Here is a 72,089-nt window from a genome sequence, read left to right on the forward strand (position 1 = left end):
AAAACTAACTAAATAATATAATTTAATAATGGGGGGGGTTTGGTTTTGACGAGAAGTAAATTAAACTTAAATAAATTACAGAATTGACAAAAGCATGAAATTAAGGTGAAAGGATAGGTGACGGACTAGCTAGAGGGTTCTTCTCCACACATGACACATATGCAACCTAAATTGATTTTCAGTTGTTCTTTCAATAAATTGTAAATCTCAACGCCCCAAATTAACCGTGAATTGCACTAATTAACGCTCAGTTTTTCCACAAGTTATTGGGTTGGATGATTGCATACGACAACCCAAAACATTCCCTACAAGTTCCCTACATGAATTGCATAATAGAGATACAAGCAAGAATCATTAAGTTCTATGAAAAACATAAGCATTGACGATGCACTCGTTACTATGATTTGCATGAAACTTATGCCAAGAATTTACTTAACGTGATTGTGACTAGCAACCTTCACTACTTGTGAATATAAGTTCATAACGATTAGGTGAAACTCCCTTATATTCTAGCGTCAAATTCATGCATGTAAATTAAGTATGCATTCTTAATCGACATACAAAAATAAGCTATCAATCAAGCAGTTAAGCAATTTAAATCACAACTCAGAAATCACAACTGAAGGTAATCAATTCATATTACAAATATATTCATGGCTTTGAATTAACCTCTAGCCAAAATAAATTTAGTTACACATTATTAAAACAGAAATAAAATATAAGTTTAGAAAGATTTAACCGAGAGAGAAGGCAGCTTGCTACTTCTGTCTGTCCGTGCCTTTTCTTCGTTCTTTCTATTTTCTTCTCACGTCTGACTGCTCTCTGCCCTCACTGCTCTCTGCCTTCCCTGTCAGTTTCTTCCCTGCTCTCTTTATTTTCTGCCTTCCCCCCCAGTCTTCTCTCTCTCTCTGCCCGTGTTATCTGTCCTCACTTCTTTTATTTTTTATTTTTTTTATTTTTTTATTTTTTTTTATCCTTTCTTTTATTGATGTCTGCCATTCTTTGCTTTTATCATTTTTTGTTTTTCTTTCCGCCATTCCTTTCTTCTTTCTTTCCTCCACCATTCCTTTCTTTATGTTTCTTTTATTCCTCCATCATTCCATGTCTCCCCTCTTATTTATTTTCTTATTCTTCTTTCTCCACACAGTCTGCAAGTCTCTCCCTTTCCTCTTTTATTATTCAATTTCTTGATAGTCCACTTCCTTCCTTTGTTTAATGCCGTGTTGCACTCTGTCTTTTCTCTATTCTTTTCTGCCCATTTTGTTTGAAATTAATCCTACAACAAAATTAACTGTACATTAACACAAGGTAAGGTAAAATGCCACAATTTTAACACAAAAACATCCAAAGACTTTAGAAATGAATGGTATAAATGCATGAAATATATGAGTGATCAAATACCCCCAAACTTACATTTTTGCTAGTCCTCTAGCAAAACAAAGAAAACATGAAAAAGTACTAACATGAAAAACATTAGTTTCCCCCTATGTGACCCTCATAGAATTTCATTCAAGAAAACAAATCATCAAGAACCATAGCTAGCACCAAACAAACTAATCCAAGTTCATCTTCCTTATTCAAATATTAGCAGTAATCTTTGAATCATCCTTGAAGTGTAGTGTGTGAGATAGCCATGCTAATGCAATTTAAAAAATGTTGCTTTTTTTTTATTTTTTTTAAATCACCATATGCAAACTAGCAACCTTCTCACGGGATATACACTCAATCACACATGTGCTTAGTTTTAATGTGTTTCGCTCAAAAAATCAAATGTGAAATTTCTACCATAAGCTTGCATAAAGATCACTTCTCCACAGTCATAATTGCAAAACTTAAATCAAGAGGACTTTTATTGGATGTAATGAGGTTTAGGGATAGGGTTATTGAAACGATAGAATAGGAAAACACAAGTTCCAAGCTACATTGCAAGCAATTCTTTTCTTTAGATTTATAAGAACTCAAGCTCTCCAGCAATTCTTCTAGCACCTCCAACCACACCCTTAACTGAAACTTGAAAAACTTTTTATTTTCTTTGTATACAATCTTTCTTTTTCTTTTCTTTTTTCTTCTTTTTATTTTTTTATTTTTTTTATTTTTATTTTTATACAAACATGAAATACCCCCACACTTATTCTTTTGCCAAACACCTTCAAAGTACTTCACAAACATTTCTCATAAGACAATCTCACATTGCTCACTAGCTTGATTGGAAAGGGTAAGGAAAAATGTTTCAGGTATAAGGTAGACATATCTGGTGATAAGAAATAAAAGGCTCAACATACACGGCTCAAATTGGCAATCTAATGATATCATTTTTATTTGGGAAACATGGTTATTTGGGCCATAGTGGTAAACCTAATGCCTCTATCATTTCCAAGTTCATGCAATCAATGACAAACATTTCGAAAGATCGTTACGCAAGTTCTAGAGATGTATCTCACATAAGTTCATCACACATGAAAGAATAGGAGTGTATGAAAAATGCACACACTTTCAATCGGCTCAAAAACTCACATAGGATGTATATGGTCACTAAATTCACATATGAAGCTTTAAGTCATACTTTAGTTTCACATTAACAAGGCTATGTGCATTTGGTTTTTCAAAGATGGTCAAACATGTACAAAACTAACAAGAGAATTAGGAATTTCACAAAACACATGTTAACTAAGTTCTTGATGATCATGGTTCAAATTTGATCCAATTATATCATTGGGCCGGGAAACTAACAAAAATCTAATTCAAAACAATAAGGGAAACAAGACAATATTTTTGGATTTTTAAATTTTCCGATTTTTTAAATTTTTTTTTTTAAAAGAAAACAAAACTAATTAAGAAAACAAAAAGCAACAACATGGAAACAAATGAAACTCGTTCGTAGTTGAAGGTACAAAAAAAATTTCAATTTGGTCATTTTTATACTCTTTACCCCCAAACTTAAACTGGACATTGTCCCCAATGTCAGAAAACACTATAATGCAAATAAAAATAAAATAAATAAATAATAAGAAACAAAATAAAGCAATTGGATTGAAAACTTCCCTAGTTTGCAGTAAAACCAAGCGATGACCCCTCCAAGCTAAAATTCTGCAATCAACTTCAAGGGTGGAAATAACCAAAAGTTCCTGCAAAGAAAAGAAATAATTCAGTTAAGTAACGCAAGAAAATGTAAAAAATAAAAAAATAAAAAAATTGAAAATCACGATAAAAGACAATGAATAGAACTAATAAGTGATCATTGGTCGTGCTTGTTGACTTTCCATAGCTTTCCTCTTGAACGGGGTGACACTTAGCTTTTTACTTGCAAGTGATGATTTGATGATATTGTACGGCGAGGCTTTGCTCTTTAGCGAAGGTGCCCTCCAAATGTTGTTGAAGCTTCTCGAGTTCTTGGATTTAACTCGCACTCCTTTTGCTGAGTTCTTCTCTGCTTGATTCTTCTATATGGCAGGCAGGCACAAGGTAGCTTGTGTTGGTTTGATTCTTTCTTCAATCTTTCCAAGTGCCCACCTCTTGCTTTCTTTCTCCTTGTCCCTAGCTGAAGATGAATTGGCAAATTGTCTCCACATGCTTCGAGGTATCATTTTCACTTCCCTTACTTGTCCCCCAAGTAGATGTGGTAGACAAAACAGAAGCATAAGATGATGAAGATGAGTACTCGAGAGCAAGGCTAGGTAATCAATCAGGAAGGGGTTCCAGGCAGTTGGCTCCAGATCGAAAGATTTATACCAAGTGCTGGCTGATTGTTTGCTTTCTCCTTGTCGTAAAACAAAGACAAGGAGAAGGACAGGGAGAAAGCATGATATGAGATACTCTTGCTTTCAACCTTCATGATATGAAATACTTTTGCTTTGGATGGGTTGTTTGCAGAGGTACCCCAAGGAATAAGGAACACAGAGTAACTTGAAAGGTTTCTTTGGGAATACATTCTCGGAGATGAAGAAGTGTTGAGAGGGTGTGCCTTTGCTATGGGAAGGCGAAGGTAGATACTTATAGGACTTTTCTGCACAACCGGAACTATTCTCTCACTCATTGTCGGCAGCCGGTGGATGGATGAATAGTATAAATTACGCGTTTTCTGACAAAGCTGCCCGTAATTTCCGCAAAGCTGCCAGTTGCATGTGACGAGTGACGACACGTCTGGACAAATTGATCTTTTGAAATCCGGGGTTCGGCTCGTGTTTTCTGAGCAAGCCCAGCTTTTGAGAAAGGAAACGCCTCTTTTGAGAAAAGAATCCGGCTTTTGAGAAAGGAGCCCCGACTCTTCGATTTGCGAGATGACGCTTCTTCGATTTCTGAGGAGCGCCTCTTCGATTTCTTCTTTTTATAGAGGCGCTAATTTTGTTCCACAACACACTTGAGCTCCTTCTTGTAAACACTCCCTTCTTGCATTTTTTTTTTTTAATCTTGATCAGTCCGACTCTCTTCTTTCTTCACCACCTCTGAAAAATGTTTGGCCCTTCCGACCGTCGTTTTGACTTGAACCTTGATGAAGGAGCAGCCCCTCCTTTTCCAGACAACATATGGCGCCCGTCCCTCATATCCCCTACTGGTCCTCTCACCGTTGGGGATTCGGTGATGAAAAATGACATGACCGCTGCGGTGGTGGCCCGGAACCTTGTCACCCCCAGAGATAACAGACTGCTCGCTAGACGGTCTGATGAATTGGCGGTTAAGGAGTCTCTGGCTCTTAGCGTGCAGTGTGCGGGTTCTGTGTCCAACATGGCCCAACGCCTATTTGCTCGAACCCGTCACGTTGAATCGTTGGTGGCTAAAATACAGAGTCTCAAAGAGGAGATTAGAGGACTCAAGCATGAAAATAAACAATTGCACAAGCTTGCACACAATTATGCCACAAACATGAAGAGGAAAATTGACCAGCTGCAGGAAAATGATGGTCAGATTTTACTTGATCACCGGAGGTTTGTGGGTTTGTTCCAACCGCATCTGCCTTCGTCTTCTGGGGAGGCACCGCGTAGTGAAGCTCCAACTGATCAACCTTCGAAACCTCCTCCTTCCGTGGCCCCATCAACTGCTGAAGCACCGCCTGACCAATGAATGCTATTAGCTTACACATCATTGTAAAATATTTTTACTTTTATGTTTATTTATATATATATATATATATATATTTTTTTTTAGGTGTGTTTTTTTTTTTTTTTAAATCAATGTAAAATATGTAAATCAATGTAAAAAGACTTTGTTTAACCTTCCCCCACACTTAAACTAAATAACACAAACTCACAGAAATCAACCAAATAACACAACTAACTAAACAAAACAAAATGAAAGCAGTAAAGATAAGGGTGTAAGAATGCAAATCTGATTTGGTTAGCGATTCCAAAGTCTCCCTTCGTTGAATGCTTGGGTTGCCTCCCAAGAAGCGCTTGATTTAACGTCTTTAGCCGGACGAATCTTTCCTTTAAACTCCCCTCGGCTCCAAAGCATGGAATTTATCTTTTAATGGGAGGTGATACTTGAAATGATTCGGCAATGGTTTAAATTCAAGAGTGGGTGCCTGAATCATCAAAATCAGAAACATGTTAGTATAAATTAAAATTGAAATTGGAGAAGATGGCTTACTTTCTTTTTCCGACACAAACTCAATGACAAACACCACATCTTTGAACATTTCCGGGACTTTGAACTGGGCCAGGTTTACTATGATAGTTGTGGCTTGTCCCGTGTCATCAAACTCAACTGCTTTGGGCTTGATTGTCTCATGCACAACCTCTTGGATGTATTCTTGATATGCTTCAACCACTTCATTCTCTTGAATCCCTTTTCTTGGTGTGCAAGGTTCTTTGAACGTTTCAATACCATCGGGAACTTGTTTTGGTGCACCAAGAATTGGGATATCACTTTGCACCTTTGGAAAAGCTTCCACAATGTCTTTTTCACTCTCTTTGATATTTGGAATCAAAAACCTGCAAGGACAAAAGACATTCGGTGGAATAATGTTAGAATGAAGTGAATTTAGAACTTCCTCACCTGAGTTAAATGACATAGGGATTTGAGGAGCTTGCAGCAAGAATTCTTCTAAACTGCCCAGGTCGTCCTCCTCCTCTTCTGCTTGCAGCAGCAATTCATCCATGTTCGGGCTGTGTTTGGATGGTTCTGGGACAGCTTCATCCTTCATGTCACCTTCCAAAGTGATGGCTTCATCGATTTCAACTTCTGCCTTTGAATTTGCAATGTTTGAGTTGGAAAGTTCACTTTGAACTTGAATCTGTGCCATGAATTCCACAATCTGCCCAACTTGCATATCCAATTCGTCCACTCTTTTGACTCGGTCTTGCATCTCCTGGTTTTGATTTTCTACTCCCTGATTCAAAGAGGTGAGTAACTTATTAAGTGTATCATTATTCAAGGACGTACCTGAATTGAATTGGGCTGATTGTTGTGGTGGCTGTGACGGTTCATATGGCCACTGATAGAACTCTTCCGATGGCGGCAATTGTTCTTCTTTTTGTGAACCCTGCGTCAAAGAAATTAGTCCTTCAAGAATTTCATTATAATTCACGGGCATACTTTGATTTGATTGGAATTGTTGTGGGGGATGTTTATAATCTGAATTACCTCTCCAATCTGAATTGCAAGCGTTGGAAAACATGTTGCCCCTTGATTGGTTATGGCCTTGATATCCCCAAACATCTTCATTTGCAGAAAATTGAGGACTTTGATATCCTTGCCCATAGGGCACATCAAGTGTAGGGACACTTGGCATTGTGGTCCGTTCGGCATTATGAGTCAATTGAGCAGTGAGCTGTGCCAATTGAGCTTGAATGGTCGCAAGTGCCATGTCTTGCTCCATTTGTACCTAAAATCAAAGAAAGAAAAATAAATCAAATATCAAAAGTAAAATACACAAACACCAATATAAACATAAACAAAAACAAAAAAAAAGGGATTAGCAAAGTTGCTAATCCCCGGCAACGGCGCCAAAATTTGATGCGTAAAATAAGTTAACACACAAATTTAACCCTCTTTTTGACAATTGTAGTATAGATGTAAGTAGGGTATCGTTCTAGGCCGGGGATTAGGAGGGATTGCTAATCTATTCTAAATTAATTTAAAAATATTAAACAAGACTCAAGGACACAAAACTAGGCTAAAAACTCTAATAACTCGAAACACACTTAGAATGACTCAAAATAATGAAAACAATCAAATTAGACACTAGGAATTGAAATGGACGGAAATTGAATTAAAAGACTAACAACAATGAAAACTAACTAAATAATATAATTTAATAATGGGGGGGGGGTTTGGTTTTGACGAGAAGTAAATTAAACTTAAATAAATTACAGAATTGACAAAAGCATGAAATTAAGGTGAAAGGATAGGTGACGGACTAGCTAGAGGGTTCTTCTCCACACATGACACATATGCAACCTAAATTGATTTTCAGTTGTTCTTTCAATAAATTGTAAATCTCAACGCCCCAAATTAACCGTGAATTGCACTAATTAACGCTCAGTTTTTCCACAAGTTATTGGGTTGGATGATTGCATACGACAACCCAAAACATTCCCTACAAGTTCCCTACATGAATTGCATAATAGAGATACAAGCAAGAATCATTAAGTTCTATGAAAAACATAAGCATTGACGATGCACTCGTTACTATGATTTGCATGAAACTTATGCCAAGAATTTACTTAACGTGATTGTGACTAGCAACCTTCACTACTTGTGAATATAAGTTCATAACGATTAGGTGAAACTCCCTTATATTCTAGCGTCAAATTCATGCATGTAAATTAAGTATGCATTCTTAATCGACATACAAAAATAAGCTATCAATCAAGCAGTTAAGCAATTTAAATCACAACTCAGAAATCACAACTGAAGGTAATCAATTCATATTACAAATATATTCATGGCTTTGAATTAACCTCTAGCCAAAATAAATTTAGTTACACATTATTAAAACAGAAATAAAATATAAGTTTAGAAAGATTTAACCGAGAGAGAAGGCAGCTTGCTACTTCTGTCTGTCCGTGCCTTTTCTCCGTTCTTTCTATTTTCTTCTCACGTCTGACTGCTCTCTGCCCTCACTGCTCTCTGCCTTCCCTGTCAGTTTCTTCCCTGCTCTCTTTATTTTCTGCCTTCCCCCCCAGTCTTCTCTCTCTCTCTGCCCGTGTTATCTGTCCTCACTTCTTTTATTTTTTATTTTTTTATTTATTTTTTTTTATCCTTTCTTTTATTGCTGTCTGCCATTCTTTGCTTTTATCATTTTCTGTTTTTCTTTCCGCCATTCCTTTCTTCTTTCTTTCCTCCACCATTCCTTTCTTTATGTTTCTTTTATTCCTCCATCATTCCATGTCTCCCCTCTTATTTATTTTCTTATTCTTCTTTCTCCACACAGTCCGCAAGTCTCTCCCTTTCCTCTTTTATTATTCAATTTCTTGATAGTCCACTTCCTTCCTTTGTTTAATGCCGTGTTGCACTCTGTCTTTTCTCTATTCTTTTCTGCCCATTTTGTTTGAAATTAATCCTACAACAAAATTAACTGTACATTAACACAAGGTAAGGTAAAATGCCACAATTTTAACACAAAAACATCCAAAGACTTTAGAAATGAATGGTATAAATGCATGAAATATATGAGTGATCATAGTGTCGGTACACTAGAGACACTTTCTGGTTGGAACCGAATAGAGAGTTCATAAATGAACTTTCCCATACAAACAACATTGTTGTAAGCTTCTATATGGCAATATATTTTGCATTCATAATGGAACACACTAAAGTCATTACTTTTAATGTTTCCATCCAAATATCTCTTTAGTCATAATAAAGAGATATCTGTTTATCTCTTCATTCATAATGAAGAAACATCCAATGATGGATTAGATTCATAATCTAGTACATTTATGCTTCCATTACGTTACTCTAATTCTTCCTCGATCTTTGAGGAATTTATCCTTTAGTATTTCTTAAATACTTAAGGACTCACTTGACAGTTGCCATGATTCTAATCCTGGGCTTGCACTGATATCGTCTTGTACCGTTCTAGGTACAACTCATATCAATGTTTTTCATACAATATGAAATACATAAATCACCTTTCTGCGTATGCATAAAGGATTCTATTTACGCATTATTTCTTTGGGAGTCAAAGAGTACGTTCTCATCATATGAGAAACTTCCTATCATATTTTGTCTATATTTAGGGCTTGATATAATCCAATTATATCCTAAAATCTATCAATATAGATTTCCATCCCATGTATATAGACTATGTCTCCCATATACATTCCATCTTCATATAATGTTTTAAAGTCATAACTTTAACGAAGAAGTATTCTTTTCATTTCCAAAATTAATATATCATATATATTTAAATTTTAGGAACATGATTAACTCCCACTAATCTTTTGTAAACCTAGTAAACAAAAGATTCATTTACATCTTTATGAGAAATCAAACGATTTGATCTTTCTCTCATAAGACCCTTATAGCTCCCACTAGCTTGCTAAGATCCATGATGGATGGATCTCTACAACTTACATGTCTTGTGATTCATAGTTTTAGACATATATTATCAAGACTATCTTAATAATGTTTTCGGAAACCCATATTATGTCCAAACATTGAATCACCATTTAGTTGTAGCTAGCAATCTTCAAATTAATTGAAACCAAGACTACGTTAAAGATGGTTTCTTCCAAGTCAACCAATCTCTTTAATTATAGTCACCTTAAGCTACCAATTAGCTATGGAGGTTTCATTATTTCGGGTCAAATGGTACTTTACCATTTCCTTGAGTATATATCGTTTATACACTCAATGTAGTCATAAGGATTTTCATTCTTATTTCTTTCGAATTAAGAGGTGCAACTCTATGACATAGTCATAAAGTTCAAACCATTCAACTGAGACAGTTTATAAATCCTTCTCGACTACCTTAGAGCTTGTGGTATAGGAACTAGGTTGTTATATTTGTTGATTACTATCTTGTCTCTCAAAGAACCCATTCTTTGAGTTCTATCTCTCGTTCATTTGCTCTATCTTAGGCAAATCCTGGTGTAGGATTACAATGAACTACCCAACAAACAACATTTGTTAGTTGGTTTATAGAAGTGAAATCCAAATGTTAATTTAAGGATACCCACAAGATAATTCTCAAAAATATTGCTTATTAGCACACAACCCCAAATCTTAACATGATTAAGATTTGTCTTTCTTTCCAACTACATCTTATGGAGTCATGAAAATTTTGGAAGATCTTCTAATTGACAATCATATTGTCTTAGAAGCATATATCCTATATATGGGTAATTGATAACATCCAACGAACTAAATCTTATTCAAGTTCGTTCTTCTCCTAATGGAGAAATCCATTATCTTTTGATGCTTCTTCCCTTGATATTTTTCAAGGAAACTGTTCTAAAGTGTTATCTTTCCTTGGATCAAATCTAAGGAGGCAAATACTTTAGACGTCTTACTCATCAACTTACATTTCTTGAATTCTTTGAAACCTTTTGCAAAGTATTCGGACTTGTGTTTATTCAAAATAAACTATAGTCAAACCGAGAGTGATCTTCGGTGAATGTCATACAACATGAGTAGTATTATGTTGTGGACAAGTGCCACTAACATCTAAGTGAATTAACCTCAACAACTTTGTGATTCTTTCTTCTTTCCAAAAGAATAAAGATTCGAACATTTCGCCTCTATACAATTTTAATAAGAAGGTGTTGGATCTGGATCTAACGATCCAAAGCATCCATCTATGACCAACTCGTATTTTATGTTTTAGAGGTATCACAACTCAGTTGGGATTAGTCACTATCTTGCAACCTTTTGGGTTTTAAGCATCATTATATTCTAAACAGTTAACACTACCATATCATCTCTACTATAGAGACAATCAATTAGATTACTATAATCCAATCATTGACTAATAAAGAACAATGTTTTGTTAAATAAAACATTCATCCATCTCTACTATAGTGACGGAATTAAGTTCCTTAAAATTGGAATGTAAAGACAATCTTTGGTTTTTCCAATTTCTTTGGTAGTTCATATGAGGAAGTAATTACTATCTGCTTTCGCAGAGATCTTTATTTTATTCACGTTCCGAATGTGAAGCACCTTTTTCTTCTCTCATATATCTTCTACTTCTTATTAGTCACACTTTTACAACGATTGTAAAACATAGTTACTAATACGGAATCAAGCATTCAAGTAGAAGAACCAACTGTTTTGAACTATTCAAGAACAATTTACAACACCTTCGAAAGGTGTGTTCTTGACACTTGCAAGACATTTCTTGCAAATACCCCTTCCAATGTCCATCCTTTCATAAAGAAAGTTTGTTCCCTTGGAGTTTATTTTGCTTTCTTCATTTGACTTCTCCTTTTGACTACAATAGTCATGGTCCCTAAACTCCCACTATCTCTCTTGAAACTTATTTCAATTGTGTTATACACATCAAACATTTTGGAGAGTGTGTGGTTATTGTTCACTATATAGTTTACAATAAACTTAGTGAACCATTTGGATAGGGACACAAAGGTGAAGTCCTTGCCTAGTTTCCGTTTCTAGAAGTGGTTTAACACTTCAACACTCAATGATTCAAAATCATCATAAGTCCATGTTGATGGACTATTTTTGTCAACCAACCATTATGTTCTAAACATAATTACAAACTTTCAAGAGTTGTTCAAGGCAACCCTCATTTCTTCATACAACAATTTGTAAGTGAAGAATCATGGCACATAAAGTGTCCATGCCCTTGTGCTTTCTTCTCAAGTTCTTTGTTCATTTAACAAAGAAACAAGCACTAGTGTTTGCATTAGCTAAGGGTTGTTCAAAACAACTCTTATTTCTTCATACAACGATTTGTAAGTGAAGAACTATGACATTAAAAGTGTTGTCCTATTTATGATAGACTTATCTAACATGTTCTTCCAATGATACATTATCAATAGGAAGATTGTGAGGATTAGACTACTTAGGTAAATATACAATCCATTTAAGACAATCTTTGGGATTGAGGTACCAAGTCCGGAAACTAAAGCATTTGGCTTTTCTTCGTCAAGTTTTGGATAGCGTTTGCAAATATATTGGTAAACAAATACATAACTAATATAAATTGATTGATTTTAAGCCATTTGATCCGGGTCTTTAAATCAAATAGCACCACCCACTATTTTTGGCAAATTCCATATCCCTCATCTGAATTCGAGAGTTTTGGAGGAAACTCTTAGTAGGGTATGGGAGACTCACTACTACCAAGCCCACCTCACAATGATATGATATTGGCTAGCATTAATAATAATGAGAGAGTACGCTTACTCATTTGCATCTCTTGCAAGTACCCATCTTATTTGGCCTCTAGAGAATGTAACCTCACAATGATATGAAGTTGGCTCCATTGCACTTAGTTAAGTCATTCCCACCATGCAAATTCGGGTAGGGGTTCAAGAACAACCTCACAATGATATGATATTGATCATTCTCGTTGCCTACCTTTCACAACATCAAGTATGCATATAGACTCCTCCTGAGTGTAAGCACGCACTTTGTACTCCCCCATGATAGGGTGAAGCCGGTGTACGAGTCACAAACGATCGGAGCCTACCACGGTGGAAGGCCACGAAAGAGTGTTCAAAGCACTCTCACGCTTCTCAACTTAATAATGGTTTGGTTGAGGGTTTTTAGGTCTCATCACATATAAATATTCATTTTAATCTTTATTAAAACAATTTTGGTCCTATTACAACTATTGGTCCATTTGATTGAATTTAGTTGTATATAATACTCCCACTATGCTTATAAAACGGTTTTTAAAGCAAGAGTATATGATACTACTAACATAAACTTTGCATTCATTTGATGGACTATATAGTTGCCTTAGGGCCTTAGGATGACTATGAACCTTTTAATTAGATCCAACACGAGCCTTGTGTTGAATCTCGGTCTAGGGATGGTGATTGATTTTAGTTACGCGGTTAATCACATTAAGGCGTGTTGTCTTATTGGGCCTTGGACCCAACTACTCCAATTTCATGCATATCAAATAAAACAAGAAAAGGAGTACTTCAAAGTAAAGAAGAGCTTATGCTCTTTTACAACATTTGATCAATACAAATTACTTTAAAATAAAGAAGAGCTTATGCTCTTTTACAACATTTGATCATATCAAATTACAACCAAAATCTAATCTACACATTCCCATGGTTCAAACAAATTTGAAACGGCCTTTCACATAGCTCAATTATCGTAGGCTTAGGTTCATAATCACCCTTTAATTAATTAACACTTTAACTAATTAAATTGAATGCAACATTTTCATTTGGTTTTTGTATCCATAAAATTGATTTAAATGGAGCTAAATGAAATGAAAATCCAATTCTCATTTAAAGAGACAAAACAATTTTGTTCTCAACTTAATTTGGGCCAAAATGCAATAACCTCAACTTTTGGGCTATATTGCAAAAACATAAACTTTTGGGGTCACTTTGTAAAAACAAAAAAGTCCATTATTTCATGTAATTACAACTAGAACCCAAAAATTTCAACAAATCCAAAACTTCATTAAAGGAGCAAAACAATTTGTCCTTTAGCGTTTTTGGACCTAAACGTAAAAACGTAAACTTTTGGGCCAAAGTGCAAATACACAAAAGTATCAAAACTTTATGTAATTGCATAAAAGCCCCAAAAGTACTCCCATTGAGGGAGTGGCCGGTTTTGGAGAGGTGAAAGGAGTGATGTGTGTGTTGATTGGTAAGTTTGACATAAAGCATGCAAGTGGTGCAAGTGGTTGTGTGAAAGGGAATTAATCATTACACACCCACCAATAATTCCATCACCTTTCTAAACAAATATCTAATACATTTAAACATATGAAAAACATAAAACATAAACTTTATGAAATAAATCAAAACTTTGAATCAAAACACCAAACTTTTTGTTCTTGGCAAAAATGTCAAGAACAATGAAGAACACTCATGAAAAACTCAAAAAAATTCCATGAACATTTTTCACCCAAAAACATCCCAAACCCATTCAAACTTAAGGGAAATAACATATAACCAAACTACGGTACATAGGGGTTCCAAAAGTCACTTGAAAACACTTTTAACAAGTCAAACATGAACCCAAAAATCCACCCTTTGGATTTGGCCGAATTTTCCCAAAAACATGGCACCAAATTTTAGCTCCAATATTCATGCTCATATGAACTACATCTACAACATTTGAGATGGCAAATTTTCTAACAAAATTTACATTCAAAGAAACAAGAATAAAGCTTGTAACATATTACAACTTTTAAATCAAAGACTATAAACTACAAAACCCAAAAGGATTCACCAACTACTAGACCTAGGCTCTGATACCACTTGAAGGAAATTTTGTGAAAAACATGTTCATTTGAGCAACATCTATAGCATGCAATTAACAATTAAAAGGCGGAATCATGCTTGCATGCACTCAAAAACAAAACATTAACCATGAAATTCAAAGCCTAGTAGATTGGTGAACCTTGACTCAACTTAAAACAACATTTGTTAGTTGAGAAATTATACCTTTGTAGATTCCTCTTTGCATAAGCAAAGGCTAATCACCCAAAGAGAGGGCCTTCATTCCTTGCATCTTAGATCTATGGATTTGGATGGATGAAATGGTTCTCCAAGTTCCCAAAATTGAGAACCTCTAAGTCTCTTCACCAAGGTTAGATTGGAGAAGAAATGAGTGACCTTGGAGTAGTAGGATTGCTAGCTAAACCCTCCAAGGAGGCCGGCCACTTTAGAGAGAAAGGAGAGCTTATGTTCTCATCCTTTCCCCAAAAGAAAACCCTAAATGAATTTTGGCTATAAAGTCATATTTATACCTTAATTCATTGGAGTGGCAAACTTGTAAATAAGTCCAAAACTCACTCCATCTCTAAATGGCCGGCCTTAGGGTATTATTGGGCTAATTGGGCCTTTGTGAATCATTATTCATTAAGTTGTCATACAACTTAAGTCAATGGGCTTGACGTTCAAAGCCCATTGGGCCTTAAGGTCCAAAACTATCCCGAGGTCTTTAACGAACTTATTCGTTTGATTAATTAACATATTAATTAATCCTTGCCATAAATAATTAAACCATTTAATTATTAGGAAAACTAATGAAAAGGGCTTGAAAACTTTGAGTTTTAATGATAAGGACAAAATAAAGGGTAAAATGAATAGTACCAGGATTGACTTTTTAGTGTAAAAATATGGTTTTTCGTTAAAGTGAACAGTACCAGGTGCTTTTCGTTAAAGTTCCCTTAATTATTCTTACTCATCTCCATTGTTTCTTCAATCTCCACCTTACATGGTGTACGATCCATTAGGTTCCTTTTAGCAAGGCAGTGGGCGATTAAAACCATTTCAAATCGATTGTGAATTGAAACTTACTTTCAATTCTCCCTTTAGTGATTATACACGTTTAGGGCTTCCACAAACCATGAGTGACACCTAGCAGCATATCATTGATAAGAGCATATTTATGCGACTTAGTTGGCTTGTTCTTGTGCATTTATGTCGTGTTTCCTTAGTTATTTTAATGTTTAAAGTCATTTTCGTGTGTTTTCAGATTTTATGGACAAAGTAGGCAAGAAGATGCATTTTGGAGCATTTTGGAGCAAAATGGAGCTTGGAATGCATGTCACATATTTGGGCCAAAGTGGATGGACGAATTTGAGAACTAAAGAGGCCAAGAATGTGAAGAATTATGGTCCAAAAGATGAAGAACTCAGCCCAAAAATTTGTCACCCCAACTTGCCTTCATTGCCATGCAAAACAACATAGAATTCCCTTTGGATTCCCATGCCATGCTTGATCACTCTTGTCCCCTACATAATTTCTGATTTCATGCTTCAATTCATTTAATTATTACACTTAATTGCTTGATACCTCTTGTTCCCTTCACCCACAAAATTTTATACAACTTTCACAACCATAACATGCACCAATTGATGCTCCATCATTCACATTTGGAATCCCATGCCTTGTGTACCACATGTTGCTGCACCTTTGACCCATTTATTGACACATTTTCACCTCCCTTTTCATCTCTATGCAATGTACACAATCATTCATGCCCCCTAGCTACAAGACCACTCCATTTTACCCTTCACACTTTGCATCATCACTTCATTTTCACCCTTGGACCATTGCACACCACATACACTCTTTGCCATGCATTCTCCCTAGCCTAACCTGATTCTCTAAGGTTTTTGGGGCCTATATATACATGTTTACACCCCTTGGCAAAGGGTTCACACTCTCATATTCACCATTCATCACAGAAATTCGTCCATACTCACCCTAGGTAGCAAAACACCCCAAAAACACCATTCTAGTGCCTAGAAAACATAACAGCCACTCCACCTTCTTCCACCCTCTTTGCCTAGTTCTCCACCACCCTCCAAACATCAAACACTCCTCCACACTCACCCTAAACCTTCCCATCCATTCTACATCATAAAACTACCCAAAAAAACTGTCCACAAAGCAATCTGCCGCAAGCAAGGGAAAGGAGAATTCTTGGATGCACTTGTTGCCAAGTTGGAGCATTTTAGGTGTTTTCTTTCCTTTGATTTTAATGTCTAATTTTATGTATCTTTGCTTTGTGAGTATGAGGAACTAAACCCCTCTTAGTTAGGGGGTGATTCGAAACTATGTTCATACTTGCAATATGATTTGATTACATCCAGTTGTGATTCATAAGTTGTGAATTCAATTTACTTATCCGATCGTATAAAAAATGATTTGTGTATGTTGGTTGAGAGTGCACGCTTAATTTTCATGCATGAATTTAACGCTAGAATATAAGGGAGTTTCACCTAATCGTTATGAACTTATATTCACAAGTAGTGAAGGTTGCTAGTCACAATCACGTTAAGTAAATTCTTGGCATAAGTTTCATGCAAATCATAGTAACGAGTGCCTCGTCAATGCTTATGTTTTTCATAGAACTTAATGATTCTTGCTTGTATCTCTATTATGCAATTCATGTAGGGAACTTGTAGGGAATGTTTTGGGTTGTCGTATGCAATCATCCAATCCAATAACTTGTGGAAAAACTGAGGGTTAATTAGTGCAATTCACGGTTAATTTGGGGCTTTGAGTATTCATAGCTTATCGAAAAGCAACTGGAAATCGTTTTGTATGCAAGTGTGACATGTGTGGAGAAGAACCTCCTAGCTAGCCTTCCATCCATAAGTTTCATTCAAATTCATTTTACAATCTGTTTTGATTCACTTAAATTTGTCTAAGAATTTGTTTACTTTGTTCTTGTCTTAATTTAATTATTTTCGTCCAAAATCAACCCCATCTTATTTCTTTGAGTCATATTAATTAGAACTTGTCTTAGATTATGTTTTTAAGTGTTTTAGTTCATTAGAAAACCAAAATTCGTCCAAGTTTGTGTTAGAGTCCCAAAACTGCCCAGATTGAGTGTTTAAGGTAGTTTTGAGTGTTTAGGGGCTGTTTTGAGTCTTTTGGTTTGTTTTAGTGTTTTAAAGTATAGTTTTGCATTCTTTGAGTCTAGTTAGTGTTTTAAACTTTGTTTTTACGTTTTCAAGTCAGTTTCCAAGTGATTTAGCAATCCCTCCTAATCCCCGGCCTAGAACGATCCCTACTTACATACTTTACTACAATTGATAAAAAGAGGGTTTAATTTGTGTGCTTATATATTTCGCATCAATCATGGTTACCCAAGCTAATCAGAAGAGGTGGAGAGCCTATTCAGTTTAGGATTACAAATGCAATATGGTCTTTCTCTAATACAATACTCTTGACCACATTGTTTGGTTTGATAGTTTGTTCATGTCTACTATCCAATGTGATTCGTGTGCTTATATGATTACCTTGAATGTGATTTGGAACGACTTCCTAAATCTCATTCATACTCTGGCCAGAGATTCTTAATCATATCATAGAGTATTCTCCCCCAAACGGTTTGAAGGTTAGAGATCCCTTGTTGCGCATTCACTTGCCTCCATGGCTAAGTGGCTTAACCCCGACGATGCCATGGACACCCGCGGATGGGGTGACTTTGACATAAACAAAGATCAAGTATGAGTTCTCATGTGACATGAGTATGAGAACTCTTCGTTGACCGTGTTCAGTGAACTCATTCCTTATTGAGCACCTACGTACTTGTCTTGGTGTCAGTCACACCAATGACTCGAGACCAGTCACTCTCACTAAGAGAAGACATAGCACATACTGATCTTAACGGACTGTCAATGCCCAATTGGCAATCCTATGATCAGGAACGTTTAGGATATGTATACGAAAGAGAATGGTCTCATGAATCTAACTTCTTTAAATTACATTCTCCTAATTACATATTCCTTGGACTTATCGTTTAAGCATATAACATTTATATAAGACGGCTTAAACAATAATCTTTGCCCTTGATATTAAACTAGATTAGTTTAACATGTGAAATGTCCGTAAAGTATCATCATATGATTGGTTTTAGGGCACATTACCAACAGGTTTATGCCTTTCCCATTCCACCGACCTCGCTTATGGCCATTTACAGAAATGTAGAGCAAGTCAAGGGGAATAACTTTTATACCTGGGCTGAAGTCCAATTCGGCCGAAAAACACCTATAATTGCCCACAAACCGCTGGAAACCCTTAATTTTGGGTGTTCTTGATTCGACTCCAAAACAGCTCTGATGCCCCAACCAATGCTTGGGCCTTGCTCTTGGGGTTGAGGGAAGTCTATTGGTGGTGGGGATCGATGGTAATCGTTGTCAAAATCACCAGAAAATGGTGAAACCCACCGAACAAACCGGAACTTTGTGTCTTCAAATTTTAAAATTGGGTTAGAAATTTAGAAATATAGTCCACAGGGACGTTGGGCTCATCGAGATCTTTCCATGGACACCAATATCACCTAAAACGGAGGTTGGATGAGGAAGATAAGGCCGAGTCAAAATTGATGGTTCAAAGGTCGAAAATGACCCGTCTCCTTCCTCCTTTCCCTCATTTCCCTTTTTTCTCCCCTTCCTGATTGGCTATCCCCCTCATTTTCTCTCCCGCACTCTCATTTCCTCTCTGTCCTTTGCTGCCATCTGGTAGCTTTTAGAGTGTTTGTTTTTTCCTTTCTTCTTTCTTCTCTCATTTACTTCTTTTCTAATTGGTCCCTTCCCAAGGTAATGGGAACCCCTAAAATATTAAATTCCTATTTTATTTAAGAAACTTCTAACGTCCATAACTTCTCCTTCCATGTCTCAATTCGCGAACAACCGTCGCCTACGCGCTCGTGGTGTCGAGCTCAATTCGAAAACATTAAGAGTGACACCTGAAGGTCTACGGATTTTAAATAATTAGTTTCCAAACTTCAAACTTCGTAACTAGTTTAGTTAAAATCTAATTTCAAATAAATTAATATAAATTCTGGAAACAAAACTTTAAAATTTCTCAATTCAATTTTTTTCATAACCATAATCGATTATTTTCAATTTTCTCCACATATTCATATATTTAAATGTTCAAGGTATTATAGCTGACTTCACATCTAACTGGTACAATTTCCAGCTCTTTTGTGCAACCAATGCTATTAGAGTCCTAATAGCATCCAACTTAGCAACAGAAGCATATGTTTCATTGTAATCCAAACCAAGCTTTTGTGCATAGCCCTTTGCAACCAACCTTGCTTTATTTTCCAACACTTAACCATCAAGATTTAGCTTGGTTTTGTAAACCCATTTAACCCTTATGACAGGTTTTTCAGTTGGTCTATCAACAAGCTTCCAGGTACCATTCTTCTCAATCATGAACAACTCATCCTCTATTGCTTTCAACCAAGACTCATCTTTAGCATCTTTAAATTTCTCTGGATCCATGATACACAAATTACACGGAGTCAGTACCCTCATCTAGTTTTCTCCATTTCAATGGTGTATGATCAAATGCTTGAATGTACTTCTCATTCAAACTTGAAATACTTGTAGATTCTCCTGAAGTGAGTGACTTAGACTGAGTTCCAGAGTCCCCAATACTTAGAACCTTTCTAGGTGAAGGTGATGTAGGTGATGCAGGAGACAGCACCACACTTTCATCTCTTTCAGCAATAGTATCACCATAAGCAAATCGTCCAATAATGAGAGAAAGTTGATTTGAATTCTCTTCCCAATTCCAAGAAGCTTCTTCATCAAAGACAATGTCTCTTGACAAGACTAGTTTCTTGGATATTGGATCAAATACCTTATACCCATTTTCACAGGTTGCATATCCCACAAATACTCCTTTGAAACTTTTAGGCTCAAGTTTGTGTCTGTGTTCACTTGAAACATGCATATAGCATAATGCACCAAATATTCTCAAACGAGCAATACCTGGTTTTCTTCCAGAATAAGCTTCAAAAAATGTGATTACTCAAAGCCTTTGTGGGACACTTATTTAGTATATAAACTGATGTATAAACTACTTCTGCCCAGAAATAGTATGGCATCCTCTTCTCATGCAACATGGATTTTGCCATCTCAATCACAGTTATATTCCTTCTCTCCATTAATCCATTTTGTTGTGGTGTATATGCAAGAGTAGCTGTCCTTGTATCCATTCTCTATCACAAGACAAATCAAATTCAGATAACTTGAACTCCCCTCCTCTATCACTTCTCAGGCACTTAACCTTGAATCCACTCTGCAATTTTTCCATAGCTTTGAACTTTCTAAAGGAAGTGAATGCTTCAGATTTGTATCTCAAAAAATAAACCCAAGTAATTTTGGTAATATCATCTATCAAGGGCATGAACTACTTATTTCCAGCAATTGAATCATTTTTCATGGGTCCACATAGATCAACATGAATGAGTTCAAATGGAGTATTAGCTATTTGCACTTGATTCCTTGGAAACTCTTCTCTGTGTTGTTTCCCATATTGATAGCCATCACAGAGACCATTATGATCTTCAAGTTGAGTCAAACCATGCACCATATATTTGTCTCTCAATTGCTTGAGACCACCAAAGTGTAAATGTCTGAGTCTTCAGTGCCAAATCTCAGTGGAATAAGTGACACTAACTTTCAATGCAATTTGATTCTCAGGCAATAGAGTCAGTGGATAACATCTGTTCACTTTCTTTTTTACTTTAATGACAAACAATCTAGTGATGGACCATTAAACACACTGAGCAAGTTTTCTTTTATGCCAGGAAGGTAGATTGCTTCTCTAACTTACTTTCTACCCTTATTTGTTTCAATAACCAAAGATCCCATTCCTACAACATTTACAAGATCTCCAATTGGCATTTGAACCTTGCTTGGAATGTTGGTTCTCACATCAACAAGCAATTCCACATTCCCTATCATATGGTTGCTACAACCACTGTCAATGTACCATTCTCCATTTACTTTAGTCTCAGTAGTTGCATTGTTGGCATAAAACAGATTCCCAATCACTTCCACTTGATTTGCACTATTTGCCTTTTGCACTACCTTTGCTGCAGTACACTCTCTAGCCCAATGCCCAAACTTATCACAATTGAAGCATTTGGGTTTCCCTTTGTGTCTGCACTCACCAAAGTGATACTTAGGACACACCTTGCATTGAGGCTTTGTAACCCTTTGACTCATTGATTGAGATGAATTCACATTCTGATAATTATTCACAGAAGATCTCTGTTGAATCTTTGGTTTTGATTTCCATTTCTTACCCTTGGGATTCCAATTTTTCTGAAATCTGAATGAACCAGAATGAGCACCACTTTTGTTTTGTTCTTTTGGATTTACAGAGGGTAAGGCAAAAGCTCTCTTAGTTGTGTCAATAGTGTGCAAATCGAATGGTTGCTCTTGGCTCTTCAAAATTGCAATAACCTCATGCAATTCTACAGTCTCCAAACATTTTGTATTCTCAATAACCTGGCATATAAGATTATATGGCTTATTAAGACTAATCAAAACCTTCTACACAAGTCTCTCATTAGAAAGAACTTTACCAAAAATTTTCATCTGATTAATCAAATCATTTAGTCTAGTAAGGTATCTAGATAGAGTTTCATCATCATGCATTCTAGCATATTCAAACTCACGTCTAAGATTTTGCAGTTTAACAGACCCCACCTGATCGCCACCATGATACTCTCCATATAACAGATCCCATGCCATCTTCGCTGATTCAACATTTGCAATTTGAGGGAAATTTTGGTTGAAGACTGCATTTTGAATAATTCCAAGAGCCTTTGCATTTTTCATCAACACAACAATCATTTCATCATCTCCCTCATCCTCCGATGATTTTAAGACCTTCTTCTCATTCTTCTTCGAATCAAGAGTTAACACACTTTTCAACCAGATTCCATAACCCATGAGATTTGAAGATCGTCACCATCTTTATTCTCCAGAACTCGCAGTTCTCACTAGAGAAAATTGGAGTTTTCACTTCCGAGCCTCTAGATCCAGACATCTTTGGTCCAAATGAGTTGATTACTCTTCTCATATGGTAACGGAACTCCAGTGATCTTCACCGAGCTTCAAATGAGCTTCAATTCAGCTTAGAGAATTCATAGTTTTACGCCTAGATTCAAATGATTGAACCTGGCTCTGAGGCCATGTTGTGATTCAGTTTAAAATTTGGTATGAGATGAATAATTAGAGAACAAAGAATGGGAAGGATAACCATGGAAGAATTTTTGAAAGGATTCTTGCTCTCTGCACAATCTAGCAGAGCATATTCAATTGCATCTCTCTCTTTACAATTCACACTTACGGTGCTTACATAACCGTTAGAATCCAAGGTGGATTCTCTCTTATTACAAAGCAATCTCAGCCCTTTATCTAGCTAGTTGCGAGGATCATTACACCTGGCATTATTTGCCTTATTACTATATAGTTGCACACTCGGTATTTTAACTCAAGTGAATACACATATTAATAAACAGCTTATTTCCTAATCAACTATAGGCTTACAATTCAACAAGTGCCACAAAGGATAATCCGATTTTGAAACCATAAACATGTTTAAGTAAATACCACATTACAAAACTATACATGTCACAGCCCGTCCCGGAATTTATTTATCGTGGATGTGAAATGATAGAATTACCCTCATCGGTTACTAAGGTACGTGTGACATGCTATTTGAATAAATGCATGCTCTCCTAATTTCTTGGAAAATAAATTATGGGGATTGAAATTGTATGTAATTGTGTGGTTAGGGACTTAGGAGGACATCCACACACATAAAGCAAACTTCTCTCTCTTATCTCGTGTCTCTCTCTTCCCTCTCAGTTCACTTTCTCTCTCTTCCTCTTGAAATCGTACGGACAAGGCACCAAATCCCTCAAATCTCCAAGGATCGACGCCAAAAAGGTGAGTTTCTTCATCCTTACAACCTCCTGAGTTGAATGGTACCATTTTTGGAACTGGAAGCCTTCGATATCATCGTGAAACCATAACCCTGAAAATGTGCACTATTCATGCACATGTGAAATGTTGATTTTCAGGGAATTTCAAGCTCACAGTAAGCTTAGTGAGGTCCCAAGGAAGCTAGGAGTATTTAGGTTGAAGGTTTTGGACGTCGGGATCGTAGGGTTCGAACTTGGCTGGTTTTCTTGGAGTTTCTCCGATGAGATTTTGTAATTTTTTGAACCTTAAACTAGTACAATGTGATTCTTCATGCTTAGGGCTTCATTTTGATATAAAATTCGTAAGAAATGGTTGAGAAATGATGGAGAACAAGGAGATTGAAAAATCTCCAGTTTTCCGGCGCCGGTGAAACCAGTCCGGCAATTGGAGGAAGAAGATGATGCGCATGGCAGCGCATGGGTCCGTGCCCCTTCCGACGCGTGAATTAGTATTTGATGCATATATGTGAATTGGTGATGTGGACGCACAGGTGAGTATTAGGTGAGTTTTATGTTATTCATATGGTTTGTTGATGATGTGAATTGCATTGAGAGCTCATAACCTGCACCTCTGGTGTTAGTGCTTATATTATTCACCCCGCACCACACGCTCACCTTGGATCCAAGTAGGTGGATGTCGTACAGACCATTAGAGGGTTCCGACATGTCGTACAGACCATGAGAGGTGGTTCCGACTTGTAGGTGATTTTAGATTATTATACAGCTGTTGATGAGAGAAGCACTAGAGCGTATTCTTACACCATTCTTGTCGTACAGACTACTTCAGGTAGTTCTGATTTGTATGCAGAGTAGAGTCGTACAGGTCACTGCGGTGACTCCGGTTGGATTGGATATTGAGCTATAGAACTAACCGTATAGGACCAACTGCAGGGTCTCCGGTTGATTCATTATTTCACCTATTATAATGTTGCACCCTTATTCTGTTATTGACGCTTATTGCATGGCATACTTTCTGGTTTTTGATAAAGATTGGTGATTTGAGATATTTGAAGAATTATATGCATATTATGTTATTTTCTGGGAAAGTATACAGGTTTTACAGCGAGGGGTTAGAAATGTTATTAAATGAAGTATTTTCAAAAAGCTTTGTTTTACTGACCCACTCAATTTTGTTTTGTGCCCCTCTAGGTTCTAATTAGCGGTGTTGGTGGCCCAAGAGGATTTCCACAGCGTACTGACAGACTACATAAATGTAGGACTCACCTGCGGGTGTTGTAATTTTGGTTATAGTCCTACTTGACTGCACCTAGTACTTATGCTCTGAATATGTGTGTTTCACACTTAAACTCACTCTAGTATGCTAGTTGATTACTATTGTTAGTAGTTGGTTTTTATTCCTTCGTGATTCTTTTATCGTTTGCTTCCGCGTTGCACTTTTGGTTACGTCACGCCCACGTGACGGCCAACACGCCTTGAATCTAGGATCGAGGTGTGTCAGTTTGGTATCAGAGCTTAGGTTTGCAGTCCTGTATAATTATTGCCCTAATGATCTTTCGATGTCTTCTGTCATAATTATGCCGCCTCGTAGGGAATCACGTCATACTTCTGAACCTAATTTCCCTGATATAACCCAATTAGGGGAAGCGATTGCCCATGCCTTTCAGAATGCAATCCGTCCTCATCTTCCTCAGAGAATACCCCTGGAGACTATGTATAATCTAAAATTAGACCGCTTCATGGGTAATGAGGGTCACGAAGGGGCAGAAAAGTTGTTAGACCATATTGAGAAGACTTTTCAGGTGATGCAGAGTCAAGGGAATCTTCCTACTAATAGATGGGTTGAGACCACTACTTGGTTTTTAGGGTGAGAGCCAGCAGCTTGGTGGGTAAATCAAACTCAGTTTATGTCACCTGAGATGGCATTGGATTGGGAGGTATTCAAAGAGAATTTTAAGAAAAGATTTGTTCCTCTGGAGTACATTGATCGTAAGAAGCAGGAGTTCACTCAATTGAAGCAAAAGAATATGTCGGCGCATGAGTATTACAGGAAGTTTATAGACTTATCTCGCTATGATCCTGATACAACTGGTAATCAGGTAGAGATGCTTCGCCGTTTTATGTAGGGAACTAAGAGGAAATGGCGGACGTTTGCTAGTGCGATTCCTTGCACCACATACCATGAGTTTTTTGAGATTTTGGTTCAGATGGAGGATTCTGAAAATCTGCATAGTGATAGTGAGGAAGATGAAGATAAGAATGATAATCAGAAGAAAGATGACAGGGGTAAAGGTATCTCCACTCAGGGACCCCGTAAGACACATAATTTCAAGAAAAGTGGAGCGAGCTCGAGTTCTTCCAACGGAGGATTTAGTGTCACAGGCCCAAGGAGAGGTGGAAGATTTGCTGGTGGACCTAGGTTTCAGAGACAGAGAGATTTTGGTGGTGCTTGTGGTTCTGGTGCTCCGTTGTGCCGCCGTTGTAATTTCAAACATCATGGAGAGTGTAGGAGAAGTGGTGGTGGTTGCTACACTTGTGGACAGATGGGACATAGGGCTACTCAGTGTCCCCATAGTCAGTAGAGATCTCAGCAGTTTACTATGCCACCTCCAGCACCGATTCAACAGAACTTTGGATCAGGCAGTTATGGTCAGACGGGTCGTGGTGGTGCTTACCACTATCAGGGGGATGCTGCTCCCTATGCTTCCAGACAGTATCAGTATTCCCAGGATCTTTATTTTCAGACTGGGTATTCCCAAGATCTTGGAGGTTATACTTCATATCCTTCCATGCCAGCTAGCGGATCCCAGTGGTATCAAGAAGGTCAGCCTCGACAGGGAGAGGTTGCTGCTAGCAGTGCAGGACCATCTAGGCAGTCTAACCAGTCAGGACATGGACGTACTTCTCAGGGGCGAGGTAACCAAGGTAACAAAAGTCATGGTGGACGACAGCAAGCTCAGGGACATGTTAATCACATATCACTGCAAGATACTCAGAATCATCCAGACTTGATTATGGGTACGTTAAATATTCTTGGTCATTTTGCTAGAGTCTTGATTGATTGTGGTGTTACCCATTCTATGATTTCTCATACATTTGCTTAAATGACACAACCTCACCCTTCACCTCTAGGATTTGATTTAGAGTTTGCTATGCCTAGATGGGACAAATGTTATGTTGATAGTGTTTATCCAAGGTGTCCAGTGATGGTAGATGGTGTAGTTATGCCAGCTAATCTTATCCCGTTAGATATTGTGGATTTTGATGTGATTTTAAGGGCAGATTGGTTGCATTATAATCGTGCCCATTTAGATTGTTACGGGAAATCAGTTACTTTTCATCGTCCTGGACTACCAGAGGTTACTTTTGTGGGTGAAAGAAGTGGGGTGATACATAGTGTTATTTCTGCCATGAGAGCAAAGAAGTTGTTATCAAAAGGTTGTCAAGGATACTTAGCACATGTGGTGTTAAATGATGTTGTTCCTAATAGTGTGGAGGAAGTTGGAGTAGTCAGGCACTATCCTGATGTATTCCCAGATGATTTGCCTGGATTGCCGCCAGACAGAGATGTGGAGTCTTTTATTGATTTGCTTCCAGGTACGGATCCTATATCTTTGACTCCATATAGGATGGCTCCAGTTGAACTGAGAGAGTTGAAAATTCAGTTACAGGAATTAACTGATAAAGGTTTCATTCAACCTAGTACTTCATCTTGGGAAGCTCCAGTGTTATTTGTAAGAAAGAAAGATGGAACTTTGAGATTCTGTATTGATTACAGGCAATTGAATCGGGTAACGATTAAAAACTGTTATCCATTGCCTCGTATCGATGATTTATTTGATCAACTTAAAGGTGTGTGTGTGTTCTCTAAGATTGATTTGAGATCTAGCTATTATCAGTTGAGGATTAAAGATGAAGATGTACCTAAAACAGCTTTCAGGACCCGTTATGGACATTATGAGTTTTTGGTGATGCCATTTAGATTGACTAATGCACCTGCAGCTTTCACGAGGCTAATGAATGAAGTATTCCAGCAATATCTGGATAGGTTTGTCATTGTTTTTATCGATGATATTCTGGTATACTCTAGGTCAAAAGCATATCATATTTGACATCTTAACTTGGTATTAAAGAAATTGAGGGAGCATCAGTTGTATGCCAAGTTTACCAAATGCCAGTTTTGGTTGAATCAAGTGGCATTTTTGGGACATGTAGTATCGGCACAAGGAACTCAAGTAGATCCTCAAAATATTGCAGCAGTGGAGAATTGGGAACAGCCACGAACCGTGACTGAGGTGCGGAGTTTTCTTGGTCTAGCAGGTTATTATTGACGGTTTGTTCAAGATTTTTCTATGATTGCTTTACCATTAACGAAGTTAGCCAGGAAGGATGTTAAGTTCGAGTGGGACGAGAATTGTGAGCAAAGTTTCCAGCAACTGAAATATTGCCTCACTCATGCTCCAGTATTGGTACTTCCTGATGATAGCGGTAACTTTGAGATTTACAGTGATGCTTCCTTGAATGGTTTGGGATGTGTCTTGATGCAGCATAATAGAGTGATCGCCTATGCTTCTTGACAGTTGAAGATTCATGAAAGGAATTATCCTACTCACGATCTTGAGTTGGCAGCCATTGTCTTTGCTTTGAAGATTTGGAGGCATTATCTCTATGGTGAGAAGTCTAAGATCTTCACAGATCATAAGAGTCTTCAGTATCTTTTTACTCAGCATGGTCTTAATCTTCGTCAGCGAAAGTGGATGGAGTTACTAAGTGATTATGACTGCACTATTGAGTATCATCTGGGTTGTGCAAATGTGATAGCTGATGCACTGAGTAGGAATCCTCAAGGTCGACTCAATGCTTTGTATGCTTGTCGTGTTCCTCTTCTTGCAGATTTGAGAGCTACTGGAGTAAAGTTAGAGTTAGAAGAACAAAGAGAATCTTTTCTTGCTAATTTCCAAGCTAGGACAGTTTTAGTCGATCGTGTACTTGAAGCTCAGATGGTGGATGAAGAGATCCAGGAAATGATCCAACTAAGAAATGAAGGGAAAAAGAAAGACCTCAGAATTCGTTAATCAGATGGCATGCTTATGCAAGAGAACATAATGTATGTGCCAAATAATAAAGAATTAAAGAAAGAAATTTTGAATGAAGCACATTGTTCAGCTTATGCAATGCATCCAGGAGGAACTAAGATGTATCATACCATTCGACCATTTTATTATTGGCCGGGTATGAAAAGGGAAATTGCAGAATATGTAAGTAGGTGTATTGTTTGCCAGCAAGTCAAAGCTGAAAAAAAAGAAACCTTTTGGGCGGATGCTACCACTTCCAGTTCCTCAGTGGAAATGGGAAAATATAACTATGGATTTTGTGTATAAACTTCCTCGTACACAGAATGGATTTGATGGCGTTTTGGTGGTTGTAGATCGGCTTACCAAGTCAGCACACTTCATTCCAGTGAGGGAAAAGTATCCCCTGAATAAATTGGCTAAGTTGTTCATCACGAAGATCGTGAAGTATCATGGAGTTCCAGTGAATATTATTTCTGATCGAGATCCAAGATTTACTTCTAAGTTTTGGATAGCTTTTCAGGAAGCTCTTGGTACGAAACTGCTTTACAGCACTGCTTATCATCCTCAAACAGATGGACAATCAGAGAGAACTATTCAGACGTTAGAGGATATGCTGAGATCTTCAGTGTTATAGTTTGGTGATTCTTGGCATGATCGCCTAGACTTGATGGAATTTGCCTATAATAATAGTTTTCATTCGAGCATTGGTATGTCACCATTTGAGGCACTTTATGGTAGAGCTTGTCGTACGCCATTGTGTTGGTCAGAGGTTGGCGAAAGAGTGCTAGAGGGCCCAGATATTGTGGATGAGACTACTCAAAATGTTCAGGTGATTAAGTCTAACCTGAAGGCAGCCCAGGATCAACAAAAGAGTTTAGCAGGTAGACTTGCTACTGATCAAGTATATGATGTGGGTAATTTGGTATTCTTGAAATTGTCACCTTGGAGAGGTGTAGTACGGTTTGGAAAGAAAGGCAAGCTAAGTCCTAGGTACATAGGACCTTATGAGATCACTGAAAGGATTGGTGAAGTTGCTTACAGATTGGAGTTGTCTCTGGAGTTATCTACGGTACATAATGTGTTTCATGTCTCGATGCTTCGACATTATGTTTCAGATCCTTCACATGTGATTCCTCTTCAACCTTTGGAGATTAATCCGGATTTGACGTATGATGAGGAACCAGTGACTATCTTAGATTGGAAAGACAAGGTTCTAAGGAATAAGACAGTGAGCTTGGTAAAAGTATTGTGGAGGAACCACTCAGTGGAAGAAGCTACTTGGGAGACGGAAGATCGAATGAGAGAGATGTATCGAAGGTTATTTTATGAATATTAGTGGATTGAGTGTTGTATGAATTTCGAGGACGAAATTCTATAAGGAGGGGAGATTGTCACAGCCCATCCCGGAATTTATTTATCGTGGATGTGAAATGACAGAATTACCCTCATTGGTTACTAAGGTACGTGTGACATGCTATTTGAATAAATGCATGCTCTCCTAATTTCTTGGAAAATAAATTATGGGGATTGAAATTGTATGTAATTGTGTGGTTAGGGACTTAGGAGGACATCCACACACATAAAGCAAACTTCTCTCTCTCTCCTATCTCGTGTCTCTCTCTTCCCTCTCAGTTCACTCTCTCTTTCTTCCTCTCGAAATCGTACGGACAAGGCACCAAATCCCTCAAATCTCCACGGATCGACGCCAAAAAGGTGAGTTTCTTCATCCTTACAACCTCCTGAGTTAAATGGTACCATTTTTGGAACTGGAAGCCTTCGATATCATCGTGAAACCATAACCCCTAAAATGTACATTGTTCATGCACACGTGAAATGTTGATTTTCAAGGAATTTCAAGCTCACAGTGAGCTTAATGAGGTCCCAAGGAAGCTCGGAGTACTTAGTTTGAAGGTTTTGGATGTCGGGATCATAGGGTTCGAACTTGGCCGGTTTTCTTGGAGTTTCTCTGGTGAGATTTCTAATTTTTAGAACCTTAAACTAGTACAATGTGATTCTTCATGCTTAGGGCTTCATTTTGATATAAAATTCGTAAGAAATGGTTGAGAAATGACGGAGAACAAGGAGATTGAAAAATCTCTAGTTTTCCGGCACCGGCGAAACCAGTCTGACGATTGGAGGAAGAAGATGACGCGCATGGGGGCGCGTGCAGCATTGGAAAATTTTTCTGAAAATACCTCGACGTTCGTGACGTCGAGTAGGTCACTATGATATATTCATATACCCAATTTGAGCATCGTATGAGAAGTTATTACGTATTGTCAGTTATGTGCTTTAAATAACGTTTTTATAGTTGTTTCGCATATAGGTGAGACCTATCCCGAGGACGAGCGCATTCAAGGGCGTCATGGGGGTTACGACCCTTCAACATACCAGTAAGTGGGCAGCTATTTTCTGTATTTACCTATATACTATTGATTTTTTCCCAGAAATTCAATTTAAATAAAAGTATGTATTAAAATGCCATGCATGCATATTCTGTGAAATATATGAATTAGTATTTGATGCATATATGTGAATTGGTGTTGTGGACGCATAGGGGAGTATCAGGTGAGTTTTATGTTATTCATATGGTTTGTTGATGATGTGAATTGCGTTGAGAGCTCATAACCTGCATCCCTGGTGTTAGTGCTTATATTATTCACCCCGCACCACATGCTCACCTTGGATCTAAGTAGGTGCATGTCGTACAGACCATTAAAGGGTTCCAACATGTCGTACAGACCACGAGAGGTGGTTCCGACTTGTAGGTGATTTTAGATTATTATACAGTTGTTGATGAGAGAAGCACTAGAGCGTATTCTTACACCATTCTTGTCGTACAGACTACTTCAGGTAGTTCCGATTTATGTGCAGAGTAGCGCCGTACAGGTCACTACGGTGACTCCGGTTGGATTGGATATTGAGCTATAGAACTAACTGTACAGGACCAACTGCAGGGTCTCCGGTTGATTCATTATTTCACCTGTTATAATGTTGCACCCTTATTTTGTTATTGACGCTTATTGCATGGCATACTTTTTGGTTTTTGATAAAGATTGGTGATTTGAGATATTTGAATAATTATATGCATATTATGTTATTTTATGGGAAAGTATACAGGTTTTACAGCGAGGGGTTAGAAATGTTATTAAATGAAGTATTTTCAAAAAGCTTTGTTTTACTGACCCACTCAATTTTGTTTTGCGTCCCTCCAGGTTCTAATTAGCGGTGTTGGTGGCCCACGAGGATTTCCACGGCGTACTGACAGACTATATAAATGTAGGACTCACCTGCGGGTGTTGTAATTTTGGTTATAGTCCTACTTGACTGCACCTAGTACTTATGCTCTGAATATGTGTGTTTCACATTTAAACTCACTCTAGAATGCTAGTTGATTATTATTGTTAGTGGTTGGTTTTTATTCCTTCATAATTCTTTTATCTTTTGCTTCCACGTTGCACTTTTGGTTACGTCACGCCCACATGACGGCCAACACGCCTTGATTCTAGGATCGGGGTGTGTCAATACATGTATACATATTTTTATATTTATTTATGTAAATGCCAAATGATCAATACAGTTTGAGTATGGTTCCACTTCAGGTTATACGCTAAATACTGGCTTGCAAAGAGGTTAGACATTCAAATCTTATAAATTAATAAATGAAGACATAAGAAGTATATGTTCAAGTTTATCAATTGTCTTTGTTCATATACTGATGACAAAATATCAAACATCATAAATCATGTTTCTCCTTGGAATATATCCTATCCTACTGTTATCGTTCATACATACATACATACATACATACATACATACATACATACACATATATATATATATATATTAAGTTTGAGCTCTGATTTATAAAATGAGCTGAGCTGAGTGGAGGCAACCGTAGCTCGAGCTCGTCTAACACAAAAATCAATACACAAATTCAGAAATAGGCACTTACAAAAGGAAACAACAAAAGAAGATGGAGAAACCAAAACAAAAGGGAAAACATACCAGACGATGTGTCCCCGTCATCCGAAATTCCAGAAAAGAAGGATGACTCATTGCCGAGGAGACAAAGCCATCGTCCCTTGGCTGGCCTGTAAGCTGTTCAAAAATAAACAAATCGTTATTTTCCTTGGTTTTCTGTTTCTTAAAAAAAGAAAATAACAAATCCGAAATTTTGAATAAAAAACAAAGGGCAAATACCATTTACAGAGGAGTCTTGTTGGTTCTTTTGGTTAGGGCTTGGAATTTGGTGGGATTTGGACCTTTGTGTCATCATTCATTTTGGTAAACCCTTTCGTCTCATTATTTCATCATATTCCGCTTCCACTGTTAGATACACATTACACGTGCATAGATATATACAGAGTGAGTTTAATTAGTTGTAAAGTCAATCAAATTCGGGATGGATAATCACAAACCCTAGAAGAAAATAAAACCCTAGAAAATCAAAATCAAAATCAAAATCTTAATCCTACAGATACATACCAGCCTTGATAGCATTATAGTGGGACTCGAGAACGTAATAAAGTTTTCCACAAGAGTACAACTCCTCCGGTGGCGGTGGGACCAGGATCAGCTTCCCGTCTTCATCCTCAATAAAGTTTGGTTTCTTTAGCGGGCGCTCCGTCTCCATCCTACATTGTCCATCCATGGCTCTGCAATCTGGAGAGAGAGAGAATGATAGCAAGCCTGCGGCCTGCTAGGTTTAGAAGATGTTCTTCCTTCAGGTTTGCATTATTTGCGAGGCAAGTAAGCTTACTAGGTTTATTATAAATAAATACACACAAGGGATAGGATACGTCATCACAAAAGTTACCCACCTCTCTCATTTCTTTCTGCCGCCGCACATTCTCTCCCCCTTAAATAAAAAGAAAATTAATGATAAGGATTTGAAAAATTTAAATGTTAATTAAAAACCAGGTAATAACTTTATTTAATGGTTAGGAAAAAATCCAGTGCTAAACCAATCCAATTAAAATGACCCAAACAATGAATTTTCAATTTTACCCCTAATAGCTAGTTAACGTCCGTTTAACATCTCTTTGTTATTGGTTGCCTCCATAACCTCAAATCCTTCATCTCCGTCCATCCCAACTCTTTTCCTCTCTCTCCTATCTTCTTGCTTTGTGCTGTCCAGCATCTCCACCAACTCGAACCAGAAAAAGCAAACGATTCAAAATCCAAACCCAAACCAAATTGTTCTATCCAAACGGGCCCGAATAAAATTATATGATTACCTTCTTGATGAATTGGTGGGTGGGGTCTTGGAGTCCAAGACAGAGAGTTTCATGTATTTAAAATCTCTCTCTGCTGTATCGTCGGCCACCAGGCTTGCGAGTAGAAGGCTCTCTTCGTCCCAACCGGTCATGGCGGCCACGGATTTGAATATGGGGCTGAATATAATAGAATCGCCGCTGGTGACTCTGATTTCGGCTTCGACTGGGTCTGATTCTCTAAGCTGGTTTTCCGGACTCTGTTTTTGGCTCTTCTTCTTTCCTCGCCATTTTTGGTTTTCCGTCTGTAATAAATAAAGAAAATCGATTGTAAAACAAATATATTTTTGGTTTTCCGTCTGTTTTTGGCTCTTCTCAGCGGGTTGATTTCCATTTTCATTAACGTTCCCATGACCTTCTCCAATCTCAATAGAAGTATTGTCTTTTTAGTTGTCATCAGAAGAAGCTTTCACCTTTCTGTTACTTTTCAATTCTCAATCACTTGACTTGGCCTTTCTAGCAAGTTTTCTGGATTTATTCCTGGATGCAGAGGCTTTTTGGTTATCATCTGTAGGAAGATTTGTAGGAGACAATTCAGTAGGAGTATCCCTATTTGCTTGCTTCTGTATTTCTGATACCTACTCAAGCATTGTCTTTTGCATGGAGACCATCTTTTGTTTTTTGACCTTTTGATGCTGCAGACTCCTTTTAGTTCCTTCACATCTTCTAATGCTTATTTGTTGAACTCTATCGTTTTCATCGTCTGCGACCTGCATTTCAGTTTCTTTAGATTTTTCATGCAAAATTGGAGGACTAGACAATATTAATTTTTAGAAGGGAGCATTACATATGAGGTAAAAATGAGCTGATACCTGCATCTTAGAAGGACATGGGAAGAGTTCGGGTGAGCAAGCTCTTTGTGTCCATTCGAACATCTCACTATCAAATAAGTCTGCAGCATTAGAAGATGTGTCGTGCACTTCTCCCTACATAATTAAGATAACTTTATGGCATCATATAAGAAATAATATACAGTTTTTGAATTGCCTTGATGAGCGAAATGATATAAACTTGAAAGCTTAGTGGAAATATATGGAAAGTTTTCTTGAAATTACACCAAATAATTTTTGTGCCTGTGAGCAACTAAACTAAACAACCCCTAGTTTAGTTTGCAAAGGTGAATCAAGAAATAGACAATGCAATCCGTTTGTCTATTTTCTAATTCTAAACATGGCACCAGTACAAACCTCTCATTTAGTACCTTTCAAAAAGTATATTCTTTTCATCCACAATTTCACTTCATAAAATAAGTATCGAAATTATTGTGATACTTGACTATCTTGTGTTTGTGCATACATTTATATACATAAAGGATCTCTAATCTAATACGCGAAATCATATCAACTATGGGGTAATTGGTTGGAGGTCAGGTGCGTACGAGGAGCCGTAGTTCAAGCTTAAGCTCCTCCGTTGCCAAGAAGAGAAAATGGCTTTGGTTGGAGAGGTGGGGCTTTGCTCTCCAATTTGATCCTGATGTGCGACAATATTGCCTCTGGAGATTTCATGGACTTCAATTTGGGGAGTTTTGTGTCTCACTAATTTTGAAGTAAGCTGAGCTATATAATAATGTCAACCAAAGCCGTAGTTTTGATGTGTATTACTTTAATTAATTGGGACGGACAAAAAGTCGAGGGATTTCTATTAGAGAAATTTGTCGTACCTTTGTGAATGAAAATTATGGATTTGTGTATGAAAATTATGTGTTGTATTAGTAGGTGCCTCGAAATTGTATTTTTGTTTCATGCATATTAAAAGTAGTTAGTGTTTAATTTAAGAAATAGTAGCGAGTTCTTGTTTAGTTTTAAAAAAAAAATCAGCATTCACTTTAAGAAATAGTGACAGTTTAAGAAATAGTGATAGTATTCGTGTTCAGTTTAATAAATAGTCAAGGTTCAATTTAAGAAATAGTGATAGTATCAGTGTTCAGTTTAAGAAATAGTGATAGTATTCGTGTTCAATTTAATAAATAGTCAGTGTTCAATTTAAGAAATAGTGATAGTATCAGCATTCAGATTAAGAAATAGTTAGTGTTCAGTTTAAGAAATAGTGATATCATCAATGTTCAGTTTAAGAAATAGTGATAGTATTCGTGTTCAGTTTAATAAATAGTCAGTGTTCAATTTAAGAAATAGTGATAGTATCAGCATTCAGATTAAGAAATCAATAGTATTCAGTTTAAGAAATAGTTAGTGTAAGTTTAAGAAATAATGATATTACTAGTGTTAAGTTTAAGAAATAGTGATAGCACCCGTGTTCAGTTTAAGAAGCAATTAGTGTTCAGTTTACGAAATAGTGATATTACATGTGTCAGTTAAAGAAATAGTCAGTGTTAAGTTGAAGAAATAGTGATAATACCCGTGTCAGTTTAAGAAATAATGTTAATAACTGTGTTGAATTTAAGAAATAGTTAGTGTTCAGTTTACGAAATAGTGATTGTACTATTGTCAATTTAAGAAATAGTCATTGTTAAGTTTAAAAAATAGTGTTAGTAACCGTATTCAATTTAAGAAATAGTCAATGTTCAATTTATGAAATAGTGCTAGTAACCGTGTTAATTTAAGAAATGGTCAGTGTTAAGTTTAAAAAAATAGTATTAGTAAAAGTGTTCAGTTTAAGAAATAGTGTTAGTAACCGTATTCAGTTTAAAAAATAGCAATAGTGCCCCTGTTCAGTTTAAGAAATAGTGATAGTGCTCGTTTTCTGTTTAAGAAATAGTCAGTGTTAAGTTTACGAAATAATGATAATACCAGTATTCAGTTCAAGAAATATTGCCTCTGGAGAGTTCATGGACTTCAATTTGGGGAGTTTTGTGTCTCACTAATTTTGAAGTAAGTTGAGCTATATAATATGGGTGTAATATCCACACACTCCATTTTTGCGTATATATAATCAGCATGGGGTTCGCAAAAAGAAAGGAAAGTTATTGCCCCTCCTTTGTGTCTAATCCTTAGTTCTGATAATTTCTGCTTCTCTTTTAACCCGATGAGATATTTGAGATGCTCCTGTCGTAAATTGTTTTAGTATAGTCCCAATTTTGAACTAATTTAAAATCTTAAAAGATAATTTTAGCTTGTGGAAGCTGTAGCTATATATATATATATATATGTATGCTTGTTCGCAAAGTGAAATGCAATACAATCTAATGTCTTGTTTTTGCATATATATAATCAACTACAACATCAACTGGTACGACAAAAGCGGCGGCGGAGTGGAAGCACAAAGCAAGCGCATTCTCTCTCATAAGCTTTCCTGAGAGAGAAGTGAGCAAGCAGCGGAAGGCCTTCTTCTTCCTCCACTGCTTCTGCTGCCATTGCTACTCCGACGGCAGGGATAATCGTCAACGCATCACTATCACAAGGAGTCGTCATTGTCCTTGGTGAATGGGTTCTACAACGAGTACAAGTCATCTTCGACGGCCAAGGCTGCGAGCAACGGAACTGGAAGCAGAGAGACTGATCAGTGCTACTTTCATGGAGTATGAGTTGAGTGACAACGATCGGCACTTCAAGAGAAAGCCGTCGTGGTACAAATTGAAAATTAAATTAATTTTGGTTTTATTTGACTAATGGAAAGTGCACAAGCATGATCCTCGTAGGGTATAGGTTCGAGGGTTGGTATCCTGGAATTTGGTGTTCTTCACTGGTCCCTCATAGGAAACATATATATCAACAATATGAGGGACTATAAGGCTTGATGGCAATATTGTAAATAATATAAAGTTGTGTCAATAGATTTTGGTTAATTTCTGTTAGGGGCAAAGTTGGAAGAAAGATTTATGTTGCATGTTGGCCTTTGCTTCAGCCCATGGGATTTTTTTTTGTTGGCCTTTTGTATGTTCCTTTTGTCCTTTTTATTAAATCTCAAACCCTTTTTATTAAATAAAAGTTGTGCATGGTTTTTGGTTAAGAAAAAGTTGGCCCAATCCCTTTTCATTAAAGCTCCCTTAAATAAATTAGGCCACAACAACAACAATATTTTTACTAGACGTGGATCAGCTTTCTATCCATTTTGGTCATCCATGATGATTTCCCAAATTCCCGAACCGAGGCCGGACCATCGAAATCAAAATCAAAATGCCAGTTTACCTGTTTTAGTTTGATCTTCCACGGCTATCTATTTTCAAAGGAATATGAGGAGGAGGATTTAACTAATAAAATAAGTTATGTCCGACTAGAGGTGGCAAATCAACTCATTGAGTTGTGATGGGTGCCCGTTAAAACCCGTTTAATTTGATATCACCGTAATATAAGGATGAGATCGGTAATGATGATGACGAGTAATGTAAAATCAAACTAAATGAGTCTTAATGGATACTTACTAACAATCCAATTAGTTGATTTGTCAACACTACATTCGATCTTATGAGTTTTAAGTAAGTTAACATCCACACAAATCTTCTATGTATTGTGATGGATCAACATAGTCACTTAGGCTTGTAAAATAAGGACAGGTGAGACAGCCTGGGCCAGAACAACATATTTCAACTATGTAAGGCCTGAGCCAAGCCCAGCTTAAGGCTTCTATTCTCATCCCACATTTTTCTATTTGATTGATTAAAATCTTATTCCTTTTCAATTTTTTATCAGGTCCTTGAGTATTAATAACATAATTAATTAATTCAATAATACAATAATTTTTTTTTTAAATATATTCCTTTAGTGTTAAAAATGTTACAATTAGTATATTTATATTTATGGCTAAATTTTTTGTCATATATTTTTATTTTTAGTTTGTACCCGTTTTTAATTTGCAAACCTTTTTTAATTTGTACCAATTTTAGTTTTCAGTTTTAATTTGTACCCATATATTAATTTCTTTTTGTGCCCATATTTTTTAAAGTTTTATTTGTATTTGTGCCTATGTGTTTACCGTCACGTGACATTGTATAATTAATCAATGATAGAAAAATTACATATAGTATATTTATGTTTTATGGCTAAACTTTTTATCATATATTTATATTTTTAGTTTGTACCCACTTTTAATTTGCAAACTTTTTTTTTTTAAATTTTTAGTATTTTCTTTTTAGTTTTAATTTGTACCCATATATTAATTTCTTTTTGCGTCCATATTTTTTTAAATTTCTTTTGTACTCATAATTTTTTAATCTTTTATTTATGATGTACCCACTCTTCTTTATTAATATACCACTTTGTTATATGTGAAATGTACCAATTTTTTTAACACTATGGATACATTATTTTGCCATTTATTATTTCTTATTGTTAGTTTTTAATCATTTATTCAATCAAAATGTTTGAATTTTTTATTGTGGTCGTTTCTAATAGTATTATAATGAGGGATTTTAAATTTATAGGATTATAAATCTCATAAAATATCAAACAATTAATGTCAAAACTATAAAAATATAAATATTAATAATAATATAATGAGGTGTACAAAGTCAAGGGATTTGGATCAAACTTTGAATACTATTAAGGTTTTAGTCAAAGAGTGTTAGGAACTAGAAGTATCCAAAAAAAAAAAAAACCTCAAAACTAAACATAAACATGCATCAAGTGTCTTATATACCATCCTTCTACAAAAAGTGCAACTTTAGTGGCAAGTGAATTTACGTACAATGGAGCAATGTACTGGAAAACTCAATGTTAGAAGTTGCTTTCCCTTTCACTGCGAAGAAATCAAAACTTTGGAGAAAGGGATTAAGGAAATAGAAGGAAGACTTCACTAGATCAAGTTTACAATTGGAGCCCTTGGTATTCCGTTATCCAACGTTGCGGTAAATGCTCCGTCATCACTCTCAATGCTGTCTCCGACTCCATGCACACAATCACCAGCTTGTTGAATGCAGCAACTGTACTCATGCGCTTGCATGTCCAAGGAGAGCCCTCAAGTCCCCAGTTGTCTTCCCAGTCCCAATTCCATTTACTTGAGATATCTCTATAACCTATCCCTGCAGAATCTGTCTTTATACTCAACGCGGTGAAGGTGATGCATCATCCACCATTCTAAGTCGCGGTCAACAACGTCCGTTGCAAACTTGGCCATGTTCGCGTCCCCAAACAATCCTATGCAATGATGTGTCTTGACATTTCCATACTTAGTTGCCAATATGACATTTCAATTCACTAATGCCCACATGAAAAAAATAAAGTAAAAACAACGCGTGTGCAAATAATTTATTTACCCGAAGGAATTACTGTATGCTAGTGTCTTGCTTTTCAAAAGGAAATTATTCCTCCAACTTTTACAGCTCATAGCAGAGACAGCCGGGATTCCCGCTTCAGTTTCAATCATTCAATCTCCAGCCTATCTCATCACAATTCAAATTCCATTCTCAGGAGACTGAAACTTTTGCGTATTCTCATACAACAGAATAGAAGACAACGTTCAACACTCATCATCTCAATTCAAATTTGTAAACACTTAAACACTTTAAATTATCATGTCAAGGATGCCTGTGAGCTCCATCCCCATTTTCATCAACTGTAATTGCCAGTAGGCAAAGTGTAAGTCTTCATTTCAAAGTTTAATAAACTTATTTTCAAAACATATCCGCATCATTAATTTTAATTCATTATTTTCATTATGAAGAATATTTTCATAACCACTAATTTTGAATGGCACAAAATTCTTACTCACAGTCAATTTATTGAGTATCTTAAATTCAAGGTAAATACTGATGAATCGTTCATCATCTTCTTCTTATATGTTTATGACATTTGGTATGATATTTGCACTCTTAAAGATCATAATGACTGTAGTCTTGATTGTTGTCCTCATAATTTCTACCATCATCAGTAGATAGTTGCTCCGTGCCCATTTGGTATCTGAGTCAAGTGAGTGGTAATTGCATTAGCATCTTCTTAATATGCAAAGTCAAGTTCATTTTCAGTCTTCCAATTTACAGTCTATCTTATCTGTTAATCTTCTAAGTATGTTTGTTCGACTCCCTAACCAAACAGTAAGGCATGTTCTAAACAATAAGTCCCAGGAAAGGCATGAGCGGATCGCATGAGCAGGGAAGGAGTTTAGCTAATACGAGAGGAAGGTGACACATTTAAGTTTTTTGTATTTTGTTTGCCTATATTGTGAACTTTATGAGTAGATTATTTAGATCTAATTCAATGGCTAGCACTAGCTCTAGATCCAGTTTAGGCACAATTCCAGATATTTTTAATGAAGAACAAAAACTTGATTTTCAAATTGATGATAGTGTTGACTTTGGGGATTGGAATATCCCCAAGGTTTCAAGTAAAATATTTACAAAAAGAAATGGTCAGTAGCCTCATTTAGAAGTGAATATCATGTTAAGACATTTGAAAAAGTTTATGCTCTTAGTAAAGAACATGAAACTTGTCAATTGTTTTCTTCCGAACAAATCAAAACACACAGAAAAGATGGTCATAACTATATCCACATAGGTTTAGTTCAAATAGCCGTAAAACCATTAACACGTAGAGGCCTTAACACCTCTATTTTGTTATGTCTTTGAGATGCTAGATTCACTAACTTCAGTGATAGCATACTAGGAATGATTGAATCCAATCTTTATAATGGACCTATCCATTTTGATTGTTTCCCAGACCTTACCATAAGTCTTTTAGATCCTTATATGATGAAAGCACTCACATTAAACATTAAGACTTCAGGATACCAAGTCCTTGAAGGAACACAGCCTTTGGCACTAATATATAGGGTTTACTATAAAATCATTAGGACAAATATAAATTTCCAGGCCTTAACCAAAAATCCTAGAGATCATACACTCTTAATCCAAACCAATCAAGAAAATGCGAACATCAAAGTTCCCAGAACCATTAGGTGGTCAGATATCAGTCTACCTTCAGATTGGTATTTGATTAATGAAAGTCGGCCAATAGCCATCCAAAATAGTCTAGTCAACTTAGACAACATAGAACAATATTTTGATGGAACGGTTAAAATTAATTTTGATCATCCGGCGAGAAGATCTTGTGAGTCTGTTCACTCACATAAATCATTTACTCATAGCAGAAATTCTTTTTTTAGATCCATATCAACTGATAGGATGGGTCAAGATCAAGAGTTAATCAATTCATTAGCCAATAGGAAATTAAAAGCGGTATACACTAGTTCCTCCATCACCCAACAAGAATTAATTAATGATTTAATCAATATCAAATTAAAATCAGTAGAAACAACCTCTCAGGTTACACATCCAAGATACCAACCTCAAACCCAAGATCAAGGAGAACAAACTTCTCCTACTGAATCTGATTTTGACGCAGGTCAGGTTCATCATCAACTTTTAGTTTTAAACAAACCTTTCAAATGGAACAAGAAAATGCTCAATGCTGATATTGAAGCCACAAAAAGCATTCCCAGAAGAAACGTTTTTAGAAATAAATATACAAAAGAACAAAAATTGGAAATTTACAAAGAATGGACTAATTTTATGGAAACCCACATATTTGAAGTATTTTTCTTCGATTATGTTGAGAAGTACTACGAGTCTGATAAAAAACTAGAAGTAATAACCAAAGAAAATTGGCTTAAAGAAGACAAAACCATTGTCTCCTCTAGCCATCCCCCACAAGAAACAATTCTTATCACAACTGCCAATACACAAATCCCAGCTACTCCTTTTAAACTCCCAAAAGAGGAAGCAGGAGTTAAACCAGTTATTGAACATAATAATTTCACTAATTAGAGTCTGCATACAATTGGAAAACAGTTAGATAAAATAGAAACAAAGATAGATAAACTTTCTCAACCACAATCAACACACAAAGAAAAACCATTAATCAACTTCCAGAATCTTCTTCTAGCACAATTCTTTGAAGACAATATCTACAAGTCAAAAAATAGACCAAATGTTACAACAATTAAAACAAGAAAAAATTGTCAATGTTTTACAAAATCAAGATGATTCTCATGTAGAAACAATTTCTACAATATGGGATTCAGAAAACGAAACTGACACAAATTCCATAAGAAAGGTGGAACAAGCTTTTCAAAACCTTGAACTCAAAAGGATTACTAACAAATGTGTTAATCCAACATCCCTCACAAAAAACTGGTATACCAGACCTACTCCTCCTGATATTTAGTTTGAAGAAAGAAATATCCAAAATCAATTTTCTGTCTCTTTTGATAAACTCTATGAATGAAATATATGCTTATCAGAACAAGAACTTTTAAACAAACTCCAACATATTTCTATGGTTGCTAATAGCTATATCACCAGTCATAATCTTAGCCAAACACAAGTTGTCGACCTTTTGATCACTGGATTTACTGGAATGCTTTATTCCTAGTGGGAGAAACATCTCACTGAACAGTCTAGAAATGAAATAAAACACACAGTCAAAAAAGATGAAGAAGGATTACCCATCCTCGATGAACAAATAGGGCAAGGCATCCGTAATGCAGTTAACACATTGCTCTTCACAATCATAGAACACTTTGTAGAAACACCTAGTAATGTCACTACTAGGATCCATGATCAACTCAGTAATTTAAAATGTCTTACACTAAGCGACTTTAGATGGTACAAAGAAGTATTCATGTCTAGAATCATGCTTAGAGAAGATAGTAATCAACCATTTTGGAAAGAAAAATTTATTAATGGATTACCAAACTTTTTTGCTCATAAAATTAGAAATATCTTAGTTAATGAAGAAGGTGTCATACCATATCATACACTTACCTATGGAAATATAATTAATATTATCCAGAAGGAAGGCTTGAAAATGTGTATAGATATGAAAATTTCAAAACAAGTTAACAAGGATAAATCCATCGCTAAGTATGAATTAGAAACGTTCTCTGAACAATATGGACTACCTCCTATTGCTCCTTCAAATAAAAAGAAAAGGTCACAAGTCTATAACAAGTATCCCAATAGATACTCAAGTAGACAATACCCTAAATACAATAAATATAAATCTAAAAACAAAAATTTTGAAACCAACAAGTTTTATGAAAAAACCCAAGACTGATAAGTCAAAGAGAAAATCTTCAGGGAAATTTTTCCCTAAAGATCAAAAAAGAAGATGCTACAAATGTGGTAAATTTGGCCATTATGCCAACAAATGTCGAGTTAAGAAAACAATTAATTAGTTGAAGATCTCTGACGAAGAGAAACTTCAATTAATCCGAGTATTAGAACTCAAAGACACAGACCATAGTCAATCAGAGGATGATGTATAGTCGTCCTCCTCAGAAAACAATTCTTCTAGTAGTCTTTCATCGCCCGATATTAAAATAGGTTGTACCGATTCTTGTTGCAATAACAAGATTTCAGTACTCAACAAGCAAGAAGAACAAGAAAATCTTCTTATTGAATTAATTAGCAAGGTAGATGACCTAGAATTAAAATCCTTTTACCTATAGAAACTAAAGAAATTAGTTTCTCTAGAAGAACCTGGCACTAGCCAATCGCAACAAATTCCAAAAAATCTCTCTTAGCACAACTTTGGAAGGGTTCAATAAGTCTATAAAAGAAATCACAATTAAAGACCTCCAAAGAGAAATTAATAAAATCAAAGACGAAATTAAATTTATAAAATCTGAAAATTTAGAAGTCCGTACTTACCTTAGTAAGATCCAAACTCAAACACTCATCAAAGAAGAAGAATGTTGTAGTTCCTTTTTAGAATGCAATTCAGATGCTCAGTCAAGCAAACACTCAACGCAAGACTTAGTCTTAGGTCTCTTAGACAAGATAAGAATCCATAAATGGTATTCTAAAATTAAAATAGTAATTGAAAATTTTCATTTAGAAACAATTGCTTTGATTGATTCCGGTGCAGACTTGAATTGTATTCAAGAATGATTGATTCTTACTAAGTATTTTCATAAGTCAACAGAAATACTTAGTGCTGTTGACCAGTCACCAATGCAATTAAAATAATAAATACCTAAAGCACATGTTTGTCAAAACAATATTTGTTTTAAAACACCGTTTGTTTTAATAAAAAAAAACATTTCAAATCCAGTCATATTAGGTCTCACTTTCATAGCTCTTATATATTTTTTTAAGGTTCATCATAATCGAATTAGCACTAGAGTCTTAGGACAGAAGGTCATATTTGAGTTTTGACTGGAAACAGATATCAAAAAATTAAGACACTTACGGAAAAATAATATATAAAAAACCATTAGTATAATCACTAATAAGTCACAACACATTAATTTTTTAAAAGAAGAAATTCACCACAAACAAATTGAAGAACAACTAACAAATAAGTCTTTGTTAGAAACTATTGACAATTTTCAAAAGAAACTTGTTAATGATATCTATTCTAATATTCCTAACGCCTTTTGGCACCGCAAGCAACACATTGTTAAACTTCCTTACATAAAGGAGTTTAATGAATAAAAAATTCCAACCAAAGCCAGACCTATCCAAATGAGTCAAGAAGTCATGGAATTCTGCAAAACAGAGATCTAAGAACTTCTTAATAAAGGAATTATTAGAAAAAGTAAATCACCATGATCATGCCCTGCATTTTATGTTCAGAAAAACACAGAATTAGAAAGAGGGACTCCCAGATTAGTTATTAACTATAAACCTTTGAATGAAGTTTTGGAATGGATTCGGTATCCAATTCTCAACAAAAGAGATTTGATAAAAAGGCTTTCTCAAGCAGTTATTTTTTCAAAATTTGACATGAAATCAGGTTTTTGGCAAATTCAAATTCATGAATCTAATAAATACAAAACAACTTTTGTAACACCTTTTGGTCATTATGAATGGAATGTAATGTCTTTCGGCCTCAAGAATGCCCCGAGTGAATTGCAAAATATTATGAATAAGATCTTTAATCAGTATAGCTATTTTTCAATTGTTTACATTGATGATGTCCTTATTTATTCAAAATCAATAAATGAACATTGGAAACATTTGCATATGTTTGTTAGAATAATTAAGTCTAATGGATTAGTTGTTTCTGCATCAAAGATTAAGTTATTTCAGACTAAGATTAGGTTATTAGGATACAATATTTATCGGTCTACCATTCAACTTATTGATAGAGTTATTCAATTTGCTGATAAATTCTCGGATCAGATTACTGACAAAACCCAGTTACAGAAATTCCTTGGATCATTAAACTATGTTTTAGAATTCTATCATTATCTCAGATAACAATGTAAACCTTTATTTGATCGTCTCAAAGATAATCCCCATCATGGTCTCCCATTCATACTTCCATTGTTAAACAGATCAAGTCACATGTTAAGACATTGCCCTATCTTGGCATTCCAACTCCCAACTCATTTAAAATAGTTGAAACCAATGCATCTGATATCAGTTACAGAGGTATCCTCAAACAATTAATTTCTTCCAGATCTTTTGAACAAATTGTTCATTTCCATTCAGGAGTATGGAATCCAGCTCGAAGTAACTATAGTACTATTAAGAAGGAAATATTATCTATTGTATTATGCATTAGCAAATTTCAAAATGATTTATTAAATAAATTTTTTTTAGTTTGTGTCGATTGTAAATCTGCAAAACATGTTTTACAAAAAGATGTTCAAAACATTGCATCCAAACAGATTTTTGAACGGTGGCAAGCCATATTAAGCATTTTCGATTTTGATATTGAATACATTAAAGGCAGCCGCAATAGCATCCCCGATTTCCTAACAAGAGAATTTTTGCAAGGGAAGAATGTCAGAACAAAAGTCTAATCAAAGAAGGCTTTCAGCCACTTTACCACCACCAAAACAGGAATCTATTCCCGATTCCTCTTCAGCCTTAGCCATAACCAACCGATTCACTCCTTTAGGATCCACAGTAGGAAATTTCCGACCAAATTACCAAACATCAAGACCAAACTACCAAACGGCATTAGTCAGTCAATATGATCCTTATTCATCCCCTAAACCTTATACTAAAACATCTCCATATGTCAATAAATCACCCAAGGAATACCTTTTCAGCATACCCCTCAATATTTCCCAGGAACAAACACCAGCCAAAATAGCCAAAACAGTACTCCCGGCCAATTTCCATTATCTACCAAATGCACCACATAAAACCCTATAAAATTACCAAGCCATCCTCAGTGAGACTGAATCCATTACTATTAAGCCAATTTTCAGTACAACTCATACCAACAAAATTCTGTACCATTCCCTTCACATTGGAAAATTCCTAACAAAAACAGAATAGGGATTCCCCCTTTACCAATCCAAACCTCTTCATTCTCAGCATGTTCGTATTCCCAATAATAAATACAATTATTTTGATTATATCGACACTTGGTCTAACATTTTCCTTCATCAAATAGAAGACTTTAGTCATTCATGGTTTGTTACTTTTGATAAAAGTTTGAGATTAAATTTCCCAGCATGGTTTTCTAGATGGTGGTCTTCTCATGCCTCAATAGCCAGCCTACTTCCTGAAGACCTTATGCACGTTTTATCGGAAAATTTTCAAAAGAAATTTGACGAAAGCAGATTCAACCACTATATCACCCTTTTCTCATTGTTCATGGCCAAATACAAAATCCTGTGGATAATGAAGTGGAATTATGAAGTTGAAACTGGTGAAGTCTATCGACAAAGAGCAGTCAAATGGTGGGACAAGTTCAATCACCAAAAGATAATCAACTTGGTCCTCTCTAAATTCCCCGTCATTCAAGCTCAAGTTCAACCAATTTCGGTACAATCAATCTAGCAGAAAATGGCATTGCCAACAGTTCCAGAACAATCCCTATTAGACATTAGTCCATCTTCATATCTGAAAGGCACTTCTAAGTCATCCAAGTCGAGTTCGAAAAAGAAAGAAAAGTCATCTCAACTCAAAGACCTTACCCAACAATTACTTGCAGAAGTAGCCATGCTTCATACTGAAGACTCAGACTTCGAATCTTCAGACTCATCCTCTTAACAACTCACCACCACACAAAAAGCCAAATGGGCAGATTACCAGGATTCCTAAGACCCGTTTGAATTCTACAATTCAAATATGTAATAATTTGTAATCATCTGAAATTTTTACCCATGTAAATTCTATAGTGTCAGCCATGTGACCATTTCAGAAAACAGCATCTACAGTAGCAACAATCATTCAGACAAGTCACTATTCTTGAATAGTAAAACCACTTTTACTATTCATCCATCATTTCAGAAGTAGCCGCGTGATTCCACAATAAAAGGAAATTATTCCTCTAGCTTTTACAACTTATAGTAGAGACAACCAGGATTCCCGCTTCAGTTTCAGTCATTCCATCTCCAACCTATATCATCACAATTCGGAATCCATTCTCAGGAGGCGAAAACTTCTGCCTATTCTCATACAATAGAACAGAAAACAACGTTCAACATTCATCATCTCAGTTCAATTTTTTAAACACTTAAACACTTTAAATTATCATGTCAATGATGCATACGAGCTCCATCCCCATTTTCATCAAATGTAATTGCCAGTAGGCAAATTGTAAGTTTTCATTTCAAAGTTTAATAAACTTATTTTCAAAACATATCCGCATCATTAATTTTAATTCATTAATGTGTGTGTGTGTATATGTATATAATGAGGACTAGTTGTGGGGTCCACACTATATTGAATTTCAAGATCCGAACCGTCTATTTTTCAAGTTGCACCTCTTAGATCATCCTCGTAAAATATTAGTTAAATCAGAAATATTTGAGATATCTAATTGAGTTCAAAGAAATTGACGAACACTTTGTTCTATAAGAAACAATGAAATTTTGTTATGATAATTAAATAGGCAAATGGTTTCAGATTGAATTGAATTTTTGTAAAGATGATCTACAAGTCGAGACTTACAAAATAGGCAAATGGTTTCAGATTGAATTGAATTGAATTGAATTTCATTAAATAGAAAAGCTTCTAGTACAACCGATTCCTATACAATCAAATCTAAAAGCATCCAAGGCTGAAGTAGGAAGGCAATAATCCCAAAAATATGGATTCGTCACTGATAGGTCCACGTGAGCTAATTTGTCTGCGACAAAATTTGCCTACCTAAATATATGATGTCATCTAATGCATTAAAATCCTGACGCTGGGCACTTGATGTCCTCAATGATCGTTATAAGATACCAAGGGGGTTTCCACCCTGCACCACATGAATGATGAGCTTGGAATCCCCTTCCACCACAAGCTTTCTCACACCTTTGCACTTGGAAAAAGAAAGACCTTCCTTTAAAGCAGTGACTTCCACGAGCGAGATGGTGGTCCCATCGAGATTGAAAGCACCAGCTCCAACAAATCTAGCAACCAAAACTGATGCAGCCAAGAACAAGTCAGCTGACACTTATTCAAATATAAAAAGGAATGAAATTAAAGATGAGGATTAAGAGGGAGTGATTGGCATAAAGGCTACCCAAAGAGTTACAATTGTTTTACCATTTCCTCTCACTTATTGTCATCAATAATGGCTATTAGTGGGTGAGTTAAGGAGAAGAAAATGATACAGTAAGAATTGGTTTAAAAGCAGTGTTGGGGGAGGAAGGAAAGGGGAGGAGCCCTCAATCGATTTCTTTCGGTTCTATCTTCTCAAACTCATGTCTATCTTTTGTTTTAACTTAAGGATTATGTGTAACTAAATTTTTAGTAGTTAGGGGCTGTTTTGAAGCCCAGAATATGATTGCAAGTTTGTTATGACATTTCGTTTAAATTACTTTTATGAATGGATGAAAATTGGTTCACTACTTATGTCAGTGATGAATTCTTTATGTGTTTTCTACGGATGCATACTTAGTAAGCATATCTAGGATTCTAATGCTATGAATATGTGTGTGACTACCCTTGTTGAATGAGGACCTACATATGTTCTAGAGTAGTACTTGTTAATTGCGATTAACATGTGAACCAAATTCTAGGATAAGTAAGACAATGCTAGTACTTACGATACCTTGTGATGACTCAAAATCTTTTCGTTCTTAATGATTTGTACTTGTTAAATTTATGAACATGCCATTCTAGATTGCATGCTAGGGACTAAGTTAAGTTGAAAACGTCATTCTCTTAACATACTACATAAGAAAGAGTAATAGGTTGAGTTCTAACATTGAGCCAACTTGAGCACCTTCATCCGGAAATAAAAGGAATTTGAATGAAACATAACATGTTTGCATGATTATTTGGTGGTAGATAGCAATTCCCCTAACTCGTTTTCTTAACTTGTGAACTACAATCTATTTTTACTACTTAAAATATGTTTCTGTCTTGTTTTTGTTCAAGACCTCTATGTGTCTAGTGTGTTCATATAAAATTTCGTAGACTTTAGATAAGTGTAAGTTGGTCTAATAATTATTTTTCAGTGGCTGGTTAGTAGGGACAGCAGCCCAGTTTTTGTGACATTTTAAGTAGTTAGATAAAACTATCTTTTGCGTGAAAGACCCTTATTTCATATGCTACAAATGACAAATCTTATTGTTAATAAGAAAAATCAATAGGACATTTGTGTGCTACTTTGTGGTGTGCTTTTAATCCTATCATCCCATTATCAATAAAGTCACAAACTTTAGCTTCCCAATTAATATTCTAATGTTGATTAATTGGAATGAGGTGGACAAAAGGATAAGGAAAACCCAAAGATGGGTCCAAAAAAAGATGTCCCTACCATTACTGACACACCCCGACCTTGAATGTCCACTAAGACTCTGAATCAAGCTGTGTTGGCTGACATTTGGAAGGTGACAAAGTCATAAAGTATAGTGATGTGGAAAATGTGATTAAATTTAAACCTAAAAGTGCCTAAAGACAAGAGTGCACTGTAAGCGGGAATGAACCAATTTCACACGCGATGTCAGAGCATAAGTAAAGTATAGTAGTGTGGGTAATGATCATACCCTCGAAGGTAGCCATCTATACTGAGATTCGCCATGAATCCTCGTTGATACGAACTTTCAGCAGCTAAAACCTGGAGGGGCACAAAACAAGGGTGAGTGGGCCTAAAAATAAAGTTTTTAATAAAAACCTTTTGAAAATGTTATAACCCCTCATCGTAAAACCCGTATAATTTCCCAGAAAATAATAATACATACGTATATAGAAATCATGATCGAGAGTAGTGAAAACCAAGTATATGCCATGTCAAGTATCTCAGTAATGAAATAAGTAAGTCAAGTGAAATAAATCAATGTAAAATGATATGCCAGCCGAGGTCACCTAACGTGATCTGTACGGCTAAACCTATAGCTCATTAACCAATTCTTGCACACGAGTCAGAACCACCTAATGTGGTCTGTACGACAATCTAGGTGTAGATAATTACGCTAAATGCTACGATCACGTGAAGGCTGTGCGAAATATCACAAGTCACTTACAAGTCGGAACCACCTAATGTGGTCTGTACGACAGGCTGGCACCTTCCTTGGATCCAAGGTAAGCGTGCGGTGTGGGAAGTGAATGATCACGTGAAGGTTGGCCCTGGCCTCGGGCGGAGCACTAACACCGGGGTGCAGGATAATGAGCACTAAATGCATCTAAACATAACCATGCACACTGTAATCACCATCATCAATATGTACTTACCTGAAGCTTACCTGGGCGTCCACAACATTATGCAATAATATACATATCTATACCAATGCATATACTAAATGTAATGCAATTGACATGGCATTTAAGAAACGTAAATCCATTTAAAACAATTTCTGGGAAAATAGAAAACATATATACGTATATATAGAAAACCAAAAGCCCACTCACCTGGAGACCGCACTACAACTCCCTAGCACAAACATCAAGGCGACACGAATGATCGGCGCCTAGAACAATTATCAAATCTTATCTTAGAATTCTTATCAATAGAATACATAACTTGCATATCCTATTTGGGAAGATCCGTATGTTGGATTCCCAATCCGTAAGTTTCTAATATCCTCAAATCTTATGTACTATATCGTATCAAGATTTGGTGACGATCCAACAGTCGGATCGTCGATTCATATAATTATCAAGTAACGCACATTATTCAAACTAGGTTCACAATATTCAAATCACATCATATGGTTATCAAATCTAAGATTAGGATATCAATTTAGTGTAAAATAGCATCACCGGCCTATTGGCCACGCATCGCCGCAGGTGGCAGTCGGCCGTCCCGACTCGCCGGAAACTTCAACTATTTCTAAAAATTACCAAATTTCACAAGAATGAAGATCTCAATGAGTGGAGCAACTTTCATACTTATAACTAAGGCCAATTTGTCCGGGAAATGTCTCAATTTCGTCCAAAACCGTTGGAAACCCTATAAAGGGTGCTTTTTGATTCATCCTCATATCGACTCCAACGCTCCAAAAAATGATTGGGCATTGTTTCTGGACTCAAGAGAAGTATGTTGATGGTGGAAATTGCACGAAATCATTTCACGAATGGCGGATTCACAGCCGTGGGTGCCCTCGAAGCCGATGGCTTCGATCTTCATGAATCAAGGTCCAATTCCTTCGATTTTGGAATGAAACGTGAAGAAGGAAGGTTGAAAAGTTAGTTCTAGATGGTGGATAGCCACAATTTGTCGGAAAAACTGAAGAAAACATAAAAGAATCGTCGGAATTAGCTCGGGTCAAAACTGGGTCGCGCGGGTTGACTGGGTGTAACCAAGTCAAGGGTGATCCGGTGCATCCCCTTTCTCTCCTTTCCCCTCCTTTCTTCTCTCCCCCATTGGTCACTTCCTTTTCATTCTCTTCCTCATTAGCCGGTTCCCCCTCCTTTCCCTTCTTTATATTTCATCTCCATCGCCCAACTTTTTTCTTTAAATATGGGCCACACTTGTGGCTGTCTAGATTAAGCACCAAAAATCTGGAGCTTTCTAGAAAATAGCCAATTTACTAAAATACCCCCGACTTTAAACGTTAATATCTCATTCGTTATAACTCCAAATCACAATCCGTTTGCGCCCACACGTCCGTAGCAACGAGTACTACGAGGATACGCCAAGAAAATGAATCTTCCATAACTCAAAAAAGTAGTCAACAAAAGTCAACGTATTTGCCTTGAAGGGTATTTTTTGTAAATTCACTTTATAAAATCGTAATAATTGGGGACGAGTCGTTATAATTACCCACCACCCATCTCAGTCCCATGTGGATAGCATGTCTACTATTTAAAATTCCTTTCTAGGCTATAGAATAGTTTTGTCTAACCTTACAACTTAAAAAATCATTATTTCTTAAGTATTTCCTTCTAACCACTTGCGCCCACCAACCACTTGCGCCCACCAATTGTCCTCATTGTTTAGAACTTTCCAATCTAACTTAGCCAGACAAGCATTATTGAAATGATCCACCCTAATAATTCCTAACCCCCTTGGTCTTTAGCCATGCAAACTTTATCCCAAGCTAAAGGATAAAGTTTCCTATCTCTTCCCCAAAAGAAATCCCTACATTCCTTTTTTAAATTCAAATGTTACACGAGTGGGACACTTAAAGCAAGACATGATATGGTTAGGCATACCAGTTAGATTAGACTTAATAAGAGTTAATCTACCTGCTTTAGAAAGAGTATTCGCCTTCCACCCCGCTAACTTTTGTTTCACCCTTCTTAATAATTCTTGTTCATTAACTGGATATCTCCAGAACACAATGTTATGAATACCCAGGTACTTACCAATTGTTGACAATTGCATTTCTAGTTTGAGCACTAGTATTGTTTGAAAAGTATAATAAGAGTTAATCTACCTGCTTCAGAAAGAGTATTCGCCTTCCACCCCGCTAACTTTTGTTTTAGTCTTCTTAATAATTCTTGTTCTTTAACTGGATATTTCCAGAACACAATGTTATGAATACCTAGGTACTTACCAATTGTTGACAATTGCATTCCTAGTTTGAGCACTAGTATTGTTTGAAAAGTATAAAAATGATTTATGAAAAGTTACCTACTGACCAGATGCTTTAGCAAACATATTCAGAATTTGGAGGACATTCTGCGCACCCTTAGTAGTTGCTTTGGCAAACAAAAGACAGTTATTTGCAAACACTAGATTAGAAATTCTAAATCCCCTAGGAGAGGATAAAATACCAAATATGAGACTTAGGGTTATTGGCCATATTATTAAAATGTCTAATTACAGGTTCCATGTAAAGAATAAAAATATAAGGCGACACAGGTCCCCTTGCCTAATCCTCCATTTCAGGTAGAAATAACCAAATAACCATGGGTAGAACCATTTATTAAAACCGAGAATGAAGAGGACTTAATGCATTCCATAACTAAGTTTACCCACCTTACCGCAAAACCAAATCTCAAAAGCACATACTCAATATAATCACAATTAAGAAAATCATAGGCCTTTTCAAGATCTAATTTAATTCCCATTGCTCCAATCCTTCCTTTTCTTTTTTTTTTGGCAGTTAGATATGCACAAATCGAGCAAATGTCTTAACCTTTTGATAATGATTTTTTGTAATAATTTGTGTAGACGTGAGTCAAAGTCTAGACGGAAAAAAAGGGAATGTAAATAGGGTAAATACTAGGAGTCCTTTATTAGGAAGGAAGGGTTTTGTATATATCCTGTTTTTATTTGTTTCCTTGATAGCTACGGATTATATATGTATTTAGTTATGAAGAAGTTATAATATACAAGAAATTCCCGTACCATTCTTTTTGGCATCAGAGCCTTGTAACCCTAGAAACTACCGCTGCTGTGTTTGTTTGACGTGGTGGACGTGTCGCAGCACCTCTGCTGTCGTGATTTGTGGAAGAATTGCAACGCCTGTTTGGTTGGTTGCTGCCGTGAGTAATATCTTCCAATTGTCGGTGCCCTTTCGGTGTGTAAGTCGAGATGGCTGAAGGTGATTCAATCTTGAAGTTGGAGGGTGGTTCCCGTAAACCACTTAACAATCAGGTATTGAGTCCCGTTGTTATTCAGAACGATGCATCTGCTGTGCCAAACACTGTGAAGTTGAATGGATCCAATTACCCTATTTGGTCCAAGGTATTGGAGATGTATATTGCTAGACGTGGTCGAAAAGGCTTTGTGACAGGAAGTACCAAGGAACCTGTTGAGGACAGTATTGAGTATGAGACGTGGGAGACCGGGAATGCCATAGTAAAAGGGTGGTTGATTAATTCCATGGAACCTGCTATCATGGGATTTTTTATTCACCTGCGTCCTACTAAAGAAGTCTGGGAGGAGGTGGCTCGGACTTATTATGATGGTTCAGATATTTCTCAAATTTATGAACTGAAGGTTAAGTCGTTCAGGCTTCGTCAAGAGGGCCAGCCGGTTGGTGTGTATTATGCTGACCTCAAGTCCGTTTGGCAGGAGCTGGATCAACGGAGACCAATTAAGATGGAATGTGCTGCTGATCTTAAGACACTTCGAGAAGAAATTCAAATTGATCGTGTGTACGCTTTTTTGGCGGGCTTGGATGATATTTTTGATAAAGTACGTAGCAATATTCTACGTACTCAACCGTTACCATCTGTCGAGGAAGTTTTTTCAGTTGTTAGGTGTGAAGCACAACGACATGCCACCATGATGGGTGGGAATAACAACCAAGGGGGACCGTCCATGGCCATGGTCTTTCAGCCACCTGCAACTTCCCGTCCTAACAATTATTCTAATCATTCTTTCAATTCTCGTCCCTTTACCTGAGAAAACAAAGATGATTTGAAGTGCACTTTCTGTGGTCAAACTCGCCATACTGAAGATACATGCTTTACCAAGCATGGTGTACCTAATTGGTTTCCATAACTTAAGAAGAAATTGCGGGCAAAGGACCGTGGAACAGTCGGATCCAATGGAGGCCGTGCCTCTCTTGCAGCGGCTACACCAACTGCTCAAAAGGTCAGGGCTAGCTCTGGGGATCCTAGTCACACTTTGTTAACTCGTGCTACTCCTGGTGATTCATCCTCCAATACAGGTATTGTGGGGCGTGTTCTCTTAGCCTCCGAAAGTGATCCACATACAGGTTGGATTCTTGATTCTGGTGCAACCGATCATATGACGTATGATAAAACTTTGTTTCAATATATGACAATGTCTCACAGGAAAAGCATAGCGACTGCTAATGGGACTCTTGTCCCCGTGTATGGCGCTGGCACTGTGCACCTCTCCCCATTTCTCCCTTTACATCGTTGCTTATTTGTTCCATCATTGTCCCATCACTTATTATCAATACCACAAGTCACTGAACAATTGGATTGTGTTGTTCTAATGTATCCGTCCTTTTGTCTACTTCAGGATATTCAGACCAAGGAGATAATTGGGCGTGGCACTAAGAGAGAGGGGTTGTACTATGTTGATGACGTCGTTTCAGGCAGGGCTAATGCGGTTCGAGCGTCACATGCTAGTAGTTTGTAAGAAGTATGGTTATTGCATCGTCGGTTAGGGCATGCATCGTTTGGATATTTACGGCTTATGTTGCCTACTTTATTTAGTAAAATAAATGAATTAGACTTACATTGTGAAGTATGTATTCTTGCTAAAAGCCATCGTGCTTCGTTTCCTTCTAGTATGAATAAAAGGTATGTGCCATTTGAACTTGTGCACTCTAATGTTTGGGGGCCATCTCCAGTTGTTCTTCCTTCGGGAATTAAATGGTTTGTTACATTTGTTGATGATTGCACTCGTATGACATGGCTATATGTGTTGAAAAATAAGAGTGATGTTGGTCTCGTCTTTCGGTCTTTCTCTCAGATGATCCAGACTCAATATTCATCTGTGATTAAAGTACTACGGTTTGACAATGGTGGTGAGTACATTGCTTGTGAGTTGTCCGAGTTTCTTCGTGATCGTGGCATTCTCTATGAAACGACTTGTCCTTATACCCCGCAACAGAATGGAGTTGCTGAACGAAAAAACTGTCACATCTTAGAAACCACACGTGCTCTTCTGCTTGGAGCCTCGGTCCCTAAGATGTTTTGGCCTGAAGCTGTTACTTATGTGGTCTATGTGATTAACCGTATGCCCTCTCGGGTTCTGAACTTTCAAACACCTCTTCAAGTCCTCACTCAATATGCTCCAGTAGTGCCGACTCATACTCTCACTCCTCGAGTATTTGGGTGTGTCGCTTATGTGCATATTCAGAAAATTCATCGCACCAAGTTGGATCCGTGTGCCCTCCGGTGTGTGTTTGTGGGTTTCTCACCTCATCAAAAAGGCTACAAGTGTTATCACCCTGAGACTAAGCATATGTATGTCACCATGGATGTGACTTTTTTTGAACTAGAGTTTTTTTATCCGTCTGTGCGTTTATCTTCAGATCACCAGGGGGAGAACACTATTGGTGATCTGGAGTGGTTGGATCTAGGATAAGACACAGTTTCATGCAGCACCGAACGTGCTGTTGTACTTTTTGACCGATGTGCTGATGTTGAGGTTCAGGGTTCTGCCATGTCTGAGCAAGTATATGAAGAACATGAAACTGCCGTGTCTGAGCAGTCGAAACAAGGGTCTGCCGCACCTATCCAGCAGACTGCCGAGTGTTTTGCCGAGCCCGGTAGACAGTTGCAGCAGACACATACCGAATCTGTTAATGTGCTTTCCCCTCTCTCTAACTCCAAAGTGCCGTCCAATGAATCTTCTCTGAATACACCTGAGGTAAGTATCGTGGATGATTATGTAATTAACACAAGTGATAATGTGAATGTGTATAGGTTGCCACCAAGACAAAATCGAGGTGTGCCACCTGATAGATTCTCTCCGGAAGGAAAGGTGAAGTATCCAATAGCCAACTATGTCTCATGTGGTGGCCTTGCACTAGAACGCCAAACTTTGGTGAACAATATGGATTCAATTAAAGTACCAACTCGAGTGGAGGAAGCTCTAAAGGATCCGAAGTGGACTCAAGCAATGGATGAGGAGATGTTGGCGTTACAAAAGAACAATACATGGGAGGTGACGTGTTTACCTAAAGAAAAAAAAACCGTTGGATGTCGGTGGGTGTTTACAATCAAATACAAAGCCGATGGGTCGATAGACAGGTACAAAGCGAGGTTAATGGCTAAAGGATACACTCAAACATATGGTGTAGATTATCAAGAAACCTTTTCTCCAGTTGCCAAGATGAATACGGTACGTGTTATGATTTCTTTAGCTGCAAATATGGACTGGCCATTAAAACAGTTTGATGTGAAAAATGCTTTTCTCCATGGAAATTTGGAGGAAGAAGTGTATATGGATTTCCCTCCTGGGTATAGTGCTTATGGAAATACCGGAGTATGTCGGTTGCGTAAGTCACTCTATGGACTTAAGCAATCGCCTCGTGCATGGTTTGACAGGTTTACCCAAGTTATGAAGAAGAATGGGTACCATCAGAGTCATTCTGATCATACATTGTTTGTTAAACGGAGAAAAGGTAAAGTGACAGCCTTAATAATCTATGTAGATGACATGATTATTACTGGAGATGACCATGATGAGATTTCGCAGTTGCAGAATAATTTAGAAGCCGAGTTTGAAATGAAAAACCTAGGAAACTTGAAGTATTTCCTTGGGGTTGAAGTTGCTCGCTCTTCAAGAGGTATTTTCTTGTCGCAACGTAAGTATGTGTTGGATTTATTAAAGGAAACTGGTATGCTGGGGTGTAAGCCGGCAGACACTCCTATTGTTGAAAAGCATAATCTACATTTGGATCCAGATCAGAAGCCTGTTGATAAAGGGAGATATCAGAGACTTGTAGGGAGACTAATTTATTTGGCTCATACACGTCCAGATATTGCATATGCTGTAAGTGTGGTGAGTCAGTTTATGCATTCACCGAGTGTAGATCATATGACTGCTGTTATGCGTATCCTAGCATATTTGAAGTCTGCACCAGGAAAGGGAGTGTTGTACAGGAAGCATGGGCATTTGATAATTGAGGGGTTCACGGATGCTGATTGGGCAGGAAATGTAAGTGATAGAAGATCTACTTCCGGATACTTCACTTTTGTAGGAGGGAACTTGGTTACATGGCGGAGTAAAAAACAGAAGGTGGTATCACGGTCTTCAGCTGAAGCCGAGTATAGGGGCATGGCCCACGGCATTTGTGAAATCCTTTGGCTTCGAAAACTTCTCTGGAGTCTTGGGGTTAAGTCAAAGGAAACCATGAAGCTATATTGTGATAACAAGTCAGCAAGAGATATAGCTGATAATCCGGTGCAGCATGACAGGACAAAACATGTGGAGGTTGATCGGCATTTCATTAAAGAGAAGCTTGAGAAGAAGATTGTGTCTATAGCGTTTGTGAATTTGGAGGAACAACTTGCAGATGTTCTTACTCATGTTGTATGTAGTCGCAAGTTTGATGACTCACTTGTCAAGTTGGGCATGTGTGATATATATGCACCAACTTGAGGGGGAGTGTAGACGTGAGTCAAAGTCTAGACGGAAAAAAGGGAATGTAAATAGGGTAAATACTAGGAGTCCTTTATTAGGAAGGAAGGGTTTTGTATATATCCTGTTTTTATTTGTTTGCTTGATAGCTACGGATTATATATGTATTTAGTTCTGAAGAAGTTATAATATACAAGAAATTCCCGTACCATTCTTTTATTTGTAACTAACATTTCTCCACTTTGAAAATAAGAGCTATGTTGGTATGATTAATCAATCTTAGACTGGAATTATTAAGGAAAAAATCCTTCACCATTGCACTAACTGAATCTTTAATTGTAGAAACTTGCAGTAATACCATCAAGCCCTGGTGCCTTTAGCGCACCAATGCTTTTCACGATCTCCCAAACCTCAACGTGCTCCATAGGTTTAAGAAGCATTTCATTTTGACTATTATCAATGCAAGGGTTAATGATAATAGCACAAGAAGAAATATCAACGGGTGAAGGAGGACAATCACAAGAAAAACACAGTTTAAATTCCTGCAAAAAAACTTATTCAAGTCCTTCATCCACATTCCACCAAAACCCATTATTGTCCTTTATCCTCGTAATTTCCTCTTGCTATAGTATCGAACTTAGTTCTTCACTTATCTTAGTTTCAAGTTCCAACTCAACATCAACATTTTGGTTTCTCATATTGGTCTCTTGGATCACAACTAGTTCACCAAGGATGCATTCCTTGCGAACTTTCAAATTACCAAAAGTAGTCTTATTGCAATTCTTTACTAAGAACTTAAACGTATTTGCACACTCTAAAATTATTCATAGGATTGAAACCACCATTACATTTCCAAGCATCCTTCATAAACTCTTTGAAATCAGGATGCAACAGCCAGATCGCTTCAAATTTGAAGGAATTATTATGTCTACTACTAATGCCTGTTGAATTAGAAGTTAAGAGTATTGGTCCATTATCAGACCCAAAAATAGGATAATTATGAAGACCATAATTAGAATTTTCATTTAACCAATATGAATTAGCCAAGGCACGATCAAGTCTTTCATAATTAGAATTTTCATTTAACTGTAGGATTAAGCAATAAAATGTCCTCCCACAGACCAGATTGTAAGTGTTTTTGTGGGTATGCATACACAAAAGTGAAATAATGTTCAACATTTGAAGAAAGATAAGTAACCGCACAGTGTAAAAAACGTGAAGAGGAAGTGATAACATTAATATCCACCTTACAAGAATTCCAGAACAAGCATAATCCCCCAGTCCTACCAATATGGCTACAACTATAAAGTTTATCAAAAAACTTTCCATAAAAGTTTCCTTAGATCTTATGCACGTCCATCTTAGTTTTCATTCCAAATTCAGGTCTACCAAGACCTCTACAGTTTCACGACATAAACTTCATCAGTCAATCTCTTCAAGTAAACTCTCAACTTGAGCAAGAAGAGAGATTTTATTTAAAAATTTCAAATTTATTTAGCATGCAAAGAATAATAGTTCCAACAAAATTAACAAAAGAACTCAGTTTACCTCAAAAGTTCTTCGAGAATTGAAAATGACGCACCCAGAGTGGAAAACCGAGCTTGAACAAAACAATCTGACTTTTCCCCAACCTAATTTAACAAACCCAAGAAAAGCCCCAAATTTTTGAACACCCTATCCCTAGAACTTTAAATCAGTTTGAAAAACTCAGCAAAACAAATCAAGGGCTATAAAACAACATCAAAGATTGTAGATAAACAAATCAAAACCCAGCAATAAAGACCTAAATGGCAAAAAGAATTTGAAATAAAATTACAGTGGGAAGCAGCGGTGAGAAGACAAGATTGATAGAAAGAAATTATCAAACCCCTAGATTATCAACCCCCAAATTATCAAACTAATTAACCCGTAAATTAGCCGAATTGGGTAGAAAATTACTTGCGATGAGAAGAAGGGATTCTTCAAGGCTCAATCCCTTCTAGCCCACCAAACCGGTCCTTGTGGTCTTCATATCTGGTTTAGTAGTAAATTTGGGAAAGGCAAGGAAAATCTGGGCTGAGGATGTTGTTTATGGGTAAAAAGGGTAACTACAATGCTTTTTTTATTAGCATCCCACATAATGTTGAATACCCTCTACATTAAAATTTAATATTAAATAACTTATATACCCTACTATAAAGTTCAAAAAAAAAAATCTAAATACACCTCAAATCACTTATAATGCATTATTTATCTCACCCTTTATTGTAGAATAAAATTCTAACCAATGAAACCAATAGGTTGGTTGAGAAAAAATATTTTTTACGAATGGAACACGAAATCTACATTTCAGAAACTTCACATGAGGCAAGACTCCATATTTTTCATTTTTTTAGTGATTTCAACGACATCTCCACATACAAAATGAGAGATTAGTCTTTCGATAGAGAGAATTTAGGGTAGGATCAGATTCGTTTGATGAACGATAAAGCTTTAGCCTTATAAGGTTATACAATTAAAACACTAACGAATGAGTGACTGACCTGATTCAAACGGCGACCATGGAAGTCGACCATAAAAGTAGCAAAGCAAGGCAAAACCAAGATCTTCTATAAACTCCTAGCCGAATATAACTACTCTATGGGAAGCATTATGTTGTGTGTTCTAGGGCTTATAGGGACCAGTGTTTTTATATATAGGCTAAAAGCTGGGTTTCCATCCATAAAGGAAACCTAAACTTTACTTTCTTAGCCTCCAAGTCAAGTATCATAATCATATTCAATTAAGGATTCCATCAATCCTATTTCCAATATAAGACACCTATATAGGATTGATATCTTTAAGAGATCAAATCACAATCAACATTATTCTCTAATATTACATTCCTATTACATTTAGTAGACCACTTAAAGGTTGATTTATATTAGATAAATCAAACATTCTCCCACTTAGTCTACAAAATGTAATATTCATGTTTATACTTGAGATTTGAGATTAATGTCACTTTAGTGGCCATGTGACAGTGATTACATCTCGTCCTTAATGCAGCTTCTGTCAAATGCATTTCTTAACATGGAACTAACAAGGTTGTAGGATTGACACAACCCAGAACCTTCATAATCACACATGCTAAGATCCTCATTCACATGAAACACAAATTATGATTAAGAGATGAAACTTTAAATAAACTTTAAGTAAACCAAAATGTCTTACTTTATATCATCTCAGGTCCACCTTATTGTAACACACAAGTTACACTTTTACGCTTCTTTGAAACCTTAAATATGCCAATGTAGATATCCTTCATCTAATGAAACCACCATAACCTGCAGGTGTGAATACATCTCTAAAACAATCATGCATCAGTTTCATTAGACCAATAACAATACAAACAATGTTTGTAGCCAACGAACACAACTGAAAATACCAAATGGGCACATGTCCAAGTAAAATATCCCAAAAACTTCATAAAACAAATTAATTCAACACTTGTGAGCAAGATGAATTAATATGTTTTTTTGACACTGATCTATGCACCATACTACTTACTTTCATAGTGATTTCCAACACCTGTGGGCAAGATGGAAATCTTCACAACTGAGGCAGTGCACAAACCATGCCATGTCATTTAACATGCAATTTGATAACAACTTGATATCTGATATATATTTCATCAAATAATTGACCAGCACACGAAAAATGTGACTTAATGAATCCAACTGGAGATTAAATTGAATACATGGATTCTATACATACCTTATAGGTCATCTGCAAATGTAAGGCATTACTAACACAAAACTCAAACTCCCACTGATATGCAACATCATTACTTAATTTGCAAATCAATACTCAAATCATATTTTTGAAAATATGCCTCTGGGAATAGCCTTACTTGGTCAATGAATGCATATTACCTCAATGAAAGGTACAACTAAGCATGAAAACATTCATCACTGTTATACAAAACATGCATCCAATAACCATCTTATATGTATTAACAAGTCCACATTCATGCTAAGTCCTTATGAGCCCCAAAACAAACGATCAACTGAGAAATCCAAATGATTGCAAGTAACAATGTACGCATATACCAAGTATCCATTCGTGCAACTTAAACATATTATGGATATTCGAGTAACCCAAATTCATGGAAGATAGAATAATGCTTTAATAGATTCATGCAAGTCCACTTAATGCTCAAATTTTTAGAACAACTCCCACTATGTTTTCAGAGTTCATGACACACCCTGACCTAGATAGAGGCATGTTGGCCGTCACGTGAAGGTGACGTAGCCATGTGCACAGTGCGGAAGCAATATTAATATATGAAATGCGAATAAACAAAAACCAAACTAGAGCACTAGATAAGATAAGGTGCAAGACGAGAATAAGCCTAAGTGCAATCCAGCAGGATGGATACTAATTATACAATACCAAAAATGGTCCTATATTTGTGATGATCTGTCAGAACCACCGTCAATTCCTCGTGAGCCACCAACGAGCACTTTTACCTAAAACCTGGAGAGGCGCAAAATAGAAAGTGTGAGTGGGCAAAAACAAAGCTTTTCAAAACCATTTCACTTATCAAAAGTAGTAACCCCTCGCCGTAAAACCTGTATAATTCCCAAAAAATAGCATACTTGTCTATATTTCAAAATCATATTCAAAATAGCAATTCCACAAATATACCTTGTCAAATCTCAGCAAGAATTAAGCAAGCTAGATGAAATAAACCAATATGAAATGGCATACCAGCCAGAGTCACCTAACGTGACCTGTATGGCTGGATCTATAACTCATCAACTAGTTCTCTGCACACAAGTCGGAACCACCTAAAGTGGTATGTACGACAAGCTGGGTGTAAATAAATACGCTCAAGTGCTACGGTCACGTGAAGGCTGTGCGAAGTATCGCAAGTCACCTACGAGTCGGAACCACCGAAAGTGATTTGTACGATAGGCTGGCACATGCCTTGGATCTAAGGTGAGAGTTTGGTGCGGGAGGTGAACGATCATGTGACAGCTATGCCCTATCCTCGGACAGAGCACTAACACCGGGGTGCAAGATAATAAGCTCGAAATATATCTCAGTACTAATGTACTCACTACCATAAATATACTCACTTGAAGCTTACCTGGACGTCCACAACGTCGAGCAACAATATATATATATATATATATATATATATATATATATAACCATAATAATGCACAATTAAACATAAAGAGCATTTGACATGGCATTTCAAAGTATCAAACCATTTAATTAAGTTTTCTGGGAAAATACCAAGTGTGTGTGTATATATATATATACTGAAAACCAAAAGCTCACTCACTAATATGTGGAAGGGTCGTAACCCCTGAGCCCTGCTTGACTGCGCTCGTCCTCAGGATAGGTCTCACTTATATTCGAAACAACTATTTAAACGTTATTTTTAAATATTCGAAACAACTATTTAAACGTTTTTTTTAAACACATAAACAGAACTAGCTAATAACTTATCATACATTGCTCAATTGGGGTATTTGAATATACCACTGTGACCTACTCAACCCCACGAACATCCTTAAATTTTTAGAAAATTTTTTCGATGTCCCACGTGCAGGCACGTGGCTGGTACATTAACAGATTCCATAACGCAGTTAGGGAATATTCCGTTAAATATTATAATATACCGTTAAAGTTACCTAACGCCGTTAGAATATTCCGTCAACTTTGATGGAATATTCTCCTCCTTCTTCCTTGGTTCGCCGGAGTCCAGTGCCGACCACTGCTGCTATTGCCGGATTCTAGAAAAACTTTAAACTTCAATATCTTTCTCATTTCTACACCAAATTTCACAAATTTTATACCAAAATGAAGCCCTCAACCAGTAGAACATGATCGTACATTTCAAAGGTCCTAAAATCAACAGAAACTCACCGGAAAAATATCATGAAAATTGGTCAAACCTGCACCTCGATAATCTCGAGTGTTCTAACGTTAAAACCACTCCAAAATTGATCCAACGTGCTAGTAAAGTAAAAATATTACCTTCTTAAGTCTTAAAACCACTTAAAACCTTCGCGATCACGTAGGAGGAAAAATCACCCCTCACCGGAGTTCGAGTAACTCAAGTTCTACAAGTTTTCAAGACCAACTAAGGGTATGGATGAGTTCTTGAGCTCACAAGGAGTATGAAAGTCACCTTCACATCCTTGATCTGTGACTAGTGAAGCTCGTTGAGAGGTTGACCATACACTTGTACGAAAAATGAGAAAAATCCGAGATGGAGAGAATGAGAGGGGATCAATGGGTTTGTATGGGTGTGTGTGTGTGTGTGGTCCAGCTTGGGTCACCAACCAAAAACAAAGAAAATCTAAGTCCTAATTAAGTCCAAATAATTATGACTTAAAATGATTGGTCCAATTCCATAGCCCATTTACACACACACAACTCAACTCTCAAAGGTAAAATTGTCCTTTCCCCGCTATCGAGGACAAACTAATATATACATTCGGGACAAGCTGTCACAACCTACCCCCTTAAGAAAATTTCATCCCAGAAATTTCGTACACTAATACAAACCACTAATAATCATAGAACAAACATGGATACATTTCCTTCATACCATCCTCTGTCTCCCAAGTGGCTTCCTCCACCGAGTGATTTCTCACAAAACTTTCACTAAACGCACAGTCTTATTCCTCAGAACCTTACCTTTCCAGCCCAAAATCGTCACTAGCTCCTCATCATAAGTCAAATCTGGATTAATTTCCAATGGTTGAGGAGGTATCAAATGCGATGGATCAGAGATATAATGACGAATGAAAAACATCGTGCACTTTAGATAACTCTGGAGGTAACTTAAGCATGTAAGTAACTTCACCGACTTGCTCGGTAATCTGATACGGTCTGATGTACCTAGGACTCAACTTACCTTTTTTCCCGAACCGCACTGCACATCTCCATGGTGATAACTTCAAAAACACCTAATCACAAACTTTATACACTCGGTTAGTGGCATGCTTGTCTGCTAGACTCTTCTGATGATCCTGAGCCACTTTCAGGTTATATTTAATTACCTAAATATTCTGAGTAATCTTCTATACAATCTCAGGGCCTACTAAAACTCTTTCACCAACCTCTGACCAACACAAAGGTGTACGACAAGATTTGCCATAAAGTGCCTCAAATGATGACATACCAATACTCAAATGATAGCTATTATTATATGCAAACTCCATCAAATCTAACCACTGCTGTCAGGCATCGCCAAATTGTAAGACAGAAGATCTTAGCATATCTTCCAGCGTCTAAATAGTCCTCTCTGATTGCCCATCTATCTGAGGATGATATGTCGTACTAAAGAGTAATCTTGAGCCAAGAGCCTCCTGAAATGCCACCCAGAATTTAGAAGTGAATTTAAGATCCCGATCTGAGATAATACTAAGTGGAACCCCATGATACTTAACAATCTTCGATATGAACAATTCAGCTAATCGGCTTAAAGAATATTTCTCCCTCACTGGAATAAAATGTGCAGATTTAGTAAGCCGATCAACTATCACCCAAATGCCATCATAACCATTTCGTGTACGAGGAAGCTTGTACACAAAATCCATAGTAATATCTTCCCACTTCCATTGCGGAACGGGAAGTGGCTGCATCAATCCAAATGGCTTTTTCTTCTCAGCTTTGACCTACTGACAAATGGCACACCTACTCACGTACTCAGCAATTTCTCTTTTCATACCCAACCAATAATAAAATGGTCAAATGGTATGATACATTTTAGTACCCCTAGGATGCATTGCATAAGCCGATACATGTGCTTCATCAAGAATTTCTTTCTTTAGTTCTGCATTATTCGGCATAGACATTCTTCCTTCCTGCATAAGTATGCCATCCGATTTTCTAATCCTTAGATCTTTCTTTTTCCCATCATTTCTTGCCTGAATTAACTCTTGGTTTCCTCATCATCCATCTGAGCCTCGAGCACTCGATCAATTAATATTGGCCTGACCTGAAAATAAGCAAGTAAAGCTTCCTCTCGTTCTTCCACCCCTAACTTCACTCCAGTAGACCTCAAATCCGCAAGAAGAGGAACATGACAAGCGTACAAAGCATTAATTCTCGCTTGAGGCTTCTTACTAAGTGCATCTGCCACCACATTTGCACGACTAGGGTGATAATCAATCGTGCAATCATAATCACTGAGCAACTCTATCCATCTTCGTTGTCGAAAATTAAGATCCCTCTGAGTGAAGAGATACTGAAGACTTTTATGATATGTAAAAATTTTACATTTTTCACCATAAAAATAATGTCTCCAAATCTTCAAGGCAAAAATAATAGCTGCTAACTCAAGATCATGAGTAGGATAATTCATCTCATGAGGCTTCAATTATCTTGAAGCATAAGCCATCACCCTACTATGCTGCATCAATACACATCCCAGACCATTCAAGGAAGCATCATTGTAGATCTCAAAGTTACCACTATCATCAGGAAGTGTTAAAACATGTGCATGAGTGAGACAAGACTTTAACTGCTGGAAACTCTGCTCACAATTCATAAAAGCTGCAAATGCATTAGTTAACCCGAATGACATCACCAGAAACTCATAATGACCATAACGAGTCCTAAAAGCTGTCTTAAGGACATCCTTACTTTTAATCTTAAATTGATAATAACCAAACCTCAAATCAATCTTAGAAAACACACAAGCGCCTCGAAGCTGATCAAATAAATCATTTACATGCGGCAATGGATAACGGTTTTTAATTGTTACCCGATTCAATTGCCTATAATCGATGCATAGCCTCAAAGTCCCATCTTTCTTCCTCACAAATAAAACTGGAGCTCCCCAGGGTGAAGTACTACGCTGAATCAACTAATTCCTGCAACTGAATCTTCAATTCCTTCAATTCAGCAGGAGCCATTCGATAAAAAGTTAAAGATATAGGATCTGTACATGGAAGTAAATCAATGGTGAACTCCATGTCTCGGTCTGGTGGAAATCCAGGTAAATCATCAAGGAATACGTCAAGAAAATGCCTGACCACTCGATCATTCTCCACACTAGTAGGAGTATTATCATTCAACACCACATGAGCCAAATATCCCTGGCAACCTTTCTCTAACAACCTTTTAGCCCTTATGGCAGAAATAACACCATGTCTCACCCCACTATGTTCGCCCACAAATGTAACCTCAGGCAATCCAGGACGATGGAAAGTAACTGACTTCCCGTTGCAATATATATTAACACGATTATAATGCAACCAATCTGTGCCCAAAATAACATCAAAATCAACAATATCTAATAGGATGAGGTTAGCTGGCATAGCAACATCCTCCACTAACACAGGACATCCTAGATAAACATAACTAACATAACATATCTCCCCTCTAAGCATAGCAAACTCTAAATCATACCTTAGAGGTGTAGGGTGAGGTTGTGTCAACTGAGCAAATGTATGAAAAATAACAAAATGCGTAGCACCACAATCAATTAATACTCTAGCAAAATGACCAAGAATATTCAACGTACCCATGATCAAATCAAGATTATTCTGAGCATCCTGTAGTGTCATGTGGTGAATATGTCCCTGAGCTTGTTGTAGGCCTCCACGACCTCTGCTAGTCTGACCACTACAACCTTGCACATTACGCCCCCGGCCTGGCTGATTAGGCTGCCTTAATGATCCTGCACTACTAGAAGCAACCTCTATGTGCTGGGACTATCCTTTAGGATACCAATGAGACCCACCAGCTAAATAGGGAGGATACGAAGTACAACCTCTAGGATACTGAGGGTAACCACTCTGCTGATATGGGTCTTACGGATACTGATACTGCCCTACATAATAAGGAGCTACATCACCCTAGTAATGATAAGCACATCCGCGACCCGCCTAGGCATAACCATTAGGTCCTTAAACTTGTTGGATCAGCACTGGTGGTGGTAAAGAAGGCTGCTGGGGCCTCTGCTAATTCTGAGGATAATGTATAGCCTTATGCCCCAATTGACCACAGATAAAACACCCTCTACTACCTTCCCTGCACTCTTCGAAATGTTGACTATTACATCTACGAAAAAACGGACTACCAGAACCACCAGAATCTCTCTGCCCTTGAAAACGAAGACCTCCAGAAAATCTACCACTTCTCATTTGCCCAGTGGAACTCAGACCTCCACTACAAGAACTCGAACTAGCACCACTCTTTTTAAAACTTTGAGTCTTACGAGGTCCCTGAGATGATTGGCCCTTATCTTTATCATATTTCTTTTTCTAGTTATCTTCTTCCTCCTCACTCTCACTAGGCAAATTAATAGAATCTTCAATCCGCAGTAAAATCTCATAAACTCCTAGTAAGTAACATAAGGAGTCGTGATTGCCATAGAGCACCATTTCTTCTAAGTACCCACCCTGAAACAATAAAGCATCTCAACCGGATTAGCAGCCATCTCCAGATCATAGCGAGACAAATCAGTAAACCTCATGTAGTACTCATTAGCTGTCATTTTTTCAAATTCGTAAACGCTTGCTTCTTGAGATCTATATACTCTGGAGGAATGAATCTCTTCTGAAATAACTGATTAAAATCTTCCCAATCAACAGCTTCCTCTGGTGATAACTGATAAGACTCATGTCTCCACCAAGATGTTGGTTCTGAACCTAGAAACCAGGTAGGCGTCTTAACCCACCTATCCTCCGGAAGATTTCCCTAACTCTGCATCACTCGGAAAGTCTTCTCAATATGATTGAACCATTACTCTGCTCCTTCATGTCCTTCATTACTTATGAAATGATTCAACTTCAGATTATACACAGTCTCCAGATAAGTCTTTTGAGGAGGACGAAGCGAAGACTGAATAACATTAGTTATAGCTTCCCCTAACTGAGCAATATTAGAGAAACCAAGCTCAGCTGAAAGACGTGGCTCTCTACCAAGCGGTATAGTTCTGACAGAAGACACCAAGATAATTAGAACATTCACAAGATATGTAGGACTGCCAAACCTAGGCTTTGATACCAAACTGACACACCCCGACCTAGATCGAGGCATGCTGGCCGTCACGTGAGGGTGACGTAGCCATATGCACAATGCGGAAGCAATATTAATATATGAAATGTGAATAAACAAAAACCAAACCAACTAGAGCACTAGATAAGATACGGTGCAAGACGAGAATAAGTGTGACAACACTTAATCAGAGCATAGGTAGTCTAAGTGCAATTCAGTAGGACGAATACTAATTATACAATACCAAAAATGGTCCTACATTTGTGATGATCTGTCAGAACCACCGTCAATTCCTCGTGAGCCACCAACGAGCAATTCTACCTAAAACCTGGAGGGGCGCAAAACAGAAAGTGTGAGTGGGCAAAAACAAAGCTTTTCAAATCCATTTCACTTATCAAAAGTAGTAACCCCTCGCTGTAAAACCTGTATAATTCCTAGAAAATAGCATACATGTCTATATTTCAAAATCATATTCAAAATAGCAATTCCACAAATATACCATTTCAAATCTCATCAAGAATTAAGTAAGCCAGATGAAATAAACCAATATGAAATGGTATACCAGCCGGAGTCACCTAACGTGACCTGTACAGCTGGATCTATAACTCATCAACTAGTTCTCTGCACATAAGTTGGAACCACCTAAAGTTGTCTGTACGACAGGATGGGCGTAAATAAATACGCTCAAGTGCTACGGTCATGTGAAGGTTGTGCGAAGTATCACAAGTCACCTACGAGTCGGAACCACCTACGAATGTTTAGCACTTGCCTTGGATCCAAGGTGAGCGTGTGGTGCGCCTGGTGAATGATCACGTGAAGGCTAGGCCCTATCCTTAAGCGGAGCGCTAACACTGGGGTGCAGGATAATAAGCTCGAAATATATCTCAGCACTAATGTACTCACCACCATCACTACCATCAATATACTCACCTGAAGCTTACCTGGACGTCCACAGCGTCGAGCAACAATATATATATATATATATATAACAATAATAGTGCACAATTAAACATAAAGAGCATTTGACATGGCATTTCAAAGTATCAAACCATTTAATTAAGTTTTCTAGGAAAATACCAAGTGTATATATATATATATATATACTGAAAACCAAAAGCCCACTCACTGATATGTGGAAGGGTTGTAACCCCCGAGCCCTGCTTGACTGCGCTTGTCCTTAGGATAGGTCTCACCTATATGCGAAACTATTTAAACATTATTTTTATACACATAAACAAAGTTAGCTAATAACTTATCATACATTGCTCAATTGGGGTATTTGAATATACCACGGTGACCTACTCAACCCTATGAACATGGCTAAATTTTTAGAAATTTTTTTCGATGTCTCAGGCGCTCTCACGGGCCGGCCAAGGCATGGCCAAACGCCCCACCCAAACGCAGGCACATGCCTGGCACACTGATGGATTCCATAATGCCATTAGGGAATATTCAGTTAAATATTAGAATATACCGTTAAAGATACCTGATGCCATTAGAATATTCCATCAACTTTAATGAATATTCTCCTCATTTTTCCTTGGTTCGCCGGAGTCCGGCACCGGCCACTGCTGCTATTGCCGGATTCTAGAAAAACTTTAAACTTCAATATCTTTCTCATTTCTACACCAAATTTCACAAATTTTATACCAAAATGAAGCCCTCAACAAGTAGAACATGACCATATCTTTCAAAGGTCCTAAAATTAACATAAACTCGCCAGAAAAACTCATGAAAATTGGCCAAACCTATAACTCGATAAACCCAAGTGTTCTAACTTTAAAACCATTTCAAAATCGATCCAACGTGCTCGTAAAGTAAAAATATTATCTTTTTAAGTCTCAAAACCACTTAAAACCTTCGCGATCACGTCGGAGGAAAAATGACCCCTCACTGGAGTTCGGGTAACTCAAGTTCTACAAGTTCTCAAGACCAACTAAGGGTATGGATGAGTTCTTGAGCTCGCAAGGAGTACGAAAGTCACCTTCGTAGCCTCGATCTGCGACTGGTGAAGCTCATTGAGAGGTTGACTGTATACTTGTACGGAAAATGGGAAAAATCCGAGAGGGAAAGAAGGAGAGAAGGTTTGTGTGGGTGTGTGTGTGTGTGTGGTCCAACTTAGGTCACCAAGCAAAAACAAAGAAAATCTAAGTCCTTATTAGATCCAAATAATTAGGACTTAAAATGATGGTCCAATTCCATAGCCCATTCACACACACACAACTCAATGCTCAAGGGTA

General features: G+C 37.0%; 1 protein-coding gene and 2 long non-coding RNA genes across 7 annotated transcripts in view; all 3 read right to left on the reverse strand.

Moving 5' to 3' along the window:
* Positions 1–3,086: 3,086 nt before the first annotated feature.
* On the reverse strand, positions 3,087–6,547 carry LOC126583414 (uncharacterized). The gene is made up of 2 exons (XM_050247762.1): positions 5,584–6,547; positions 3,087–3,125 (listed from the first exon to the last, which is right to left on the reverse strand). Exons 1-2 carry the CDS (start codon positions 6,527–6,529, stop codon positions 3,100–3,102), a joined length of 972 nt encoding a protein of 323 aa, XP_050103719.1. The 5' UTR covers positions 6,530–6,547; the 3' UTR covers positions 3,087–3,099.
* A 25,641-nt stretch (positions 6,548–32,188) lies between these two features.
* Positions 32,189–33,138, reverse strand: LOC126585120 (uncharacterized). The gene is made up of 4 exons (XR_007610321.1): positions 32,877–33,138; positions 32,592–32,717; positions 32,397–32,489; positions 32,189–32,300 (listed from the first exon to the last, which is right to left on the reverse strand). It is a non-coding gene; the product is annotated as an uncharacterized LOC126585120 (long non-coding RNA).
* Positions 33,139–61,464: 28,326 nt separating this feature from the next.
* Positions 61,465–72,089, reverse strand: part of LOC126586469 (uncharacterized) — a 13,376-nt gene continuing 2,751 nt past the window's right edge. For 3 of the 5 annotated variants that reach the window (XR_007610809.1, XR_007610815.1, XR_007610808.1), the window contains 4 exons: positions 70,976–72,089; positions 70,109–70,177; positions 68,372–69,787; positions 61,465–63,354 (listed from right to left, as the gene is read on the reverse strand). The exon at positions 70,976–72,089 is cut by the window's right edge. This is a non-coding gene — a long non-coding RNA (uncharacterized LOC126586469). The remainder of the gene's footprint in view (positions 63,355–68,371; positions 69,788–70,108; positions 70,178–70,975) is intronic. The other 2 variants (XR_007610812.1, XR_007610814.1) reach the window with 2 other exon arrangements.

This window comes from Malus sylvestris, chromosome 2 (assembly GCF_916048215.2).
Source record: "Malus sylvestris chromosome 2, drMalSylv7.2, whole genome shotgun sequence".
Classification (NCBI taxonomy): Eukaryota; Viridiplantae; Streptophyta; class Magnoliopsida; order Rosales; family Rosaceae; genus Malus; species Malus sylvestris.

What these genes read in the sequence shown, in the direction of transcription:
- LOC126583414 (XM_050247762.1), bottom strand. Translation starts at nt 6,529, where the DNA reads ATGCCCGTGAATTATAATGAAATTCTTGAAGGACTAATTTCTTTGACG. An exon ending in GTTTGTGTCGGAAAAAGAAA is followed by an intron (nt 3,126 to 5,583) that starts GTAAGCCATCTT and finishes TTTTCTTTGCAG; the next exon opens with GAACTTTTGGTTATTTCCAC.